Below are 71,631 nucleotides of genomic sequence, written 5' to 3'. Positions count from 1 at the left end.
ATGCATGTTACAGTACCAAATGATAATGTTGCCAAATGCAAGCAGCAAAAGGAAAGTCGAAAAATGATCTGTGGCTTAATGAAGGCAGATAAATAATATTTGGCTGCTTACAACTAACGAATTTAGACCGCATGCCAGTTTTATTAGTTTGACTTTATGCCTCACATGCAAAAGGAAGAAGAAAAGACTATTTGGGTGGTCAAGTTCCAAGCTCGAGCAGCAAGCAGAAGCGAGCAGACCCCCATGTGTTTTATGTCTAAAATTATACTCCTATATATACACACACACAAGCACTCGAGTATCTTTTGTAGGCCGTCGTCTCTCGAATTTCCAGCCAACAACAACTGAAAAACGGCCGGTTGTTGGTACTATCGAGACTGCAGCAACAAGCGTACGGCCCATGTTCATAGATTGCTTAGCCGCCTTAGCGCAGTCAGAAGTTGACTGGATTGGTTTTGATGTCTAGCTGTAGCGATTAATGATGAAGAGATAGATTGATGAAGTAGCACCTAATATATAGTTATCTGTCAATGATACCCGGTCATAAATAATGCCGGGGCACCCTCTATATAAGCAGGTGCATTCTGAAGCGGCAACCCTGCATCTCTGATATCTCAGCTCCTGCAGCATTGCCTAGCAAAGTGGCAAGCAAGGAACCGCAAGCCATGGCCTCTGTTCCGAAGCTTCTTCTCCTGAGCCTCCTCTTTTTTCTCAGCTTGCTCACGCAGGTGATGATGGCAGCTACAAGGTTCTGTCCTTCGGCTCTCAGTCTCGGAGGACCAATAAGGCTATCCGCACTCGTCGACCTCTATTTTTATCTCTAAAAAGAAATATTCTATCCTAGTCATCAAGATTCTCTACTCTATACTCATTTCTTCCGCACCCGTGTTATCTCTATCCCATACTCTATATCTACTATTCCATATTTTATTCCCCTCCCTCTTCCTTTCTCTCTCTCCCTAACACTCTCTTTTTTTGCTACAGTGTTGCTACAGTGTTTAGCGTGGTTCACTCGCGCACGCGGTCTGGGGCGCGTTCCTGTAGCGCCGGTACGCTGCCGGGGCCTTTGCAGGCGCGCGGTACGCTACCCCTAGCGTACCGGCCGCTTTAGCGCTCTGCGCTGCGGTCAGCCTAAGTCCGTCTGTTCCTCGGAGTCCAAAGGTGCAGTACTGTCCGTGCACGCACCAGCAGTTTCCTTTCCTTCCACTCGGTTGATTATTTTGTGCACAGTTTTACTAATATATGACAATCGATCGTTTCCCTGCTTGCTTTGATGGTTCCGTCCCAGAGGTTCGGTCGTCGTCCGGTGCCGCCACGGTGCCGTTGCATCACCGTCACGGCCCATGCTCGCCGTTGCCGACCAAGAAGATGCCAACTTTGGAGGAGAGGCTCCACCGCGACCAGCTCCGAGCTGCCTACATCCAGCGGAAGCTCTCCCACAGCGTCAAGAAGGGCGGCCGCGGCGGCGCTGGTGGTGACGTCCAGCAATCGCACGCCACGACCGTGCCGACGACCCTGGGCACCTCCCTGAACACGCTGGAGTACTTGATCACCGTACGCCTGGGCTCGCCGGGCAAGTCCCAGACCATGCTCATCGACACCGGCAGCGACGTGTCATGGGTGCAGTGCAAGCCGTGCTGGCAGTGCCACTCCCAGGTGGACCCACTCTTCGACCCCAGGTCGTCCCGCACCTACTCCCCGTTCTCCTGCAGTTCCGCCGCGTGCGCGCAGCTCGGCCAGGAAGGCAACGGCTGCTCCAGGTCCCAGTGCCAGTACATTGTCAGGTACGGCGACGGCTCGGTGGGCACGACCGGGACCTACAGCTCCGACACGCTCGCGCTGGGCTCCAACACCGTCGTCAGCAAGTTCCAGTTCGGGTGCAGCCACGTGGAGTCGGGCTTCAGGGACGACGACCACACCGACGGGCTCATGGGGCTCGGCGGCGGCGCGCAGTCGCTGGTGTCGTAGACGGCGGGGACGTTCGGCGGCACGGCCTTCTCGTACTGCCTACCGCCGACGCCGAGCTCCTCCGGGTTCCTCACGCTCGGCGCCGCCGGAACCTCGGCCGGCTTCGTCAAGACGCCGATGCTCAGGAGCCAGGACCCCACGTTCTACGGCATGCGCCTTGAGGCCATCAGGGTGGGCGGGAGGCAGCTCAGCATCCCCACCTAGGTCTTCTCCGCCGGGATGACCATGGACTCCGGCACGGTCCTCACGCAGCTGCCACCGACGGCCTACTCGGCGCTGTCGTCGGCGTTCAAGGCCGAGATGATGAAGCAGGGTTACCCGCCGGCACCGCCAAGCGGCGGCATCGTCGACACTTGCTTGGACTTGAGCGGCCAGTCCAGCGTCAGGATACCGGCCGTCGCGCTAGTCTTCTCCGGGGGCGCCGTTGTCAACCTCGACGCCAGCGGGATCATGCTGGACAACTGCCTCGCCTTCGCGACCAACGGCGACGACACCTCTGGCTCCTGGGGCATCATCGGCAACGTGCAGCAGCGGACGTTCGAGGTCCTGTACGACGTTGGCCGGGGCGCCGTGGGCTTCAAGGCTGGGGCGTGCTAGCCTGCTGATATATATCGTGATCGGCGAAGGACGTCGTTGATATATTTATCTTTGTGATTGCAATTATCTTTTCTTTTTTAGAATTGTTAATTTAATTATCTTGGTGATTGCAATAACGTGATGCAAGTGTGCAAATTAACTACGGCCCAAAAGATTGATAATTGTAATTTCTCCTGATTGATATATTTATTTATTAATGATATATTATGTTTCTCTTCGCGCGTGATTGGTACTAACTATGACCTATATGCCAATATGTTTATTTATTTATGGTATATATATACATACTGTATATGGACACTTGAAAATTGTTTCATCATGCGCCACTCCCACGGTCCCACCTGCCCAAGGCCACGACCGGGCATTCCTCCATGGCACGGCAGGCGAGGGGTCGTGCGAGGTCCCCCGAGCGGCGGTGCGGGTCACCGCCGGGCCCCGCGTGCGGAACACCAGTGGCGGAGGGGCCCAAGCAGCGCAGACGACAGCGCAATCGACTATCGTACATGCCCCTTCGCCGCGGGAACCAGGCAGGCCGTCCACCACCAGCAGGCCAGGGGTTTATGACGGTGGCGGCGAGCAAGGGGCTCCGTCCTGCGCACATCAACGCATGCAGTCCGCTGGAGAGCTGCGGGCCGGACCGGGAGCCAGGCTATCCACTAGCAGACTGAAATGCAATACCTTAGCTATATGAGAACCTGGGTCACCGATTCGTTTCCAAATCGGTTTTTGACATGGGAAACTTGAAAAAACGTGTTTTGGAGTTGTTTACTACTGGGATAAGACCACATCTCTCTCTATATATACGAGAGGATCATGACCGATTGCCACCCCTCTCTATATATACGAGAGGATCACGGCCGATTGAGGATCTCAACATCCAATCGTCAAAAACACACTAATACCTCTCTTTACCCTCTTTTCCCATCGATATATCTCTTCTTCTCATCCTTCGTCGGTGTTGCATGGCTGGAGGCTCGACGACGACGTCCTAGAGCAGTCAGGCCGGCTGGCAGCCCATAGCCGCCGCGTACCCCGACGGGGTCCCTCCTAGGCGTGTGGGGTTTCGGTTCTCAAGAGACCTCACCGGCGTATCTTGCGTATCGTGCTCCCGGCGAGGCTACTCCGGCGACGTGTCTTGCTTATCACGCTCATCGCTGGAGGCACAGGATCCGGGTGTAGACAAACCATAGGCGCCGGCCGACCCTAACGTCAGCTAGGCCCTACATTGAGCAAACTAGCTCCGGTGTGGTGACTCAACTCGGCGTCAACAAATTGTCAATCCGTCAAAGGCGTTCGCTTGAGCCCGGAGAAGCATCCTTCACAAATATGGCTCGGCTCACAACCTTCAGCACCAGAGAGTGCAAGGCAGGCCTAGGAAACCTTCTGTGCTGCTGTCCAGTGACCCGATTCACTGTGCGTACAGTGGGTCAGCAAGAAGTTCTTCCACCACCGCTTTTTGGTGGTACATTTTTTAGAGTTCTCTCTTAAATTTAAGTTGTCAATCCCTACTCACTGGTTTCGATTAATGGAGTAGCGATGGTACATGTCGTGTCTAGTAGCGAGATGGCTACTTGGGACCTTAGTCCCATGGACTATGTACTCTATTCTCAGTAATCAATTTATTTGATGAGTCATAAAAAAACCCACAATTTTTAATGCATAAATCGTACTCACTCCGTTCACAAATATAGTGCATTCTAGTGTTTAGAATTTGTCCACACTCTAGACTTGGGCCATATTGTTGACAAATTTAGTAATTTGGCCCTTGATTAGATTGACGGTTTCCTTATTTACTGGTCACAGATTTCTTGTTTAGTAGAAAGACATATTAATTCGGTGGTATGATATGAGAGTCTTTTCCTCTATCCCTTAATATGTCCTAAAAAGTCTAGAATGCACTATGTTTGTGAATGGAGGGAGTATTTATCAAAGGTGCCATGAGAAATCAGACGAGATTGGCAAGGATGACGTCGGACCTAACGAGGCAACCAAGTTACCTTCTTCGTAGAATTGAGTAGCTGAAAGACTCCGTATATATATACACGAATCTGTACACCTAAACGGGACTTGCATTGATGGACGGCCACATATCAAGAATAGTGACTATGAATGTTGGAATGTCGCTATCACTATGTTATTTTTTTTATAATTCAAAGGGAGGAGTCCTTTAAACCGTCATGGCAAACATTCTTAGGGCTCTAGAGGCTCCATAGAATCCGCGGCGGTAGGGGAGGGGGGGGGGGGGGCTTGAGCCCCCCACTGCCCCCTACCCCTTTACTTTGCTTGACTAGAATATATCAATGTCACTCGACCTCTCGGTTATATTTAAACATTTACTCTGCTCCTCAACTATAATATGTCAATGTCACTCAATCTCTTGGTTATATTTAAACATTTACTTTGCTTGACTACGATATGTCAATATGTCAATGTCACTCCGTGATTATTATTTTTATTGTGTGATGCAGTTGACTACGAGTCACGCTCACTGTTGATGCAGGTGACAACAACTATTTGGACTGAATAAATCGTACTGTTGATCGCCTGGAATGGATAGTGTCGGACCCAGATCGGAAGAGGAGCAAGTTAAAGTTAGCCGAGAACTGAGCGGTGGTGTGAGTCCTGCCCGCCCGCGTTCGAAGCCTGGCTTCGACGCCGGTGTCTCATCGGAAACAGTAGTTTTCTAAATAATTTCGGTTGTCTCTCGCGTAGATATGCCATAATGGTCAAGTGACGTGCCCGTCATACTCAGAGTCTGGTGATCTTCGAGTATCTCTCAGCTGCGTTCGATGTCTAGGTATAGTTGTAGGTTTGTTCGTATACCGTGTGTGAGGTGTGCGTATGTATGGTGGTATGTGTCTGTATCCGAACAGATTCTACGGCTGTACTTAAGACGAGAGAAAAAAAAAAGTTAAAGTTAGCCTCATCGGGTCCGACATGCATCATCCCTGCCAATTAATCTTGTCTGATTTCTGACGACACCTTTGATAAATACGATTTATGCACTAAAAATTGTGGTTGCCTGCTAGAATGTGTCACGCTATAGTAGCGTGGACGACGAAAAAATCTCTACGACCTGACACGCCCGCAGGACGTGGCTTGGTAAAGTGTACGACGGCGAGACCCAGCGACGAACATGGATGAGCTTGATAGAGGTGGGACATTTTTTGGGAATTTTACCAGGATTTAATTTATAGAATCTATTTAATCCTGCATACAAGAAATTAAGCTTTTCTATATTCAAAAGCTAGGTAAATTCGGATTGGCAACTATTTGGCTTGATCTTGAGGCCAGATCTATTAGCATCGATGGGTTTGGATTATTTTTTGTAGTATTTTTGGTGATTTTATTTATGGAATTTTTTTTATCTCTACACATACTATATATGGCCAACAGCCTGGCACGGCACGGGCCCGTGCCAGCACGGCCCGATAGCCAACGGGTCGGCACGGCACGCCGTGCCTCACGGGCCGTGACTCATAGGGCCACGGACCTGGCCTTCGGCCCAGGCACGGCCCTATGGGCCGATTTTCGTGCCGGGCCGACCCGCGAAGCACGACCAGAATCACGGGTCGTGCCAGCCCGCGGCCTGTTATCCTTTACATTCACAGAATCACAGTTTCACAAACAGATAACAGTTCACAGTTTCATAATTCATACATTCACAGTTCACATCAATACATCATCATAGTTTCTTACATTTACAAAATCAAAGTCCAAAACTTGTCCGATACAGTTACATTTTCATACATTCACAGAATCGAAGTCGAAATATCCGATACATTCACATATCACAGTTTTATACATTCACTGATTCACAGAATCAAAGTCCAAAGCCGATAGACAACAAAAATAACCAAAATAAGCTGTTTAGTGCAATGCTGCCTCGTTAAAAACCTTTATAAGTAAAACTCACCTTTGTGATAAACCCTAAAAAGAAAAAAGAGTGCAGCCAGCTCTTAATTAACCATTGTTCAAATGATAGACAAGACTTTCACAGTCACACACACCCTTTCACAGTCACATATCACACACACACACTCAGGAGGCAAGTCTCAACCTCAGTACCTCACTAAGTACCAAGAGCACCACCAGCAGGTCCATCTTCATCAAGGTACAAGTTTTGGAATGAGTCTTCAAGTTCTTGGTTGTCAACAGCATGATGTTCCATTTTTTCTCCTAACTCCCAGTCCTTTAAGCAGGTCAACATCTCCACAGTCTCTGGTGACAAGCGTCGCTGCCGTTCCTCAATTATCCTACCTGTCAAACTAAAACAAGATTCTAAAGACACAGTAGATACAGGAACTGATAGGATATCTCTAGCCATTATAGACAGGATTGGAAAGGTTAGCTTGTTGTCACGCTGAAAGCATCTAGGCCCCTAATTGAGTTTCGGTGATTAATGACAATACGTTATTACTGTGACTAACATATGTTTTGCAGAGACAATTAAGTTAGGTCACGGTAATGGCGATCGATTGGGCAATCAAGGTGGTCATGCCCCTACGATGAAAATCGTTTCGGTTTTCAAAGGATGGACGACAAGATTAAGGATGTGCTAGTTCTAAGTGTCGATTGGAGTTGGAGAGACACTTAGAGTAGTTTAGGACTTTGTTTTTCCTTTGGCTGTACTATTAAGGGGGGTATGAACGGGTAGCTTGACCTAGGTGAGTCTAGTGAGTTAGATGTGGTGCACACTTGTTAAAACTAGCACTAGGTAGCTCCAAAACAGTCCTTTGATCCAATGGAGCAAACTTTATTCACATATGATCGAGAGTTGAAAGTGAATGGAGGGTCAAATACTGATCGGATGCTGGCTCAGGGTCCGGTCAGTTCATTTGATCAAGGTGAAAGCGTCTAGAAGTGACCGGACGCTGTGAGGTCAAGTGACCGGACACTGTGGGCCAGCGTCCGATCGACTCCAGTAAGGTCCCAAAGAGGGAGAATCCTGATCGGACGCGTTCGGTCAATGCTGACCAGACACTGATCAGGTTCCGGCTACTGACCGTACGCTGCTCAGCAAGTGACCGGACGCTGGGGGTCTAGCGTCCGGTCGATATCAGTAAGGTTCCAGTGAGGGGAAAATGTGACCGGACGCATCCGGTCAGTGCTGACCAGACACTGGCCAGCGTCCGGTCAACACTTAACCACTGGAGTTCGGGGTGTACTGACCGGAGCGTCCGGTCAACATGACCGGAGCGTCCGATCACCCCGCAGAGGCACATAACGGTTTGTTTTTTTAGCCGGTGTTATAAATACAACCTCCACTCGTGTGTGGGGGTACTTTTGCTCATTCCAACAGCTGAGAAACACCTTAGAGAGTGCCAAGAAGAGCAAGATCCTAGTGAGGTGATTGAGATTTGAGAATCCCAAAGAGAGCCCTCATTAGTAAAGCAAGAGTAGCAAAGTGTGCATCCACCCTTCTCATTAGGCTTGTCGTGGTCAAGTGAGAGTTCGTGCTTGTTACTCTTGGTGATTGCCATCACCTAGACGGCTTGGTGGTGATTGGGAGTTTGGTGATCATCCGACGTAGCTTATGGGTGACCCAACTCAAGTTGTGAGCGGTTGTGGGTGATTTACTGCGACGGAGTGTCAAAGAATCAACCCGTAGAGAGCACTTGATCCTTGCGCGGATCAAGGGGGAGCTATACCCTTGCGTGGGTGCTCCAACGAGGACTAGTGGGGAGTGGCGACTCTCCGATACCTCCGTAAAACATTGCCGCGTTCCTTCTCTTCTCTTTACTTTAAGCATTTACTTTGAGCAATTCATTACTTGTTATTTACATTCCTAGAATTACCATGCTAGAGTAGGTTTGGAACTTAGGGTGCTAAACTTTTGTGCATTAGATCAATAGAAACATTTTTTAGGCACAAGGGGTTAATTGGGCTAACCATAGGTTTTGATTATTGCAAACAAATTTGTAATTAGCCCAATTCACCTCCCCTCTTGGGCATCTTGATCCTTTCAATTGGTATCGGAGCCTCATGCTCACATATTTAGGCTTAACCGCCTAGGGCAAGATGTCTCATGGGGATGGACCTCCTCCTATCTTTGAGGGAGATGATTTTCCTTATTGAAAAATTCACATGGAGGCGTATCTAGAAGCTCTAGATGTTGGTATTCTTAGAGCCACCTCACAAGGCTTTCTAAAACCTTGGGATGCTACTCACCTACAAGGCGATGAGGTGAACTACGAGAAGTGGAATGCAAAGGCTCAAAATACCATCTTTAGAGGCCTTTGCAAAGATATGTTCAATTGGGTGAGGAACCACAAAGATGCCCATGCACTATGGTCGGACGTTTGTGCGTTCCATGAGGGAACTAAGAGTGAGCGTGAGGAACGCTATCATCTTATCATGAAAAAGCTCAACTCTTTTGAAATGCTTCCTAAAGAATGTGCTAATGAGATATATTCATATTTGAATGTTCTTGTAGAGAAAGTCAATGGGCTTGGACTCACTCAAATGCAACCATCTGATGTTGTAAGAAAGATTTTGAGTGTGCTCCCCATTGATAAATATGGGTATATTGTGACCGTGCTTCATTAAGGTGATCTTTCCAGCGCTACACCGACACAAATCTTATAAAAGATCAATGCTCATGAGATGTACATGCACATCACACCAGAAGATGGCTCATCCTCTACCAAGAAGAAAAATAAGGACTTAGCATTCAAAGCTAGTCAAGAGAAGGGTAAAGCAAGACTTGAGTATGAGAGCTCAAGTGATGATGAAGTTGATGATGAAAGTCTTGCTCTCATAGTGAAGAAGACCGCCAAGATGCTAAAGAAGCTCAACAAGAGTGGCATCAAGTTTGATAGCAAGAAGAAGAAGTTCTTCACTAGTTCTAGAAAGAAGCCAATCTTCAAGATGGATTGCTTCAATTGTGGAGAACTTGGTCATCTAGCACACCAATGCACTAAGCCCAAGAAAGACAAGTTCAAGAACAAATATAAGGGCAAGAAAGATGACTCAAGCAATGAAGAAGAAGAGAAGAAGAAGAACAAGCCATACAAGAAGAGAGATGGCAAGAAGAGGGACTTCCACAAGAAGAAGAAGAGTGGAAAGGCATACATTGTCGGTGATTGGCTCACGAACATTGATTCATCTAGTGTCTCATCTGATGATGATAGTGACAACAAGAAGGTGGCCGCAATTGTTATCAACTCTTCATCATCTTCATTGCCACCACCGCCATCATCCTCTACACACCTATGCCTTATGGCTAAGGGTGACCGCAAGGTATCTAATAATGATGATAGTAGTGATGATGAGCATGCTAGTGATGATGATAGCGATAGTGATGATGATGAATATGAATCACCTTCTTATGATGATCTTGCTAGATTGCTAAAACAATACACTAAGATCATTATAAAAACTAGAGCTAAAAATGAAAAGCTAGAAGCTAAAAATGACTCTCTTTTAGCCAAATGTAATATAGCGGAAAAGGCTAGTGTTGAGCTTAGAGAAGCAAATGATGCTATATCATCCAAACTCAAGGAGCTCAAATCTTCTAAGAAAGAGCTTAAAGAAAAACATGATAAACTTGAGATGACACATAATGAGCTCATCACTAGCCACAACAAGCTAAGAGAAGAATATACTACTCTTAAGGTTAATCATGATAATTTTGTTATTGCTCACGAATTCTTATCCAATGAGCCATATGATGCTACTAACAATGTTGTTAAGATTGATATAGCTACATCATGTGATGACTTGATCATTGAGAGCGTTGAGCAAAGTTCTAGTAGCAAGGGCAAGCAAGTGGTTGAGGCCGATGATTATGATGAGTTTGTCAAGCTCAAGAATGATAATGCAAAGCTCAAGAAAGATCTTGAAGAGATCAAAAGCCACAACACCATTGTGCTAGAAACTCTTAATCATGATGGTGAGTTGATGCTTGAAAATGAGAAGCTCAAAGAAGAAAACAAGAAGCTCAAGGAAGAGAAGAACAGTGATGCTCTTAAGGAAGAAAACAAGAAGCTTAAGTTGGAGAAAGAGCATCTCAAGATTGGATTGAGCAAGTTCACAAGAGGCAAGTATCTTCAAAGTGAGCTACTAATAAACACCGTCATGAAGATGGATAGAAGTGGCATTGGGTACATGGCAAACAAAGAGAAGAAGGCTCAAGCTCAACAACAACAAAAGCCAAAACCAAAGAAGTGTTTTGAGTGTGGACAAGAAAGCCACTTTGCTCATGAGTGTCAAACTCCACCACCACAACCCTTGCCCAAGCATGCTAGACCTTTTGCCTTCAATGCTCACTACATGCTTAGAAATAATTCTAGTGGAAAGATGAAAGTCATGTTCTTAGGTCCTCCCAACAAGAATAGGCCTAAGAAAATTTGGGTTACAAAGTCACTTGTTGAGAAGGTGAAGGGCCCTCAACAAGTTTGGGTTCCTAAAGCTTGATCTCTTGTGTATAGGTGAACTACAAGACCGGTGGAAGTCATTAGGTTATTGATAGTGGTTGCACATAACATATGACCAGTGATCCTCGTATGTTCACCTCACTAGATGAAGAAGTAGATGGACAAGAAAGAATCACATTTGGAGATAACTCAAAGGACAAGGTCAAAGGATTGGGCAAAGAGGCCATATCAAATGATCATTCTATCTTCAATGTGCTATATGTTGCTTCATTGAGTTCCAACTTGCTATCTGTTGGACAATTATGTGATCTTGGCTTCCAATACTTGTTTACCGAGAAGGAGGTTGTTGTATCCAAGAAGGATGATGATCATGTGATATTCAAAGGATTTAGATACAACAACCTATATCTAGTGGACTTCACCTTCGAAGATGCAAACTTGAAGACATGCCTATTCACCAAAACAACACTTGAGTGGCTATGGCATAGAAGACTTGCTTATGTTGGGATGAGCTCACTCAAGAAGCTAATGAAGAATGATTTGGTGAGAGGGTTGAAGGATGTGAAGTTTGAGAAGGACAAGCTTTGTAGTGCATGTCAAGCCGGCAAGCAAGTTGCAAATACCCATCCAACAAAAGCTTTCATGTCAACCGCAAGAGTGCTAGAACTCCTTCATATGGATTTATTTGGACCAACAACATAGAAGAGTTTGAGAGGAAATATTTATTGTCTTGTGATTGTTGATGACTATTCAAGGTATACATGGGTATTCTTCCTTCATGACAAATCTGAGGTTGCATCTTGTTTCAAGAAGTTTGCCAAGAGAGCACAAAATGAATTTGAAGTGAAGCTTAAGAAGATAAGGAGTGACAATGGGAAGAAATTTGACAACACAAACATAGAAGCCTATTATGATAAAGTTGGGATCAAGCATGAGGTCTCTGCAATATATACTCCTCAACAAAATGGTGTAGTTGAGAGGAAGAACTGGACATTGATCACTCTTGCAAGAACAATGCTTGATGAGTACAACACCCCTAAAGCTCTATGGGCAGAAGCAATCAACACCGCATGCTATGCATCCAACCGCCTATTCCTTCAAAAGTTCCTTGGCAAGACACCTTATGAGTTGCTCAATGGGAAGAAGCCAAACGTCTCCTTCTTTAGGGTGTTTGGTTACAAATGCTACATCTACAAGAAGCGACAACACCTAGGGAAGTTTCAAAGACGTTGTGATATTGGTTTTCTTGTTGGTTACTCATCAAAGTCCAAAGCATATAGAGTATTTAATCATGCCACCGGCTTGGTTGAAGAAATATATGATGTTAAATTTAATGAATCTAATGGCTCCCGAAGAGCACATGAGAATCTTGATGATGTAGGTGATGAACCATTGAGGGAGGCTATGAAGAACATTCAGGTTGGAGACATCAAGCCTAAAGATGATGAAGATGATATACAAGTGATTGATCCACTTTCTGCATCAAGTGTGCCACAAGATGGTGAAAAAGATAGGAGAGTAGAAAATAAAGACACTCATGTCTCCCATGATCAAATGGTGGTACAAGCACAAGATGTTGATGCTCCACAACTTCCTCCTCAAGTGGTCAATAAAAGAAATACACCTCAACTAAAAGATCATCCATAAGATCTCATCATAGGGAATCCATCAAAGGGTGTAATGACTCACTCACAAAAACTTGCTTTATTTATTGTTCATCACTCTTTTGTCTCTTGCTTTGAGCCTACTAAGGTAGAAGAAGCTCTTCAAAATTTGGATTGGATAAATGCAATGCATAAAGAGTTGAACAACTTCACCCGCAATGAAGTTTAGACTCTTGAAGAGCGGCTAAAAGGTGCAAGAGTCATTGGAACAAAGTGGGTGTTCCAAAACAAGCAAGATGATCAAGGCGTTGTTGTGAGGAACAAGGCAAGACTAGTGGCAAAGGGGTTCTGTCAAGTTGAAGGTTTGGATTTTGGAGAGACCTTTGCACCGGTTGCAAGATTAGAAGTTATCCGTATCCTCCTTACATATGCATCACATCATGAAATGAAACTTTATCAAATGGATGTGAAAAGTGCATTTTTAAATGGCTTTATTAATAAACTAGTCTATGTTGATCAACCTCCTGAGTTTGAAGACCCTAGATATCCTAATCATGTTTATAGGTGGTCTAATGCATTATATGGGCTTAAGCAAGCCCCAAGAGCTTAGTATGAGCGCCTTTGGGACTTTCTCATTGAGAAGGGCTTCACAATTAGAAAGGTCGATACCACACTATTCACTAAGAAGCTTGATGGGCATATCTTCATTTGTCAAGTGTATGTTGATGATATCATCTTTGGATCATCAAATGAAGACTCATGCAAAGAGTTTGGTGAATTGATGTCGAAGGAGTTCAAGATGTCAATGATTGAAGAGCTTACATTCTTTCTTGGTTTTCAAGTCAAGCAAATGAGAGAAGGGATTTTCATCTCTCAAGAGAAATATACTAATGATCTTCTCAAGAGATTCAAGATGGATGAATGTAAGCCGATCAAGACACCAATGGCAACTAATGGACATCTCGACCTAGATGAGGGAGGTAACCTGGTTGACCAAACTCTCTACCGCTTTATGATTGGTAGCTTGTTATATTTGACCGCATTTAGGCCCGACATCATGTTTAGTGTGTGTATGTGTGCTAGATTTCAAGCTAACACTAAGGAAACTCATTTGATTGCCATAAAAAGAATCCTTAGGTATCTTAAGCACACACCAAGCATTGGCCTTTGGTATCCCAAAGAAGCTATATTTAAATTAGTTAGCTATTCCGATCCAGATTATACCAGTTGCAAAGTTGATAGAAAGAGCACATCCGGAGGGTACCATTTGCTTGGTAGATCACTTGTGTCTTGGTTCTCCAAGAAGCAAAATAGTGTGGCTTTGTCCACCGCTGAAGCAGAATACATTACCGCGGGTGCTTGTTGTGCACAAATACTTTACATGAAACAAACTTTGCTAGACTATGGTGTAGTTCTAGATAAAGTACCTCTTTTGTGCGACAATGAAAGTACGGTAAAACTTGCAAATAATCTGGTTCAACACTCTCGCACCAAGCACATAGATATTCGTCATCACTTTCTTAGAGATCATGTTGCAAAGAATGATATATCATTAGAAGGTGTAAGGACCGAGGATCAATTGGTGGATATCTTCACTAAACCACTAGATGAGGCAACATTTTGTAGATTACGGAATGAGCTCAATGTGCTTGATTTTAGTAACTTCACTAAAAAATGAGCTTGTGTTGTCCCTTGCATTGCATTGTAATATACAACATGTTTAATGTTTTATAATGCATATAGGGCTTGTCTAACATGGTTAAGATAACCACCGAAAAGCATGTGAAGAAGCTTAAACTTGGATCAAACTTGACAAGCAACTAGATTTACTTACAAGTATTGCATTGCATATGCATGAATGTTGTTTTGTCGTTTGTCTTCAAATTGCCCTCTTATTGCCTATTTTCTTAAAAAGAATTATAGCCTAAGGCAAAATATTTTTTGAAAAACATGAGGGTTTGAGAGAGGTCACTCACATCTGTCCCAATTGGTGTTTATTTGGATCTTATTTGAGTTGGGACTTGATTGGAAACAGGCAGCACAAAGAACTTTGAAGATTTGTTGGAAAAAGAGTGACCGAATGCTGCACCGGACTCTGATGTTCAGCGTCCGGTCAGTTCATAGGAGGTGAACTTGCTGCAAAGGAGTGACCGGACTCTAGCTTTCAGTGTCTGGTCAGAAGGCGCTTCGATGTCTGATCATGTGGAGAAGATGAAGGCTGTATTGACCATACTCTGGCTATGTCCGGTAGGTGTCCATCGGACGCGTCCGGTCGTGATTCCAGAGAGATTGGACCTCTCTGGAATCGACCAGACACTGGGTGGCAGTGTGAAAGGTCCTTGTGTGGTTTTGGTAATTGAGTGACAATCTAGGTGGACTAATTATGTTTATGTGAGATACACAGGTAATTAGTCCATAGGTACATGTGTGTGAGCAACATATGCCATGAAGGTGAAAATGGCTTGGAGATGTTGCAAAGCTCACACATGTGATGATGAAGGAGCTCATTGCACATGAGACATGACATTGAGTCATGTGACCAAGGTGGAGAAGATCAAGATAAGACTTGGCTTGATGGACCGGTTGCAAGCGTGAAGGGTAAGTTGGAGGCTTTGGAGCGATGGACCGCGTGGCGGTGAAGCTTAAGCAAGACTTGGCATCGATGGACGAAGGCAACGGTGAAAAGCAAGTGAAGTCAAGATCGATGAACCAATATGATCATGTGATGATATGAAGTGGATCATATCATTATTGATCGTGTTGGTGCATGTGTTGCATCGACATTGGAGAAGATAGAATGGAATGCGCAAGGCAAAGGTATAACCTAGGGCATTTCATTTCACCGGTCATAGGTGTGTAGAGAAGTTGATGACTGGGTTTAGGATAGATGGCCATACTATTAAGAGGGGCAAACTTATTTGCATATCGGTCATCTAGTGCCACTCGAGTGATCTAACTTTGCATCATCGCTAGGATTGAGTGGCGTGGCAAGTTGAGTGGCTAATCCCTTAAAAAATGATTGTGAAAATGCTAACACACATACACATAGAGGTGTACACTTGGTGGTGTTGGCACATTTCCAAAGGAGATGAAGTTGAAGTTGATGTAGATCAACTCGGCGATGGAACGGAGGTGACAAGGGTTAGGAACTCCACCGGCGGAGTGTTCGCCCGTAGAGTGCGGACAGTCTGACGGTGCCACCGACGCCCTATATAGAAAAGAGAGGTCCCACAGAGTCGACCGGACTCTGGTCACGTAGTGACTGTACACTGGGTTCCAGTGTCCGATCAGTAGTGGCAGTCAACGGGTAGGTGTAGGTCATCGACCGGACGCTGGTGCTGGAAGTGACCGGACGCTGGCCGTATGTGTCTAGTTAGGGTGACGTGTGATGACGCATGCAGAGCAGTGTTGCTAGAGGTGACCGGACGCTGGTGCTACGTCCGATCACGACCGACCGGACACGTCCGGTCATGTCTGGTACCTTACTGGAAACGACCGGACGCTGGGGTTGCTGTGTCTAGTCAGTTCAAGCTGGAGCGTCCGGTCATCAGATGACCGTTGAGATTGGGCGAACGGTATTTGAAGCAGGGGACACATGGCGTGCATCGCACGACCGGACGCTGAGGTCCAGCATCCGATCGATCTGACCAGAGTGTCCGGTCGTCCCGAATTTTGCCTAGTGAAGGGGTAATGGCTCTATTTGTTCATGGGGTTATAAATAGAAGCCATGGTTGGCCTTGGGCCGGCAGCTGAGCACACTAGAGCCTTGGTGGCTTGTGTAGTACTTGGAAGCCCTCCATCTCACATATACTTGATAGTTATCATTCGATTGTGTGAGAGAGCGATTCTAGTGCGATTGCATCATGAGGTTGCATCAAGTGGCACTAGGTGATCGAGTTGTAAGCTGGTGGTGCTTGTTACTCTTGGAGGTTGCCACCTCCTAGATGGCTTGGTGGTGGTCTCTGTCGAAGCCCGCAAGAAGCTTGTGCGGTGCTCCGGAGAAGAGCTTTGTGAGGGGCATTGTGCTCGCCCCGTGGGAGCCGCGAAGAGCAACTCTAGTTGAGCGTGTCATTGAGCTACCCTCACTTTTGGGATAGGTTCTTGCGGTGCCCGACGTGTGGGCTTGGCGGGTGATGCTAATTAGCCGTCGAACCACCAAGTGAGCGGTCGACACAACGGGGACGTAGCATGTTGGCAAACACGTGAATCTTGGGAGAAAAATCACCGTGTCAACCTTGTTCCCCCTGTTGGTTTGCATCCTCGTTACACAAGCTTGTAATTACTTTCATATACATTGTGGTTGTGTAGTTGCTTTTGTAATTAGTTAGCTTGTGTAGCTTACTAGTTACCTTCTTGCTTGTGTAGCATAGAAGTAGCTCCCTTGCGTGGCTAATTTGGTTTGTGTAACCTTGTTAGTCACTATGCTTAGCTTGTGTAGCTAAGTATTTACACTCTCTAATTTGGCATTGGTTGCCTTGTTATTGAGCATTGCTAGTGAACATTAGGTGGCTTTGTGCTTTTGCTTACTAGCATGTGTAGGAGCTCTCTTGTTGCTTAAAGTACTAGTGGCATAGGTTTGTGTGACCTTGCTCCTAGAATTGGTTAGGTGAGCTCTAGCTAGCCCGGCACCTTTGTTGCTTGATTAGTATCTTTGGAAGGTGCTAGTGAACATAGATAGAGGGGTGTAGTCTTGGCTAAACCGATCATTTTAATTTCGCACTTGTTTCGGTTAGCCAACGCGATTATTTTTAGAAAAGACTATTCACCCCCTCTAGTCCACCATCTCGACCCTACACAGTGACCGGTCGCTGCCACCGGAGCGTCCGGTCAATAGGAATCATGCGGATTGAGAACTCTTTCTCTGTTTCCTATTTCATCCCATGGGGGACCCCTTTATAGTCGAGCCATGACCCTTGCTCCGCATCTACACCGCATCCGCGCCGTCTTCACCGGATTCCTAACCCTAGCAGCCGAAGCTCCCCGTGCCACCGTAGTTCCCCGCGCTACTGCATGCCCCGCACCGTGCTCATTTGCGCCGTTCCCGCACACCACCGTAGCGCCACCCTATGTGCATGCACCGTCGTGCCCTGTCGCGCGCCGCCCGCCGCTCCCCGTGCCACCACAGTCGCGACCCTACGTCGCCGTGCTATGCCGCCCTAGCGCCGCCGTGCTGTGCTACCCTAGTGTCGCTGTGCTGTGCTGCCCTAGCACCGATGTGCCCATGCACAGCCTCTCCAACGCCGCTGAGCCTCTGCCCTAGCGCCACCTTTGCCATAGCAAAGCTCTAGGGCCATCATTGCATCACTTGGCCTTCACATCTCGTCGACCAACAAACCCTAGCCTCGCCGATCCGGTGGTTCCCCGTTCGTACCTCTTCTCACCGTTTCGCAGGTTCGTCAGGTAGCAAGCCCACGTTTCAATTTCGTACCTAATTGCTTGCTCTATTAGGGTTTCGTATCTCTAGATGAATAATTAAAATTATTTGTATATTCTATCTATTCCATCGTGCAGCGAATCGGTGCCGTTGAGGTGTTAGTGGTAGTTGTCAGTTAACTCGGGGCCAAGCTCGTGAGTACGGAACGAGGCCAAGCCTCAGAAGTGACAATTGATCTTTGTCAGCGGCAGTTGATTCTTCTTAGATCCATCAGATGGCTCGTATGAAGAATGTCGGGGGTGGTCCTAGTGATGAGGATCCAAGGCCCCCGCCTCGCCAGCCTGTAGATCCAAAAGGCAAGGCGACAAAGAAGATGGCAGTAAGGAAGTGCAAGTATCCAGATACAGAGATAGCGAGAGCCGCCACAGTTGTAGAGGCCGCAGAGCGTGCCGATAGAGGAGGTGCTCACAGTTGAGTCTAGATTGTAGATCAGCTTTCACCAGAAGCGAGGGCTACACTTGAGCGAGTTGAGCGCCTTCATGGTGGTCTAGCTGGGACTCTCATGATTGGAGGATGACGTGTTGCCATTGATGAGGATCAGCCTCAAGGGGAGTCATAGCAGCAGCAGCCACAAGCAGCAGAGTAGACTTAGGAGGCACAGTTAGCACAACAGTCTCAGGAGGGTGAGCAGGCTGAGCAGGCTGAGGAGACAGAGCCGGCACCTTACCCACAGTTACGCCGCTCTGGTCGTACTCATGCTCTAGTCATGCCGAGGGTAGATACTCAGCGAAGGGGTTCTTGTCCACCGCCTCTAGTGACCCATCTTGACCTAAGGACCGCCATGGCCAAGCAGGTGCAGCAGCTGAGGTTCATGAACTTTGAGGTGTGGTTTCCACCCAGGAGGGATGAGAGAGCATCATAGGGGTTCTACACACCTTTGCAGGAGGATTTCTATAATGCCTATCTTAACAGTGGTGCAGTATTCAGATCACAGAGGGTGTGCAACATAGAGTCTATAGTAGCAGCAGCTAGAGACCTATTTACTAGGGCTGACAGATCTGATCGGACAGACCGGATTATATGTTCCATCTTGGGTTCATCAGTTCTATGCTTCTCTCTGGATTGACCCGTAGCATAACTACATTCACTTTGCATTCAGAGGCAAAGACTACCGACTGACGAGCACTAGGATCAGGGAGATACTCAGGCTTTAGGAGAAGCTAGTTAGGCTTCATGAGGTTTGCTATGGACATACCGCACCTCCCAGATGCCCTCATGGCAGTATGGTGCCCCCTACGGACTTGGTCCGTCACTGTTTCACAGAGCCCTTTGGCGAAGGGTCGAGGAGGAACCCCAGTGATCTCACTCCCACTACTCACGTGATTGAGGCTATCATGAGGAGGATATTACTTCCGATGATGGGATATAGAGAGGGATTGACTCATATATAGCTATGGCTTCTCAACTCTCTGATGCAGCAGATAGTTTTTGATATTTGAGATCTTCTTCTATCAGAGATGAAGGACACTATAGCTGAGGGCTTCATAGGTCACAGGCAGCTACCCTATGCTCACTGGATCACATTTCTTATCCACAAAGCAATCATAGTTAGGCCACCTGAGATGCTAGCTGAGTACAGTGGTGCCACTACAGAGTTTCCTGCTTATAATCTAACTCAGATGATTCACCATAGTACACCATAGGCACCTAGTCAGCCGCACCGTCGTCTAGAGGTGCCCGAGACTGTAGCCTAGCAGGATGATATTATTAGGGGTATTGCAGCTACAGAGGAGGAGGAGCTTGCTCAGTAGGAGGGGATGGTCGCGAGCGACCCTAGTGATAGTTCTGATGATGACTACCAGCCCATTCCTCAGATGCCTCCACGATGACATGACCATGAGGCTAGTAGCTCTAGTTCAGCACCACCTGCCCACAGATAGACCCTGCTCTTCTTGCTATACTTGAGCGGGTGAGGCAAGACCAGGCATGACAGGCTTAGGAGACTACTGCTACGTTCGCACAGTTTTAGACTCGGCAGGATGAGTTTCAAAGACAGCAGTAGGCTATCCAACAGCAGCAGGCCATACAGCAGCAACAACAGGCCATGCATCAGTAGCAGCTTCTCATGCAGCAGCAGCTTCTCGGATTCATGCAGCATGTAGTGATAGCGATTAGGGCCCCACCGCCACAGGCTTCACCCTAGCTTGGTCAGCCTGCCACCACTTTGATGACTCCAGCATTACAGCCTAGTGGGCTTCAGAGTCAGGGACAGCCACCAGTACAGTATGCTTCACCTACATAGCAAGTGTCCTAGTGGTTCGCTTCGTCAGTGATAGCCCCACAGTTCACACCTCTTTAGACAGGCTTCACACCAGCACAGACGTTGTCACTGCTAGTGCCAGACACTTCAGTCTCCAGGAGTCTTGGAGCGACCTTTAGCGAGTTGACAGGGCAGCCTACTCCACCATACCTACATGTTCTAGGTACTTCTATAGCTACACCAATCACAGTGACTACAGAGACGCTCCCTTTCTCAGTGGCATCATCAAAGCCGGCTGCTTCAGTCATACCAGCATAGCCTACAACAGCTCCAGTTCCTGATCCGGCCCAAACTGCTTTAGCTTCACTTCCAGCTACAGAGGGTCAGATAGCTCAGAGCTTAGGGTCCAATGATGATGGTGACCAGTTCTAGCTCACTCCTCGTACCTCAGTGCCCGGCTCGTCCGCTGTAGCTCCACCGACCGACCCTTAGGTTTTGGTGTTTGACGCCAAAGGGGGAGAGGGTTCGAGTATGTTAGCCTTAGGGGGAGTGAGATATCTAGGGGGAGCTTAGTTATTATATTAGCTTATCTATTACATTTGGAGTTTTTATGTGTGTGATACATTATGCATTCATGTTTACTACTATATTTATGTGATAGTGATATCTACGTGATCGTGATATATGATATGTGTGCTCTCTACTTTGAATTATTTATATGTCATATCACTTGTGCTATGCTCATTTGCCTTTGCTTCCGCATTTTACTCCGATGCAAATGAGCTCCATTACTTGTACTCATGCTTATTTCATATCTTTTGAGTACATCATGTTGACTTGGGTCATATAAGCTTGCCTAACACTTTTGTTCTTACTGCCAAAAGCTTATATGAACCAAGCATGTTAAAAACCTCATCTCTTTACATACTCGAGGTAGTATTGTCATCAATCACCAAAAAGGGTGAGATTGAAAGCATCTAGGCCCCTAGTTAGGTTTCGGTGATTAATGACAATATGTGATTACTGTGACTAACATGTGTTTTGCGGAGGCAATTAAGTTAGGTCACGATAATGGCGATCGATTGGGCAATCAAGGTGGTCATGCCCTTATGATGGAAATCGTTTTGGTTTTCAAAGGAAGGACGACAAGGTTAAGGATGGACTAGTTCAAAGTGTCGATTGGAGTTGGAGAGACACTTAGAGTAGTTTAGAACTTTGTTTTTTCTTTGGCCATACTATTAAGGGGGGTATGAACAGGTAGCTTGACCTAGGTGAGTCTAGTGAGTTAGGTGTGGTGCACACTTGTTAAAACTAGCACTAGGTAGCTCCAAAATAGCCCTTTGATCCAATGGAGCAAACTTCATTTACATATGATCGAGAGTTGGAAGTGAATGGAGGGTCAAATACTGACTGGACGTTGGCTCCGGTGTGACCGAACGCTGGCTCAGGGTCCGGTCAGTTCATTTGATCAAGGTGAAAGCGTCTGAAAGTGACCAAACGCTATGAGGTCAAGTGATCGGACGCTGTGGGCCAGTGTTCGGTCGACTCTAGTAAGGTCCCAAAGAGGGAGAATCCTGATCGGACGTGTCCGACCAATGCTGACCGGACGCTAATCAGGTTCTGGTTACTGACCGGACACTGCTCAGCAAGTGACCAGACGCTGGGGGTCCATCATCCGATCAACATCAGTAAGGTTCCAGTGAGGGGAAAACATGACTGGACGCGTCCGGTCAACACTTAACCACTAGAGTTTGGGGTGTACTGATCGGAGCGTCTGATCAACATGACCGGAGCGTCCGGTCACCGTGCAGAGGCACATAACAGTTCGTTTTTCAGCTAGTGTTATAAATACAACCTCTACTCGTGTGTGGGGGTACTTTTGCTCATTCCAACAGCTGAAAAACACCTTAGAGAGTGCCAAAAAGAGCAAGGTCCTAGTGAGGTGATTGAGATTTGAGAATCCCAAAGAGAGCCCTCATTAGTGAAGCAAGAGTAGCAAAGTGTGCATCCACCCTTCTCATTAGGCTTGTCGTGGTCAAGTGAGAGTTCGTGCTTGTTACTCTTGGTGATTGCCATCACCTAGACGGCTTGGTGGTGATTGGGAGTTTGGTGATCATCCGACGTAGCTTGTGGGTGACCCAACTCAAGTTGTGAGCGGTTGTGGGTGATTTACTGCGACGGAGTGTCAAAGAATCAACCCGTAGAGAGCACTTGATCCTTGCGCGGATCAAGGGGGAGCTATACCCTTGCGTGGGTGCTCCAATGAGGACTAGTGGGGAGTGGCGACTCTCCGATACCTCCGTAAAACATTGCCGCGTTCCTTCTCTTCTCTTTACTTTAAGCATTTACTTTGAGCAATTCATTACTTGTTATTTACATTCCTAGAATTACCATGCTAGAGTAGGTTTGGAACTTAGGGTGCTAAACTTTTGTGCGTTAGATCAATAGAAACATTTTTTAGGCACCATAGGTTTTGATTATTGCAAACAAATTTGTAATTAGCCCAATTCACCTCCCCTCTTAGGCATCTTGATCCTTTCACATGCCACCATAGAAGTAGGTCAAAATCATCCTCATAAGAAGTGACATTGTCACTGTATAAGTAAGCTGATAGCTCAGAAACAACAGAAGTAGATGAAGATGAAGTGGCAGGGAGAAGGGAAGGACCAACAACACCTGATCCACGGCCAAAGATTCTTCCCCAGGCCTGCTTTTTCTTACCTATATGATGTGATGGTTGTGCAACCCTTTGAGACCTAGCTACACCAAACTTACTCTCATATTTGTTAAACAGTTTATACAATTTAGTTTTGATATCAGCATAGTATGGACTGTACTCAGAACTAGTGTATTCACCAAGTAATTGTAGCACGTTAAAGAAATCTCTCATCTTAGCTCTAGGATCAAGAATGAATGCATATGAATATAACAGAGGTATGTCCTACCAATATTTAAGGAACTTAAGCTTCATAGGTAATACAATAGCTCTCAGATTATGATCTTTTTCACTTACATGCAAATGAGAAGCAATCTCTAGGATATGGTGCAGAACAAGTGGACTTGTAGGATAATAAACACCAGACAGTACAATAGTGGAGTCATAGAAGAGTTCTAGGAACTCCAGTAACTTCTCAGCAAAATACCAATGATTTGTAGTCAACAATTGTGAACCATAATGGGAATTAATGAACACAGAAAAGACATTCTTGTATGGAACCAAGTGTTTAAGCATCAGGTAAGTAGAATTCCATCTAACATCCATATCCAAGCCAAACTTTCTAGGTCTAACACCCTTAGCATTACAGTATTCCTTGAACAATGCAATTCTTTGATTAGAGGAATTTAAGAAGTTAATTGCAGTTCTAAAATCTTCTGTGTAAGGTTTTAACCTCTTTAAGCTAGATTTTACAATGAGATTAATGGTATGACAAGCACAACATTGATGTATAAGACTATACTTACGGTTACTAGGATCCAAAGGATTAGGTGAAGGATCAGGACCCAAGTAACAAGCAAATAGAGGTGTCAAAGTGTTCATAGCCCTAGCATTAGAAGAAGCATTGTCTAGAGTGACAGAGAAAATCTTGTCAATCAGACAATACTCCTCAACCACAGTAGCAATTCTTTTAGTAATGTTTTCACCAGAATGTTTAACCTCAATCAGCCAAAGACCAATAACCCTTTTCTGTAACTCCTAATCAGCATTTATATAGTGAGCAACAACACTAATATAGTCCTCCTTAGCATTACCAGACCAAATGTCTAAAGTCAAAGCAACAAAAGAAGCAGCAGGCAACATAAAATTCTTAAGCTTATCACGACGTTCAGTAAACAGCTTATCAAGATCTCTAGTGGTGGTCTGTCTAGAAACCTTAGCAAACCTAGGGTTATGAGCAAGAATAATGTAATCTTCCTATGTCTGTGACTCACCTATACCTAATGGAAGGTCAAGCCTAGCAATCAACCTACACAACTCAGAGTGAGCAACAGTAGGATTGTAGTCCCAGTTATGCACATATCCATCAGGATTGTAAGAAAGCCTAGACTGAACCCTAGCAGCATGATCAACCTTTTTCCTATAAGATTTCTGATGCCTAATCAAATGGCTAATGCCAGTAGAAGATCTAGCAGACAATCTACTCTTACATATTTTATAGATAGCAGCAGTTTGAACCTTTTGACCATTCATAGTCTCATAGATCTCATCAAAATCAACCCAGACATCAGATTTACGCTTACCAAGGCATGAGGTACCATCTGTGTTGTTGGAGCCAACCGGTGTCCCTGTCGTCATCACCGACGGTGCTAGCTCTACCCCTCCACCACCGTCGCCACCGTCCAGATCGATCAGAGCAGAGCTGCTACCGACATCGATACCCAACAACATAGCAACGTCATCACGGATGTCGTCGTCATCCTCTGGGAGCAGCCCTACCGCGATTAGGTCATCGTTGCCGGTGAGTGGATAGATGACATCATCATCATCCACCATGGCGACCTTGACCACGGATGGCTTATCTCCAGCACTGTTCCTCAATGGTGCACACGGTCACCGTGCCTGGTCTATGCCACAAGAAGAGGACGACTTGGCATCGGCAACCGACCTGCACGGAGGAGAAAAATAGAGTCAGAGAGATAGAGCCATAGAGGTATAGATCCAGAGTTAGTGGAAGAGACACAAGAAGTGGAGAAGACAAATCTAGGGTTAGGGTTAGGGTTAGGGTTAGCGGAGTACCTGCGCAACCGAAGCCTAGTGCTAGAGATGACGAGGGCCACCCAAAGGAGAGAGACCGATTAGAAACGATGGTGAACAGCGGAGGAGGGATGGACAGGAACACGGTCACAAACTCACATAGTTCACCGAGAGTGAGAGAAGAGAGAGGGAGAAGGGAGGAGAGGTGGATCGAGGTCACCAGAGTCGGGGACGACGGACAAGATCAGTAGATCACGAGAGAGAGCTCAGATTCACCATATCGTGGATGCGGTCGATGCGGGCGAGAGAGAGAGAGAGAGAGCAGAGATTACACCACGGTGAGCCGGTGAGCGAGTGGGGATTAGGGTTAGGGTTGGGAGCGAACTATGGAGCCGGCCGCCGGTGAGGCCGAGGCGACTGGGCAAGCGGGGCTCGGCTTCACGGTGGCGAGCGAGTGGGAAACTGGGGATTAGGGTTAGGGTTTGGAGCGGAGAGCGGAGTGGATGAGGAGGTGAGGCAACTGCTGACTGCGGAGTAGGCGAGGAGAGGTGAGGACTGAGGAGGCGAGGCGATGGGGGCCAAGGGGAGCCACTTATATGCGGGGACGGGGCACGGCGTGGGGGGGCGCTGGCAGGCCGGGCCGCTAGCGGGCCAACTACTCTGTAGCATGTTGTGCCATGCCAGCCCACATGCCTGGGGTCAGGCCCAGGCATGGCCTAGGGCTTTGGGCCAGGCCAGCCCAGGCCCGCTAGCCTCCGTGCCGGGCCATGCTTGGGCCAGGCCAAAAAACAGGCCTTGGGCCAGGCCGACGGGCTTGGGCTGCATGGCCAATTATAACACATACATCTCTAAAGCAAACAAACAATATTTTGTGGTTTGGTCTATCATGAGCCTCACCTATCAGCCAGATGTTTCCTTGTCCGTCGTCCATATCCGACTATATCATCTGTTTGGGGCGGTAGTATCCCACAGGACACAGCATCGCGGAGCAACCAAGGTGGCACCAAATCGACACGGAGGTCCACCAGACTACCACCTTCGATCCCCTTCCTCCATCCGTCTATACGCCTAATTGCCTCCCAGCAGCATTGTTCAAGCTTGGTTCGATCCCACCACTCGCTGATACATCTAGGCCTGCACGGCACGAGCTAGAGCAACAAGCGATCCCGCTCAGTTGATCGACGGTCAAGGAGATTTGATGGACATGCATATATGGCGCACAAGAGAGACGCGAGCAGTCAGAATTTCACTTCATGTGAATTAAGGATGTCAAAATTACACATCTGGGATGTCAAGACTTCCTGGAAGCCTTTTGTAATGCCATCTTTAAGGAGGGGAGAGGATAATCAGAATATATAGACCTGTTGAAAACAAATCCTTTTCCTTTTTTGCGTGTCGACGATCTCTAGCCTTTGGGTAGATCTGTACGTACTTGCTGTCGGATGGCTAGGGTAACCCCAGCTTGAAGTTGCTCAAGAATTTGTCGCATTGCTATTATTGATCCCGTCTAATACTTTTTACAGGACAATTGGCCAATGCTCACGAGGGGATCGAGCTGGCATGTTTTATCAACCCAAGTTCAAGTGCATATTCTTTCTGTGATATGTATGGATGGATGGATGCTTTTCTTTCTTATTCAACTTATCTTTGCACTGAGGTGTGTTACAGTGTTAGGATCTTATCCAATTTCTCTTTGCACAAGGTAGCCACACTTGAGAGCAATCAATACACTCCAATGTACTATTTCGAACAAACTATGCTTTTGATAGTGCAGCTGCATCATTGTCGTTGCACTAGTTTTTCTCTGGATTGTCAGTCAGAACCATTCTGATTGGGAAGGTCAGTCCCCTGCTTGGCTATGAATAGTTTTTTGTTCCTAGGTGTGATGTCTGTGCTAGCCTTGAGGCATCTGGCATGTTGTTCTAATCTCATGCAACACGGATTCCCGATATTCTTTTATGAATACAGTGAGATCAAATAAATGCATACCAAACAATTAGTACTAGAACATACTAAGAGGCTGTTTGGTTCAGTTAGGAGCTCCTAAATCTAGTCCTATTTAGTCTCATTTAATCATTTTTTATCCAAACACTATGACTAAATGTGACTAAAAGGGCTTTCGTCCTTTCTAGTAACTCTGGAGTAACTAAATAGGACAACCATTTAGAAGGGACTAAAGTTTAGCGGCCCAAACCAGGGGGTGTTTGGTTGCTGTCCTGCCATACAATAAATATGGACCATTAGTCAGTCAAAATTGAGAGCTTGGATTATTGCCTAGTGAAACAAGCTTGTCTGGCCATCAAACCAAACAACCCTAAATGCGTGCTTACTACCCTCTCTATTTCAAATTATAAAATTATAAGATGTTTTGATTTTTCTAGATACATAGCTTTACATCTTATAATTTGAAGTTATGTTGTTTTAACTTATCACAGATTGCAACTTGATAGTGTATTATTTATTTGTGAACTCAATTTTGCAACATTATTTTCGCTGCAAACTCCATGTATATGATGATGTGTATTTGCTTAATCGAGTTGTTGTTGATGTGGTATCAAGGTCCTTCGTAACACTCGACGGACTACCGGGTTTATATAAGTGATGATATGCGCATGCCAACCTTCTTAGCGAGACAGTCATACTTGAAGTTGTATAATTGGACGATTCCATGATAGCCCTACCCGGCGAGGCCAGCCCTGGCAGCGCTGCCCCCGCCCTCTGCTGCGGACGCCTTGCATCCACGCTACCTCCCTGGCATCTACGGCGAGAAGAACATGAGAGAGGATGATATGTAGGCCCCACATGTCATTCTCTAGGAGTACAGTTTTGGGGTTTTAGGTAGTGTTGCTGGAGAAAACAACAATAAAAAATACTATTGAAATATGTGGTTATCCAAACAGATAAGTAGGGGGTCTGATTTGGATAATATTGTTCTGAAGATCATGTGATTCGATTTGTTTTGTGGTAATGCTTCATTCAGGGCATCCGTCCGTTCGGACGGTGTTGACGGTAGTTAACATTCATCATAAATCATTAATATAACTTGAATAAATAGATAAAATGGATCACCAATGTAGACTTAGGGGTTTAAACTGATAAATTCTACGAGTTTTGGTGAATCTGTGTTTTCAGCAGGATTTAATCAGAAAACCGTCAAGGAGAACCTATTCATCAAAAGAAATCACGGAATTTCGCCGTGTAATCAACGTGGGAAGACTCTAGAAGATTCCAAAAGGAGAATCACCGAAGTGGGACACATGTCACTAACAGGTGGGGCTACTCGGCCCCACCTAGAGGCCGCTCGGCCCCTATGGGCCCCACCTATCAGCCTCGTTGTTATGTCGGTTCTCCACAACCTTAAGGATTGCATCTCCGCCGTTCTTTAAGTCGATTTGATCCAAGGGCTCACTTTGGATGTTTTAGGCTATATAAAAGAGCCTACACCCTCCCTCTAGAGCAGAAGCCTCATTTGATCCTGAGAGCTGAGAAGGCAGAAACCCTAATTCATATGTCCACCAGAAGCAAGGCTAGCAATTAAGAAAAGATTAGTCCTCAATAGGTTATAGTCTTGTATTAGAGATAGTGAGATAGAGTGAGAGGGAAGAGTTTGGAGGAGTCCAAATGGGTCGGTGCTCTCTCTACGGCTTGTACCCTGGCGAAATCGAGTTCTTCTTGAGCTTGCTTCTGAGATTTCTCTGGTAATCGACTTTTAATTCAAGTAAGCATCTTGTTCATATTGTTCTTCAGGTTTGCAATTCTCTTTTGAGTACTTTAATCCTTGTAGCTCCTAGGTTAAAGTAGTATTCATAGTGTAAGCATGGTGCTTAGACTCGGTTACTCGTAGATGTACGCTATTTTCTGGTTCAGTGGTAGCTCGCGAGGGTGACTTTTATATCCTCATTGAATCCTTTGTAGTCCACCTCCCTTTAGTAGACCTAGCAGGAGATTGTTACTTTAGGAAACATACTCTGCCTGTGTTTTCTCTAGTAATATCCCCAGAATTGAACAATAAAAGATAAAGCTTACCGAAGTTAGAACTAGAAGACCTTAGCAGTCTCCTCTATGATCCTATTATCTAACCTTGATTGTGAAGTTGGGATAAGTTAGATTTGGTTATTCTCACACATGTTTCTTTGAGTTCGATATACAACTAGGTACTCCCGGTGAAGTGCTACATCGGTATAATATCTGTGCGCTTGCAGATTATTCTGTGTGCATTAATTTATACCAACAAACATTTCTGGCGCTGTTGTCGGAGAAACGGTTGCTGAGTTAACTTCAAACCTAGCTTATCCTTATATATTATTCTTTTATCTTTTCTTTTTCTTTTTATCATGGATCTAGAATCCACTCTATCTACCAATATGGTGCACCCACGAGCGCAAGCCTACAGCCAAAAGAGTCTTCAAAGCCTATTCTAACACCTAGCTATGAGCTACGCCTACGTTTAATTAACATGGTTCAAAATCAATCCTTTTCGGACGAAAATGCTGAAAATCCCTATTTCCACCTAAATGAGTTTGAGCAGACCTGTGCATGCTTGCGTATTGTAGGCATGTCAGACGAAACCTTACGATGGATGCTTTTTCCTTTCTCTTTGACGGAAAAAGCTAAATGTTGGTATAATCTCACCATAGGGAGTAGACAAGGAGATTGGGGAGCCCTGTGCTCTAGCTTTTGCTTACAATTCTTTTTCATCTCTAGGGTAGTCAGACTTTGTTCAGAGGTTCTATCTTTTAAACAAAAGAAAAAAGAATCTCTAGGCACGACATGGGAACATGAAAGTGTATTTGCCCCCTATGTGGGTTTTGGTATATTGATGACATCTAAATTAGGGACTAATGAGATCTTAATGAGATATATTGTAGCTTTAGTCCCTTGAAAGTTTCAAAGAGTTGATTTAAGATGAAATTGTATCCCTCAATTCTTCAAGTGCAAAAGGCGAATGAACCCAAAGCGCTCTTCAAAGCATTTTTATTCTATTTTTTGTTTAGGTATGCCGTACTATAAAGAGGGATGCAAGTTTAGGTGGTCTGAGGAAGATAAAGTACTCAAGCATAAAAATAAAATCTAAAGAGAGACATAAAATCAGCTCACGAACACTTAGATATAGTTTATGGACCTTTGGTAGCCGGAAGTCCCAACGTGAGCCAGGAGTTCTGGCAGTCAAAAGTCCTGACATTCGATGCCAGAAGTCCCGGTGCTTGTTGACTTAGCCGCCAGCCCGCCTGCGCACCTTCGTCTGTCGGAAGTCCTGACGAGAGTTGGGAGTTCCGGGTGCCTAAAGTCCTGGCTCTCGCCGGAAGTTTTGATGCCTTGAGACTTAGCCCCCTGGATTGGCTGTGCGCAGGGAGTCCCGACAAAAGTTGGAAGTCCTAACTGCTAGAAGGTTCGACATTCTGCTAGGAGTTCCGGCTCTGGCTGTGTTGACCATCTTTGACCGCGCCTTGAACAGTGTTTTGTAGAGGGGTCGGAAGTTCCGACAATCTTTGTTGGAACTTCTGACTCATATCTGAATGGTTGGATTTGCCTATGAGTATAAATAGCTCTCTCTCCTCTCTTCTAACTAGGACCACTCATTCATTGCTCACCAACCATCATCCAAAATAGCTCCCAAGCATTCAAGGCAACCCTCTCCTCTCCTCTTTGCTCCAATCTTCGATTTCTATAGGGTTTTGAGTGAAAGCAGAGTGGATTGAGTGAGAGAATCACTTTGGCAAGCTTGAGCACTTGATTTCTTCATCAAGTCGGTTGGATGTGCATCTATTACTCTTGGATTCTTGGAACCCTAGCCGGCTAGGTGTCGCCCAAGAGCTTCTATCTTGTGGAAGAGCCTTGAGAAGTTTGTATTACACTTGATTTCTTAGTGGAAAACTTAAGTAACCTTTATGATTGCTTTAAGAGAGGCAAGGAGGTGAAAGAGACTCCGACCTTTGTGGTCACCTCAACAACGAGATGATGTAGGAGCTTCTTTGTCGGGTTGCCGAACCTCGGGATAAATTCTTGTGTCCCGCGTGCTTATTGTTGTTGTGATTTGTGCTATCATACTTGTTCTTGTTGGTTTGTCTTCCTTCCCAACTCTCCTCATAGGGTTTGGACTCGATCTATGAAGTGGTGACCTTTTGGCATCAAATAAGCAACCCCAACACTTCACCTTACCACTAGAGAATGGGGTTGTAAGATATCTTTCACTCAAAGTTTGGTTTAGCACTTGTAGTGCAATTCTTGTAGGTGCCAAAACTCTAGACTATTTGCTTGGAACTTCTGGGTGCCGAAAGTTTCGGCCTAAACTGTCAGGACTTCCGACTGTCACTGACATTTGACTTTGAGATTACTTAGAAATTTTTAGATACGCTTATTCACCTCCCCCCTCTAGGCAATGTTTAGATCCTTTCAATTGGTATCAGAGCAAGGTCTTCTTTTAGCACTTCACCGCGTGAGAAGAAACATTGTCGGAGTCCGACAAGATGCAAGCTGATGCCACCGAGATGGACAAAAAGATAGCTGAAGAGTTGATGGCTGCTCAAGTCAAGTTCTTCCAAGATGAAATGAAAAAGATGCAAGATAAGATGAGCAAGATGAAGGAAGAATTGATCAAGAAGGTTGATGATGCAATAAGTGGCAAGAATAATGCAACAAGTGGTAAGAATGAAGCAAACAAAGATGCCGCTAGTGATATTGGAGCTGGTGGGCATACTCATGGAAAGCGAATATATTCAAACATGAACTTTGACTATGGACAACTCATCAAAGGTTCACATCTACATACTCGTTCCATCAATATTGGCAAGCCATCTCACTTTGATGGAACGAGATACACCGATTGGTCCTACAAGATAAAGATGCATCTCATTACCATAAGACTTTGGGAAGTTGTGGATGTTGATGTGATGATTTCTACCGATGAAGATAGAGAGATAACTCCAGAAGAAGTGCACATTCTCCATAAAAATGCACAAGCCGTAGCATTGCTTGTGTTAAGCCTAAGTCCGGATGAGTTTAGAAAGGTAAATGGAATGGAAAGTGCAAGGCAAATTTAGGATACTTTGAAAGTGTCATTTGAAGGAGATAAGAGTGTGAGAAAAGGCAACATTGAGTTACTTCAGGGTGAATTGGAAAGATTTGTATTCTTGCAAAATAAAACAACACAATCCATGTTTGATAGGCTTATGGCATTAGTCAACCACATAAGAGCTCTTGGAAGCACCGAATGGGATGATGACAAAGTTGCTAGAAAGATGTTGAGAACCTATAGAGCCAAGAACAACATGCTAGTGTCTGTGATCATGGAAATGCCCGGTTATGATGAGATGACACCCCCAAGAAGTTCTTTCAAAGCTCAAGCATCATGAGTGTCTAGATGAAGATGCAATCAATGCTCACAATCAAAATCCTAATGCAATGGGATACAACAAGAGTGCAGCCCTAAAGGCAACTCAAGCTCATGAAGGCAAATCTTCTAGTCAAGAGAAGAAGAAAGTGAAGGATGATTCCTCAAGTGAAGAAGAAGAGTCCGATGAAGAAGTTGCACTCATCATTAGAAACTTTAGAATGTTCATAAAGAAGAAGAGCAACCTAAAGACTTACGGTGATGGGAAGAGAAGGAACAAAAAGAGGTTTTGCTATGGTTGTGGTCAAACTGGTCAGTTCATAGCCGATTGTCCTAATGAGAAAAAGAAGCACAAGCACGATAAGGATAAAGACAAGAAGAACAAAGGCAAGAGGAGAGGTGAAGCTCATCTTAGTTAAGAGTGGGAGTCAAATGATAGTGACTCAAGTGTTGATGAGAAGAAGAAGGGAGCCGCAAACATCGCCATCCACCACTCTGCATCACCAACCATGATCTTTCTCGATTCGACTTCACCACCAAAACTCTTCCCCAACTTATCTTTATCACCAAGGCTCTTCTCTAACCTCATCGACAATGACTACTACACTTCAACTTGCCTCATGGCTAAGGGGGAGAAGGTACATGTCTCATTCGACCCCTCTAGTGATGAGTATGATAGTTGTAATGAGAACATAGAATAACTTGAAGCAACCATGATAAAGAAATTTGGTAAAAAGGCCTATACTAAAATAAAAATGTTAATAAAGAAATTAAAGAAGAGGGATAGATGCTTGGAGATGCAAGGAGACATAATCACTAAAGAGAGAAGACAAGAACCTTGCACTTGAAGCATCTATCGTCGAGGAAAAGATAAAGGTTGAAAAGTTAACCATTGAATTGTCTTTAGCCAATGACTCAATTGGAAAAATGACTAAGGAACATTCCTCGATTAATAATCTAGTGGATAGCCTCAAGAGTGAGAAGAGTATAGCTCAAGAAAGCCTCACAAGCTTGGAATAAAAATACCGAAATCTTGAGCTAAACTATAGTACTCTTTGGGCTAGCACTTTAACTTCTCCTAAGGTAATCGAAGACTCTAATGTCTCCACTAGTAATGGTTGTAAAATATGCTATAAAGTTGATGTAAATGCATATGCAACTAACCTTGTTGAGCTAGAGAAGAAAGATAAGGAGATTCATAGGTTGAAGATGATCTTGAAGAATGGGTGTAAGTGTCAAGAGCAATCCAACAAGACTATATATAAGTCATCAAGGCACCCATCAATCAAGGAAGGCATTGGCTACAATAGGTATGATAGAAAGGCCAATGGAAGGAACATGATAATGGTGTGCCTTGTGCGAAGTTCGACAAGGGCATTGCTCTTGATGAGCTTATATGTAAGGCCAACAACAAGGTCTACATTCCCAAAATCCAACCTACAAGTGATAAGACAATCAAGACGAAGCAATCCGAGGCCCCAAGCCCCAAGCACCACTTCTATGGTGCTATGCTAGTGATTATATGTGTTGTTGGGGGCAAGGATGACAAAATTATAGTCAAGTATGTTGGTACCCAAAAGAGGAAGGAGATTAGGAGGAGTGTTTAGGTGCCCAAGTTTTATGTGACTAACCCCTAGGACCCAAATCCGTTTGGGTACCTAAAACAAAAGCTTGATTTGTCTTTGTAAGAATATTCCCCTGGTGGAACAAATTGGGTGGTGGATAGTGGTTGTACCAATCATATGACCGGAGAGAAAGACATGTTCACATCATTCCAACCTAGTCATGACCAAAGTGGGAACATTGTGTTTGGTGACAATGAAAAAGGAGAAGTTCTGGGTTTGGGTAAAATTGCTATCTCAAATGATAATTCCATTTCCAATGTTTGACTTGTGAATTCGTTGAGATACAATTTATTGTCTGTTTCACAACTTTGTGAGATGTGCTATAATTGTCTCTTTACGGATAAGGGTGTGGAAGTCTATAGAAGGGAGGATTCCTCTATTGCATTTATGGGTCATTTAAAAGGGAAACTCTGTCTAGTTGATTTCACATCAAATAGAGTAAATCCTGAGACTTGTTTAATGGCAAAATCTAGCATGGGTTGGTTATGGCATCGCCGACTTGCCCATGTTGGGATGAGGAACTTAGCCAAACTTCAAAAAGGCAAACACATCCTTGGACTAACAAATGTTTCTTTTAAGAAAGATAGGATTTATAGCGCATGCCAAGCGGGAAAGCAAGTTGGAGTTAAACATCCCATCAAGAATGTTGTGACAACCGAAAGGCCATTGGAATTGCTTCACATGGACATATTTGGACCCATCGTTTATATAAGCCTTGGTGGTAACAAATATGGTTTCATAATTGTTGATGATTATTCTCATTTCACTTGGGTATTCTTTTTGCGTGATAAGAGTGAAGTGCATGGCATCTTCAAGAAGTTTGCAAAAAGAGCCAAAAATGAGTTTACTGTCAAGATCAAAAGAGTTAGAAGTGACAATCGGATGGAGTTCAAGAACACCAACATTGAGGAGTTCCTTGATGAAGAAGGAATCAAGTATGAGTTTTCGGTTCCATACACTCCACAACAAAATAGTATTGTGGAGAGGAAGAACCGAACGTTCATTGAAGCCGTAAGAGCAATGTTGGATGAATACAAGACTCCAACCAACTATTGGGCGGAAGCGGTTAGCACGGCATGTCATGCTATCAAACGCTTATATCTTCATAAGAAAAGGGATAAGACCGCCTACGAACTTCAAACCGCATTTTGGTGAATCTGTATTTTCAGTAGGATTTAATTAGAAAACTGTCAAGGAGGATCTATTCGTCAAAAGAAATCATGAAATTCCACCGCATAATCAACGTGGGAAGACTCTAAAAAGACTCCAAAAGGCGAATCACCAAAGCGGGACACATGTTACTGACATATGGGGCCGCCCGGCTCCTATAGGCTCCACCTATCAACCTAGTTGTTATGTCGATTCTCCACCGCCTTAAGGATTGCATCTCCATCGTTCTTTAAGTCGGTTTGATCTAAATGCTCACATTGCACTCTTTGGACTATATATACCAGCCTGCACCACCCTCTAGGGTAGAAACCTCATTTGATCCTAAGAGCTGAGAAGCCAGAAACCCTAATTCATATGTCCACCAGGATCAAGGCTAGCAATCAAGAGAAGATTAGTCCTCATTAGGATCAAGTCTTGTATTAGAGATAGTGAGATAGAGTCAGAGAGAAGAGTTTGGAGGGGTCCTGGGCTGTCGGTGCTCTCTCTACGGCTTGTACCCTGGCGGAATTAATTTCTTCTTGAGCTTGCTTATGAGATTTCTCTGATAATCAACTTCTAATTCAAGTAAGCATCTTGTTCATATTGTTTTCAGGTTTGCGACTCTCTTTTGAGTACTTTAATCCTTGTAGCTCATAGGTTAAAGTAGTATTCGTAGTGTAAGCGTGGTGTTTAGACTCGGTTACTCGTGGATGTACGCTATTTTTCGGATCAGTGTTAGCTCGCGGGGGTGACTCTTATAGCCTCGTTAAATCCTTTGTAGTCCACCTCTCATTAGTAGGCTTAGCAGGACATTGTTACTATAGAAAACATACTCTGCCTGCGTTTTCTCTAGTAATATCCCTAGAATTGAACAATAGAAGACAAAGCTTACCGAAGTTAGAACTAGAAGACCTTAGCAGTCTCCTCTACGCTCCTATTATCTAACCTTGATTGTGAAATTGGGATAAGTTAGATTTAATTATTTTCACACACGTTTTCTCGAGTTCGATATAAAACTGGGTACTCCTGGTAAAGTGCACACATCAATATAATATCCGTGCGCTTACGGATTATTCTGTGTGCATTAATTTATACCAATATATGGCTTCTCTATTAAAAAAAACTAGACACATGTTCGTCGTTACGGCCCTATCCATCGCGCCCGACTCTATCGCGCTCATCTTTCCTCGCCTTTGCTCACGCTTCGTGGCTGTCGTCATCCATCCTTGACAGGTCCGGCGCCGGCCTGGCCAGCGCGACCTCCCATCGGCCAGATCAGGAGGTTCGCCGCAACCGACGGCCTTCCTCCGCCACGGTCGACGTGATCTCCCATCTCCCCCACTGTCGTTGTCGTCCTTCTGCCCGCGCGCTCATCTTCCTTGCCTCCACCTCCGCTTTGTGGCCGTCGTCCTCCATCCTCAGCAGCTCTGTCGCCCGGTCAGCCACCGGCTTGGCCGAGGCGACCTCCCATTATCCTCGGACGCCGACGGGCCAGAATTGGCCGTTCCCCAATCTGCATTGCGCCGTACGAAAGAAAGGTGAAAAACACATGTTGGAAACCTATGTTTTAAGTTTTCATATGTTTCATAGGCATGCTGCAAGTGTTTCATGTGGATATTACAAAAGCAGATCGTGATGTTGCATATGTTGCAATGGTTGTACACGTTCGTTGCAAGCTTATGTTCCCACTATTTCATCTGTTTTTTCAGACGTATGTTACAATTGTGTTTATTTGGATGTTTCATATGTTTCACACATACGTTGCAAGTGTTTTATCTGGACGTTACGTATATTTTTCAATGGTTTCATTTTTTTAGATATTTTAATAAGCTTTTCCGATGCATGTTTTAAGTACTTTATCTGTCTTTAGACTTATATTACCAAGTATTATATCTAAATATTTTAAAAGTAGATCGAATGTTCTCTTCACATTCTGTTGGCTTGTCTGGAAGTCTCCTCTCGGCACCAGCTGAGCATCCAAGCCCGCGAGGAGTGCGTGTTGCGCTCCGGACCTCGGCCGGGAACAAAACTCTCCGGCTCTCCCTCCCGTCTCCCTGACTGGTGGGCCAGGCCCAGCGACCGAACCCGACCCAAATTCGCAACCCGGCCGTGCTCGCCTTCCTCTCCTCCGCCCGCCGTCTCTCTCGCCATCCCCGCCCCAAGCCCCCAACCCTCTCGGACTAGGCAAGGGGACCGGCCGCCCAGCGTCGTAGCCGGCGAGATCTGCCCGCCGGCGGTGGCAATGGCTGCCCCACACGACGAGACCGCGGCGTGGTCCGAGGAGGCGGCGCGCCGGGTCTGGGCCGGCGCCGTGCCGCTCCAGGTCCACCTCCACGACGCCGACGTCACCGCACTGCCGCCGCCGCCGCCCTTCCTGGTATGCGTGCGTATGCCCCCCCTTCCCCTACGGAGACCCGCTCCCTCCTCAGCAGCTACCTACCGCCTCCTGCCCTTCGCTTGCAATTTCTGCTGCGAACTCGCTTTGTTCCCAGGATAGGAATTCTCCCTCGTGCTACTCCATTGCCGATTGCTTGCCTCGCTTAACTGTTACGTTAGTTAAGATCACAGCTGCTCAGTTTCTAGGCCACTACAGTAGTGCGCAGTACAGGCCGTTTGTGCTCATCACATCAGAAATTGAGCTGCTGTTGTAGGATTTGCCAATCTTTTGTTTGAACCCATGTACAAGATACCCAACTACGGGTTGTAAAATCCTTGTCTTCACCCACGACTGTGTAATGCAAACCAAGCAAAACTTCATGCCAGCCTTATAATCTTGTCTAGGTTAATTAATATTTTGAAGTTGAATATCAGTGGGTCGTCATGACTCCCGGGTCAATTTCTGGAACCTACTCCTTCCATTTGTGTGAGGAGTTGAATTTAGCTCTACCGATCCCTGCAAAGTTTTATGCAGTGGCCAGTGATAAGGTTTAGTATATAAGGTTGGTGTGCTCCGTCGCTGTTACGATTACAACACAGGAGAATTCGTTGTGTCTGTCGTTAATACCTGTCTGAGCATGATTCCAGTCTGATAATCATGTGTGCACTCTATTTTTTATTTCCTTGGCTTGTTTAGTTGGCATCTTATGTGCCCTCAGATGGTGTATACTAGTGTTTCTATGGAATTCACTGAAAATTCATCTATTTACCCCCTCCTACCCTGAGTACAACAAAAGTGCAAAGCTACTATTCGCCTTTTGTTTCTATGGAAAGGCCTATACTTCCCTTTACAGGACTGTTCTTCGTGTTGAGAAATATTTGGAGTTTTGGCATACGCTGTTAGTCCTCCATAATCTTATCTGTTTCATTTATGTATCTTCTTTTTGTCTTGAACAGACTTTGGGGCCAAGAATTGGGTACTTGCCCTTCTTGATACCTGTTATAAAGGCTCATTTCAGCAGTGCGCTCCCACCTGGTGTTGACACTGTTTGGTTTGAATATAAAGGGCTGCCTTTAAAATGGTAACATATGTTACTTTCTCCATATAGTTTTGATGGTCATTTACTGTTGAGATAAATAATGGAAGCGCATGCTATTGTTCAATATTCTTTAAAGTTGCTGACTGCCTTATTTTATTTGTTTATTTTTGCACTCTTAGGTATGTGCCGATTGGTGTTCTTTTTGACCTTCTATGCGCAGATCCAGAAAGACCATGGAATCTAATAGTAAGGCTGCATTTTTCACTTCTACTTTTATATGTACTTTTATGTACCTGATTGGTTTGTAGTATGTTCTCTGTCATTTGTGGTTTGTTGATGTAATATACATATGCAAAGACGGACTGATATATCTCCTTTCATAAACTATTTACATTATGTTTCATATTTTTGTTAGCTTGAATTATTATTAACTATGTATTTTATACCAACTCTACCCCTGAAGTTTTCTCTGTTTGGACTTTTGACTTAATTTTGGACCATACTCCTACAACTCTAGTTACTAGGTTAGCAATTCAGCTCAGTGAAGGGCCAGTTAGGTCAATCTGAAATAATGGAAACATTTTTTACTGCAAGATATTCACTTTGTATCCCTTGCTTTATAGAAATCATACAGACATCAACGTTTCAAAGATTGCTCACGCAGTTTATATGGTTAGGTCGCTAGGTTAAAAAGAACAGCGTTGGGTGTTTTTTGACACTTTACTTGACTGGGCAAAAAAAAAAAGGGCAGACCCAGTGCCGGAGGCTCCCACATGAGTGGGGTCTGGGGGCAATATGGAAAAAACAAACTTAAGGATTTTTTTAATGCATGGCAGTTTTCAGTTGGAGTCTGGAATTATGAGATAAAATTTCTGCATTAGCTTGATGTTTCTGGTACCACATGTTCGTTTCTCTTGTTCAGTTCTTATATAGTTGTATATAAACTCAACTTATGTATCAACTATAGGTCCATTTTAGGGGATATCCCTCAGAAATCTTGTCACCATGCGAGGGTGAAGATAGCGTGAAGTGGAGCTACATGAATTCCCTGAAAGAGGTTTGTTTTGAGAACCAAAATTACCACCAAGTCCCATCACAAAGGAGACGGTAGTAATTTTGGTTTTTTTCCCCTCTCTTCAGGCCACCTTCATCATTACTGGGAACAGTAAGAGTGTGATGAATATGTCACATGCTGATCAAGTCGCTCTGTGGGAATCTGTAATGAAAGGTACCCTCTAGAAACATCATCTCACTTTGGCAAACATATCTCTGGCTGGTGAAATGTTCTGAAATGCATTTCCAGCACATTTTAACCATTATTGTGTTATTTGTTATTAGGTAATGTAGATGGGTATAAAAATATCTCCACCAGGCTTAAGCTTGGACCATTCGAAGATGATGGGTTAGTACGAACAGCCTCCGCGGAGCGGCAACGTCAACAAAATTCTGATGAACCTGAATCTCCTGGATCTAGCAAACCGTGTATGCTCTTTTGCTCTGGGACTTTTATATTGTCATTCATGTTAAACATTCACGTGGTTACAAGAATTTAATACGATAATCTGGATTTTTTTTTCATAGTTTCATTCAATACACTTTCCAAGTTATATAACATTAAGTGATGCCATGTTATGGTATGCCCACATACCTTGCTGGCTCTGATCAATTAATCTATGGTTAGGCAGGGTCCCTGTTCGATTATATGTACGCAATGTTCAAGAAGACCTTGAGTATATAGAAGATGCAGTACCTGTTAGTGACTGGGAAGGTGTGTCCTACATAAATCGGCCATTTGAGATTCGCAAGGTTGAAGGTATGTGGTGCCACAGAACTTTTATGTTTTTGTATGGCTAAGCTAGTTGTTTCCCTTAACACATGTAGTTCACTCTACGTTGCAGGTAGAAGCTACATTACCCTGGACCATGCATTGCAAACATTGCTTCCAGAGTTCTTCAGCTCAAAGCCTGCGGGGGCACTGGACTCAGCTGCAGACAGTTTAGATACCACCAACTCTTCAAGAAGTTCTCAGGAGGCAGAACAAGCCCTGGCAAGTCCACGAGAGGCGGGTGCTGCCAAGAAAGCGAGGGTGAAGCTGGTTAGGGTGCAAGGCATCGAGCTGGACATGGACATCCCGTTCCTTTGGGTCGCCAGTAACCTGAAGAACCCTGAATACTACCTCCACATATGTGTATACGTCGGCACTAGAAAACAATAGGCTAAGAGTAGATGGAAAAAATGTTAGATACTACGTGTATTAGTGTGTGCCAGAAATCATTGGCTTTGTTCTTTGGTTATTACATGTGTTATCCTTTGTATATACAGATACAGATGCTGAAATTGTAACTCTGTTGGATGCACGGTGGAAGGATGAATTGGATGGTGAACCATTTTTTTGTGTGTTTCCGACCGACATTGCAAATGGTATATCCTGCCTGGAGCAGAATCGTGGTAGGATATTGTTGCATATATATGCAATTTGGCATCATGATGTCTGAGTGCACCAAACACGAGTTCTGAACCTGATGATTCTGAATTTCTGATGGTCGCTGTGGCTCACATGTCTTGGTGAATGCCATCTCTTCCAGATCTATAACACTGATAAAATATATTGAACAAGCTAGCATCGCAGATCAAATTCGTGGAGAAAGCTAAACCAAGGTAAATTCCAGCTACATTTCCCCCCCTACTAAGATAACATTCCATCTATATTAAGATAAACAATAAGGAGAAAAAAATAAATAAAATAAAATAAAAATAGCGCTTCCTCCGCGGGTAACGGGCTGTCTCTTGCGACGGCCCCTTTTTTTTGGGTGGTTCATCATCCCGCCATCGATCTGCCTTATAACAACCGACACCTCCTCTCCTTCCTCCGATCTCCCCGTCTCCCTCCTCTCTCCCAGATCCATCTCCCGGCGTCAGACGCGCATCTCGCAGTTGCAGTAATGGCGGACGAGAAGCTTGCCAAGCTGCGCGAAGCCACCGCCGGCCTCACGCAGATCAGGTCTGCTGCACTCTTTCGCTCTCAGATCACGTACTTATGGCCCCATGAGCGAGATCGCAATTCTTTCTTCTCTGGCCTCTACCTTCCTGATGCTCTGTCTTGGTGACACTGACTGGTTGGTTGGTTTCTTGGCGGTGTCTGCAGCGATAATGAGAAGTCCGGCTTCCTCAGCCTCGTCGGCCGCTACCTCAGGTAAGTGCCATCAGCTCATGATGAAGAATTGCTCGGACCAGAAATGTCGATCGATCTGACAGTGTCTCATCGTGCCGGCGAACTTGAAGCGGCGACGAGGAGCTTATCGAGTGGGCCAAGATCCACACGCCCACCGACGAGGTGGTGCTGCCGTACGACACCCTGGAATCCCCGCCTGAAGGTACGCCTACTCTTCTGCTGCGTAATCCTGACTCTGATGCACGGGAATGTGAATGCCAAGGCTGATTTGCCCTGCAATAAATAAATGCAGACATTGAGGCAACCAAGAAACTGCTCGACAAGCTCGCCGTGCTCAAGCTCAACGGCGGCCTGGGGACGACCATGGGATGCACCGGACCCAAGTAAGCCGTGCCCAGATCTATCGGATCGAGTTCAGGAATGCCCTGTAAAGTCTGCTTTCGGTTTAGTTTCAATTCAATGCCTGAATCAAGCTCTAGCCTTTTGCTTCCATATATATATGCGGCTGCTGGTATCGTATCTGAATATGAGCATCATGTTCATAGAGCTCTCAACAATGCTGTCTGGAACTAATGTTAATTGTATGTAGATCCGTCATCGAAGTGCGCAGCGGATTTACTTTCCTCGACCTGATTGTCATCCAGATCGAGGTGGGTTAACTTAGAACATCACGACTGACTAATGCAGCGTTGTTCCTGCAAACTTCAGAACACTCTCGATCTTCTTTCTATCTTGTATGTATGGTGACGCTTGGTGGCATCATTTCTTTTACAGTCACTCAACAAGAAGTACGGCAGCAATGTGCCGCTGCTTCCGATGAACTCCTTCAACACCCGTGAGGACACCTTGAAAGTAAATTTTCTCTTCATCACGAGTTCTTCCTCTTCCTATTGGGGACCCAAAGCTAACGGTTATGCTCGTCCTGCAGATTGTTGAGAAATACGCGAATTCAAGCATTGAAATCCACACATTCAACCAGGTACGCTAGGCAGAACTTTTGTAGGTGTTGGTCACTTGCTTTTTTTTTTTACCTTAGCTTACCAATTTGACTCTGAAAATATGCTAATCTGGCAATAAAACAATTTGTATCATTACAGAGCCAGTACCCTCGTGTGGTAGCTGACGAGTTCTTGCCATGACCATCCAAGGGAAAGACCGACAAGGATGGCTGGTAAGCCATCGCTATATGTAGCTCAACGAGAACATTCACGGCATGAACACTAACATTAGTACCAACTTTCAACACCTTTTGCCTTATATAAATTTTCAGGTACCCTCCTGGCCATGGTGATATCTTCCCATCACTGATGAACAGTGGAAAGCTCGATTTACTACTCTCACAGGTCTGCATCAATCTGGATATACCCTTAGCTCCCATTGTTGTTGATCCAGAGTTTTCTTGCATTAACATAATAACATTCTTTTCTTTGTTGAACCTGTTGCAGGGAAAAGAGTGTGTTCATTGCAAACTCGGATAACATGGGTGCTATTGTTGACATGAGTATCCTTATGTAAATAGCATTACCATTTACTTTTGCAAGTTTTCTGGTTAATAAAGAGCATGCTACTTTGCAATGTACTTAACTGTTGAATAGAGATACTGAACCATTTGATCCACAAGCAGAATGAATATTGCATGGAGGTATGTAACTATCTGATAAAGCAAGATTACTTGGAGTTGGACAGTTGGCTGATAAGTAAGTTCTTCAACCTCTTTTCAGTCACCCCGAAAACTTTGGCTGATGTAAAAGGTGGCACACTGATCTCATACGAAGGAAGAGTTCAGGTTGTTTCCTTGTGCTACCGGAGCAATGAATTTGTCTTTCTATGCTATCCAGTTTGCAATGTCATTTGATGCATTATTACTTGTTCCTATCTTAATTGAAAGGCAGAGCTCCTGCCATTACATTAAAAAATGTATTATTATTTGGAAAGTGTTTATGCAGCCGTTCAGGCCTTAAATTTTTTTTCATTAACGCCTGATTACTGTTTAAATGACAATAACCTTCTCTCTATGTGCAGCTTCTGGAGATTGCACTAGTACCTGATGCACATGTAAGTTCTAAGATAGCACTGCATATGCATTGATAATAAGTATCACAGCTAAGTAATTGTATGATTTTTTTCTGAGATCATTGCCAAAATTTTCTAAACATAGGTGAATGAGTTCAAATCAATTGAGAAATTCAAGATATTCACCACCAACAATCTGTAAGGATCATATTTTTAATTTCATATCTTCTAAACAAACTTGCTCATGTTACCTAATGCTACTACTGGTTTGGCAGGTGGGTGAACTTGAAGGCCATCAAACGCCTTGTTGAAGCTGATGCACTCAAGATGGAGATCATTCCGAATCCTAAGGTACGAGTGAACGTTGGGAAACCCTTTTTCCATCTGAGCCACTTCATGAACTTAATAACTGGTGTGAATTTTAATAGAAAAATATAGTTATAATGGATAACATATAATTTCAGGAAGTCGATGGTGTGAAAGTTCTTCAGCTGGAAACAGCAGCTGGTGCAGCAATTAGAGTACTGCCAAAGTACTATGTACATCACCATGCTTTTATATGACTATATATAAATATAATAACAATATTTTATTGGACCAGTTCTTTGACCACGCCATTGGTATCAACGTTCCAAGGTCCCGGTTCCTACCAGTTAAGGCAACATCAGATTTACAGCTAGTACAGGTTTGTATGCTATGCTGAATAAAATTGAGTATGTAATGCGCTCTCTAGCTGTCTAAATGAAAACCTTTATTTTTGCTTTGTAGTCTGATCTATATACCTTGGTTGACGGCTTTGTTACACGTAATTCAGCTAGAACAAATCCATCAAATCCCTCAATTGAACTTGGTCCTGAGTTCAAGAAGGTCAGACTCTAGCATTTAATTCATAATATTCCTAAGTTGCAGAACACCTTCCTAGTTCAGATAAGTTTCATGTATTTATTCGAAGACCACATGTATCATGCTAAAAAGTTGCAGAAAACTTTATGGGGACAATTTGCAGCTCCTTTTCCCATGTTGTTTGTTATGACTCCTTTACGAAGACACATAGAGTAATGACACTTCTTCTCTGTAACTTTTAGGGGAAAGTGACCATCACAGCAAAACCTGGCGTCAAGCTAGAAATCCCAGATGGAGCAGTGATTGAGAACAAGGTATTTTTTCTCAAGAGTCACTACTGTTGATGTCTCAAGAATTTTGCAGTTTTAAAGCAAACAGATATCAGTTTTGTTCCATTTGATGTTTGACACATTTATGTTATCTTCAGGATAATTTTGAAAAGGAAAAAGGACAACTATGAAGGGCGGGCCTGGTGCAAGCGGTAGAGTCTTACCGCCTGTGATCGGAAGGTCCCGGGTTCGAGTCGCGGTTTTCTCGCATTGCACAGGTAAGGGTAAGGCTTGCCACTGACACCCTTCCCCAGACCCCGCACAGAGCGGGAGCTCTCTGCACTGGGTACGCCCCTTTAAAAAGGACAACTATAACTGTTACATGCTCACTCTAGTTAGAACTCCTAGACAAGTCATTAAATTTTAGCATTCCTCTTCTGGATAGCAAAAGGAATGCAAGGACAAATTTTGAAAAGGAAAGAGAACAATACTAGAACTATTACCTGCTCACACTAATTAGAACTCCTAGACAATATAAGGTTATCATAACTTGATGAGGAAGCAAGTTGATAGCACAGTTGATGTTTCTAACAACAGGGTATTTATTCTTTTATTCAGGATATCAATGGCCCTGAGGACCTTTAGATGAGAATCAGCAAGAAAGCTCACTTCACCAAGTGGCAGATCATTTTTTGCGTTTTTTTCCTGTATATTCAGACATGCTCCATTACACTACGGAGAATATTCATTGCCCAGTTTTGTTTCAATATAATCAATAAATTTTACATGTATTTTACTTTGAGGGAAATATTTTATACACTTTAGTTCTCCTTATTGTCTAAAAAGAAACTTCTGTCTTGAACAAAAAAAAAAAATCCTGTCCCAGCAACTACCATCCCAGCATGCATCTAATCATAGGTTATTACAATTGCATATCTAATCAGCATGGACCTCAAATGTCAGTAAATTATGTAATCCATTCCTCTGAAATTTGGCACACTCCATAAGTACCTCAGTGCTCCCTGTCCACTGCAAATAGAATGCAAATAGAAAAGGTCATCCTATCCACTGCAAATAGAATGCAAATAGAAAAGGTCATTTTTCGGCAGGAGAAATGACTTTCAGTAGCTCTATATCCAGTTCAAAGGGGGCATCAGGCTGCAAAGAAGCATGGAATCAAACAAAACAACTTCAGTACATGAATGTGCTAATCAATCTGCTTGACCAATGAAATTTTAATAAATCAAAACATGTACCGGTATCTCACTCATTCCCCTTTTCCCATATCCCAGCTCTGGAGGGACAATTACTCTCCTCTGCATGACCAACAGCATATATATACATAACAGAGATGAAGTTAGTAATATACTAGAGGCGGAAAGGCTGAATTATTTGCCTTGACTTGTGCTAGTAGTCCTCCATACCTTTCCCCTACTTTCATCCCCTCAGTTATCGTGTACATGGCAGCTGGAGGCTTTGGTGCCGCTTGCGCTGAGTATAGCCCATTGGCATTGTCTGCAAAGTCCCGTTTTCGTTCTTTCCCAGGCAGCGACCCAACAGTGAACTCATAAGGCTACTAGAAGAAGACACACGAATATCTTAATTCTCATTGTTCTAAAGCAGGGATATCAGAATTTACACAAGAATCAGGTGCAGTTTGCCACATCACCTGGGCGATACTCCGGTTCCCTGCTAGGAGCTTCGATTCACGGCTTGACACTGCGGTGATGCCACGGTATATGCAGTCGAAATGAACCTTTAAGAGTTGAGAAGCATTACTTTCAGTTAAGAAGGAACTGCAATGGGCATTGGAAGCGTGAGGAGGAAGTGATACGTTACCTGCACAGTTGAGCCCTTTTCAGCAATTGGCCCCTTCCCTTCAATAAGATCATAGTACTTCAGACCATCAGCTGCTCCCAAAATGTTATCAGATCAGATTACTCGGAGAAACTCAAAATGGAATTTCAATCAATCAACAGTGAATATTCAAGAAGGTTATTGTGTTGCAGACATAAACAAGTTAGAACCAACAGCATTTGCAGTAAAAAGATCTTAATCTTAGCAGCAAAAGGCTGTAATTAGCTGAGATTCAGTCGCAAATAAAGGTGCCAGCTTTAGCAAGAAACTGAGCGCAGATACAGAAACCAGCAGCGCCAGGAAGCAGGCAGGCACACCGACGTACGTGCAGTGGCGTAGTCCTCCGGCGGCACTACAATGCGTCCCCTCCTCGCGGCGAGTGACGGCGGTGGCGGCGCGACGGACGTCAAGAATCTGGCGGAGAGGAGCTGCACGGCCGCTCGCCGCCGGGAGAAGGCGCCGGGGAGGCAGCCGAGGGCGAAGGTCTCCCTCAAAGGATGAGACGGGGCAGACGAGGGGAGCGCGCGGCGGTGGAAGGTTCTAGAAGGCAGGGCAGAGGAACCAATGGGAGAGTTGAGTGGAGGGTCCGAAATGGCGCGCCCACAACGTCCGCTTCATCATCATATCCATAAAGAAAGCACAGGTGGAAAGGGTACCAGGAATATCCCATTTCCCCCTTTTGTCTGAAACCAACTATTGTCGTCATTTTTTCTATATTATTTTCATTATGCCATCAATTTTCAGTTTTCATTTCTTCATTTTCCAGGGCGTGCTGGACAGCTGGAGTAGCCCCAAAATTCCAATGTCTGATGGTTGTTTAGTGACTTGGAGAGTGTGTTTGTGTGCGTGTTTAAAAAAATTGAAACCTTTGCAATCAATCTCTTGGGTTTGAAATACGAACAAATGAACAACTTGGATTGTACTGTCTGTCCACAAAAAAATGCAACTCTAGCACAACGCTAACCACTACTAAGTATCTTAAGTTTGACCAACTTATATACTATATATAAAAGCATTAATACTTTATGATACCAAACAAGTATTGTTACATTTGACGTGAGATATACTTTTATACGTACTTATGTGGTGTCATAGCCATTAATATTTTTATCTATATATTTGGTTCAACTTTAGCAACTTTAACCAATAATGCATCTAGAATTGCTTTCTTTTCTAGACAGGGGTATTACCTTGTGAAATCAATGTGTTCGAGAAAAAAAAACTTGTACAATCAATTCATGGTGGCCAGAAGATACATCGAAAGCATGATGAGAGAAATCTGAAAAGGGCGTACACAGTGCAGAGAGCTCCTGCTCTGTGCGGGGTCTGGAGAAGGGTGTCAGTGGTAAGCCTTACCCTCGCCTGTGCAATGCGAGGAGACCGCGACTCGAACCTGGGACCTTTTGGTCACAGGCGGTAAGACTCTACCGCTTGCACCAAGCTCGCCCTTCATGAGAGAAATCTGAAAGAACAAATAAAATGAAACAAACATAGATTCCATTCATAACACCATCATCATTCGTGAACAAGAGTTGACTCTATACAATTTTACAGTTTTGCCAAACTCAAGGACGACTTGTTATCCACTTATCCTTGGGCGGTTGGGGTGCTAAAAACCGACAAATGCAATCCGCTACACAGCCTTTGGCTCTAATTTCCTATATATAAGGACACATAGATTGGCCCAAAGATGATGTATCCCAGGTCAAAAACGTATACACAAGCACTAGCTTTCTATATCAATATCAGTACCAGGACGGTTACTCATTGGCGTTGTTGGCATTGAACTTCTAGAGAGGCTCATGGTCCGCTTTTTCTTTGGTGGCGGCTGCCTGTCATCGACGAATGAAATGAATTTTCTGAGGCTGCGCTTCGATGTCGATGACCCTGCATCCACGGAGATTGCTGATCCCGGCTGTTCATGTCTCAGGTACTGGCGTAGCGTGATGCCAAAGTAAATGAGCAGGGCGAGGACACATGCTGCGCCACAAATGAGGAAGAGGCCCATGAAGCTCTCAAGGCGGAGCTGGTTCGAGTCCACAAACTCAGTGTTGTCAGTTGAGCAATCGCCTGTCTTGAGCCACTTGTCATGGATCCGCTGTAGTTCCCCATTCTCCGACAGTGTTAGGATTGCGGTGGACAGGTCTACTTGCAGAGGGGAATCCCTTGGATATGCCTGATAGAGTGAGTTCTGTAAGAGCTATGTTTGAAATAATGAAACAAGGTTGCTACGCTCTGGATATTAGACTTCTGAAACACTAATCTTAGAGAATGTGCTCTTTTTCTTAAGAAAAACTGATCTTAGAGTGTACCATCAGCTATGTAAACAGTAGATGGAACGCTTGTAGTTAATGCTGTAACTCCAGTTTGATAATCTTGAAGGCATTATGAGATGTGTTTTAGTTTATATTTCTAGACTAGACTAGAATATATTTCAAGACAACTTAAGTTCAATGCACTTACAAAGCCCCATCCTGTACTGGTGAAATCTGAGCCAGCAACAGCAATCTTGCAGTAAGTTGACAAAAACAGCTCAACATAGGGGCGCTCATCAACAATGGCCATAACACCTCCTTTCTTAGGGCCTAACTTGAGGTTTTCAGCGTATTCTTCAGGAGAACCAAGAGCTTTTAACCTCGACCGTGAGATGTTCAGTTCCTTGACCATGTATTCTTCGGCAAAAGAACCAACTTGGAAACCAATAGGATAATCACTATCTTTCAGGTCATCAATTCCTCTTATAGAAGTATCAAGTTGTTGCACGGTTAGGATGGAAGTGAGACTTGCAGTATAGCTTGATTGAATGATCAATACAACAAATAGCCATATGATCAGAACACCACGTCCTAAAGTACTCATAGTGTTTTCTCCTGGTAATAAAAAAATTAAGGGTAGAGGTGCCACATCAGTACAGAGGGTCAGTTACACTAAAGGACATAACAGGAAAGGCTAGTTTACTCACTATGTGCAAAAAATAGAGTCGAAAAGCTGAACCTGCAGAGAATAAGACACATCATAAGCATTAATTTCAGAGGAAAGAATCAAGCCATCAGACAGGCATTTAATAATACGTGTGCAGAAGTACTTTGACAGGCAAAACTAGAAAATAGAGGATAATATACCATATTATCACGTGAAATAGATTATGAGTGCAGACATCTTTTCTTTAACCAATCTAAAATTACAAGATTTAAATTCCTTGTTCATTCCTAGATGTTCCATTTGGACAAAATGTCAATGTTGAAAAACACAGTTTAAGGCTGCCAATAATGTGGAACATGTTGCATGGGAACAAATGGAAAAAATAACATTTGTAAGTGAAAACAAGATGTATGTATAGTGAGTGCAAAAGATGCCATCCAGATCCTTACCAAACAATAGTTATTATTTGTTGCCGCGGCGAGCCACGAAATTCATCATTTATTCGATGCTCAAGAATCCAAATAACCACACCCACAACAAGAAAAGACAATCCTGTAACAAACCACATCCCCAATGTAAATGGCTGTAAGAATGCCCAAGAACTTGTTATATGTTTTTTGATTGGAGCCAAGATAACCAGGCCTGACTCAATAAAGGGCTGGGTGAAATCAATAGCTTTAGTTCGGCTCATTGTAATTACAATATCCCCTACTGCTGCATCAAAACCCTGCAGGATAAAGTAACTCTGATCACTATTATACATGCTGAAATGTGGAGGAGGGAAAAAAATTGCATGTCCATACTTACATTGTCCACTACCATCTGTACAAGTTCGTCATAATTAGGATTTTTAGTACCATTGCCGAAAGGTATAAACCTGTATGTAACTGGATAAGGAAGCAATGACAATGCTTGAGTGAAGACATCGATGCAATAGCCCTTCATTGACCCAGTAGCATTATCTTCGCTAACAAACTCTTTAAAGCTAAATCTGTTAGGGACGCCAATTTTCAACTCCTTGGCATTGGAAGGAAAGGCCCAGCCTCGAGGCTTCTGTGCAGTCTGTCCAGGCCAAATGACATCATAGAGTTGTTGATTGGCAAGCGAAGTATTAGGTGGCTTTGAATATAGGTCCTCTGGAAGTACAGTCGATAGCAATCTTGTATAGTTTGACCAAAAACCAATGGTCCGCATGCCATTCCCAATAATGCTTATGATATCATAGGCAGGATGAATGAGTTCAAACTGAGCATTAAACTGCACTTGGCCAGACACCCCAGTGAAGTTCACATTTCTAATCTTATCCAGTAATTTGTTTCCCATGTCAAAAATACTCATGGCTTCAAGGTGAAGAGCTCCCCCAGTTTCGTCACGCAACCTTGAGTCATTTGTAAAGGAAATCCTCCCACCATCATCAAAGAAGGCATCCAAAGCCCGAGCTACAGTCCACACACTATCATAAACATAAAAACCATAAGCACTGATGCGAAGATCACTGTGGTTGTATTTCTTGCTTAAGCTGCTCCACCTGGACACCAGATTACTCTTCATCTTTGACTTTGGGGTGTGTGGACGTACAGTCAGAACACCTTGCATGCCATTTATAGTTTCAGCAGGGACCAATGAATTAGCATCAAGATAAGCAGAAAGCCAATCAGTTGCAATCCATACATAGCCGTTGCCCATCATGTTTAGTGAATTAGCAATTGACAAAAGCTTGAGTCCGGGTTCCGAACCAGTATGGAGGATAATAACACGAGACTCCATATTACTAACAGTAACCAATAGATTTAGAAGCTCACTTTTTTTAGCATTGGAACGGAACCCGGCCTTGTATGAAATTTTGCAGCGCCTTGCAGTAAGTTCATCATCCAAAGCAGCAATGCCGTTTCGACCATAATCATCATCAACGTATATGGCAGTCACTATCTTCCATTGGTAGTAATCAATAACTGCCGCCACAGCTGCCATTTGGTAGAGATCGCTGGGCATAGTTCGCATGAAGTACGGGAACTGGATTGATGATAGAGTTGCATCCGATGCAAAGGACATCAAAGGAACTTGAAGCTCATTTGCGACATATGAAATGATATGTGCAATAGGAGAGCATTGTGGCCCAATGATTGCAATAACATCAGTCTCCATGAACTGCAAAGCTGAAGAAAGGAATACTGTATCATAATCACAAGTCTAGAATGGAAGCACGGAGTATTGAACAGTGAAATAAAAAAGGGAATCGGTATTAAAGATGGTCTACCTTGAACCATGCCAAGGAAACCGTCATCACAATTTGTATCTCTCGTGTCAACTCGTAACGTTGTTCCATTTAGAACTGTTGGATCTGAGTTGATATCATCCACTGCTGCATGGATGGCAACATCTGAAACACCTCCAGTGGTGGAGTTCAACCGAAGAATAGACCCAATACTCACAACTGAAGGCCTTGCAGCTAAGCTTTTGTGGATCCCATCAGGGACGAGAAACAGGGAGAGAACCAACAACATGAGAAAAGCTATCTTCATATTGGCCCAAATGTTTCAGAGGCTACTTTGAACTTATGAAGAAGTTGGCAAATTATCAATGAGTGTGTGAACCCTATCGAAAGAGAAACATGGAGCCACCTTATTAGGATGAACATATATAGAAATGTGCACAAGAATAAATATATAGGGTGTTTACTTGTAAATTGAAAGGAAAACAATAAGAAAGAAGGAGGTGAACAAATATAGACAGCAAGAAGCAAATATAGGAATAAGATGAATATATGGACTGAACGTTTCAAAGAAAAACAACTAGGTGATTACACTAGACAAACCATGAATGGAAAAAAACAATCATTTCAAATATGGTACAAAATGTTTTGGTAGGCGCCAATAATGATATCCACTTTCCACATTTCCAGAAGGAAGAGAAAGAGAAACCACAAAATGTAATCCCAGCATTGATCAACCCTCACCACATGAAGCTTAAATGGATCATGGATTCTCCTGGCAATCATCATCCAGAACCTAACTTTGCTCATATCGCCCTATCCCACCCATAACCCAGATGCAATGCGTGGTCCATTAGTGAACAGCGACAGATAAAAGAGGTTGCTGTCTTACTCAATCCACATATTCCATTTGGCACACCCTTTCGCTATGAACGAAAAGAACAAAAGCTGGATATTTCATACCTTGGCACTGTGCTATGTGCAAGGCATAAGAACCAATCAAGGTATCGATTCTATTCCTTGTGTCGATCAGACAACAAGAAGAAAAAAAAGCACGCATTCCACACTACTATAATGATGAGGTTGGGTATTGCCAAGCACGCTTGCCACGAGGAGGTACGCTTCCATACAACTAGTACAGTACGTTCCAACAAACTCTCAGGGAGGGGGGGCTTCCTGGAAAAGTGCAGCAATGCCTAGATTGTGAAGCAATCAGCCCCTCCATGCGGTTCGTGCTCGTTTTAGCAAGTGACGATCAGCAGGACGGACCTAATCGCAGATCTTCTGGCGAATTCCTCGCTCCAATCAAACCCCGACAGCCTCAGGTACTAACAAATGTTACTACTAGGAGAAGTACTAGCGACCGGGAGAGGGATGTGCAGGAACTAGTCCCAAGAAGACAACTTTTGCTCCGAATCACTACTAAGAGCCCAGGAAACGGCAGCCATTGACAGGTGGAGACACGGGGATTTGCTCGGCTCCAGGAACAAAAATGTTGAAGATGTCTCTGTGCTAGTTCTGGGGCGGGAACAGCATGAGGAGGGAGACTTACGGGATGGCGTTGGTGCTCTTGCTCCCCAGAAAGAGGAAATCTTGGTCGTCTCCGGGGAAGCGTGCCGCGGCTTGACTTCTTGTCAAGACCCCAGGAGGCGGCGGCGGCGGCGGCCTTCCCTGAAGCTGGTTACTTTATTTTGGAGGCGAGGAGGAGCTGGGAGTATATAGCAAGAGGAGGGAGACCGAGATCGGAGAGTGGCAGCAGGTGGACCCCCACACGGCGGACAAGGGCAATGATACCAGCACGCGGTGTACCACGTCAGCCGTGAGCCTATATCATTAAACGAGAGTCTATCTACTGCTCTGCACTTGCGGATTAGTAGGTGTGATTTGAACCTTTATTCATCCACCGCAACAAGCTCTATGTTGACTTGGGTTAAGTGAGGACTTATTTTGACTAAATTATATATTGTATAGGTAGTTGGGTTTGTCTTGACTCTTGAGTTAAACTATATTCTTTGCCCCCTCTTAAAACGTGAGACTTTTTTTTTTCCATACGTTTTGCCCCCTTTTATTAGCGCCGTGCGGCCGGCGTACGTGTCACAACCGCAGTGGTGGATGCATGGTGACGAATCCGGCCGGCCCCACCGACACTCTTCGTCTGTTTCATCGCAATGCAAACAATTTGAGGCAGACAGGGGCAAGGCATCTTTAGGCAACCTCTACCTAAGCAAACAGCACATAGCCTAGCCTACTAACAAGCCTAGTGGTCACAGTCACAGACATTTCACCATGGTCCGTACATCATCATTATATCCATTGCTGCCGGTGCCTGCAACCTTGAGCCTTGGAGTGTATGATTGGGCAAAGAAAGGAATAGATAGATTTTAGTTTTCTCTGTTTTTTTTTTCCTTCCATAGGTAGGGCCCTTTTGGAACATATGATTTATATATCAAGGAATTTTGTAGGTTTGTAAACCTATAGCATTTTTTTTTTCTTTGTGACCCATTGGGACAAAGGACCAGTCATCTTGAAATCCTATATAAAATTCTTATGGAATGGCTCAATCTATAGGGAAATTTGAAGAAAATTTAACAGGAGGTCCGACCTCTTGGAAACATCCTTTTATGTCTTTTCTGTTGTAATTCATGTGTTTCGTCTATGTTGTACCATATCCAAATGCTCCATTAGAAACTTTTCTATCGTAGAGAAAGACTATCTAACAAGTACGTGTGCAAGGTGTGATACATGTATGTTTCAGAGAGAGACAGGCACAAGGTTAAGCCCTTGTTTAGTTCGCGAAATTTGGATTTTGGGGCTACTGTAGCACCTTCGTTTTTATTTGGCAAATAGTGTCCAAACATTGACTAATTAGGCTTAAAACGTTCGTCTCGCAATTTCCCACCAAACTGTGCAATTAGTTTTTCTTTTCGTCTACATTTAATGCTCCATGCACGGGCCGCAAACATTCGATGTGACAGGTACTGTAGCAACTTTTTGGATTTTGGGGTGGAACTAAACAAGAGCTAACAAGACAAATACTAGGAGATGAGAGTAATGACGAAGGCGACAGCATGCGTGTAGGGGACAGCTTCCTCCGAATAATCATCTGCCAGTACTTGCTGAAGAAGCCACTGGATCATCTATCCATCCATCGATCTCAGTAAAGTTTTATTTTTTTTTAAAAAACAATAGTTTTATTTAGCAAGTGACCCAAGTCAATTGTGAAGTCATGCATGTACGTGTACATACGCAAGTGATCGATCACCCATTTTATTATTATTAGATTAGATTGGTTAACTTTACTTGTTGCCTTTGAATGTCATGTATGAAAGGGACCAGTATACATGCATCGATTTCATGGTGACAATGGGTAAAGCTATATATTTGTGGCAGACAAATTTTATGCTGAGAGCAATTAGGAAGGAACCAAGAACTAGCTAGTCTGCAAAAGAGCCGGTAGCTTAGTGGTTATAGAAACTTTAGTACCATCTTAGGTGGGTTTAACTCCCCATATGAGCGAATTTTCTAGGACTTAACGTGTTGTGTTTTCAGTGGTAAACGGCGTTCCCGTCGGCAGCGAGGTGCTTACAGTGACTTCGTCAATCTTGAGGTTTTGCCAGTCTTCGAAGATGCTCATAAGCGTAGGGTTTGCGTGCATGTGTTCATAGGGATGAGTGTGAGTCCGTTGTACTGTGTAATTTCTCAAAAAAGAACTAGCTAGTGTGGACTCCCTCTATTCTTAAAGAAAGTGTGAATCTCGCTTCTCAAAAGTAAAAAAATAATCTCAAACTTAACTAGGTTATAGAAAAAAGTACCATCTCTATTTCAAATTATAAGATGTTCTAGCTTTTCTAGATACATAACTTTTGACCTGTATTTAAATATGCACTATGTCTAGATATATATAGACAAATTTGCGTATATATAAAAGTCAGAATTCTTATAGTTTGGAATGGATGGAGTATCATTCTTTATCTCTTTAAATTAAACTATTGTAAAAATATTATTTTTTATTAACTTAGTGATACTTGCTACGTGTTATAATTATAAATACTAGTTTTTTTATATATTTAATCAAATTCAGGATTGTTTGACCGTTCGGAGTCCGTACCTACAGAACGTGCAATAAACGTGCACCACGCGAGCTGATATGAATATGATACATCACTGTCACTCGAGTCTACCTCGATGAAGACTGTCCGCTACCTGTAATGTGCGTACGTCTCTCTCTTGATGATCTCATCAGTCATCTGTCGACACGGCAATTGAGCAGGACGTCCAATTCCTTCACCTTTCTGCATCATGCATGCTATATATGTACTCTCCAATTTCCATTCCATCTTTCTTTTTTTAGCTTGGAAGATGACAGTAATTTTGATGATCAATCGAAACATATTCTGACGTAGAAGGTCGCTTTATTTGCAATTAATGTAAACGCATATCTTTTTTCTCATGCTTCACTGGAAAGACAACAACATTTATTGCAAATGCATCTCTTTTTCTTAAGCTTCATCGGCAAGACAAGCCAAGAAGAACATCTGTATTTAGTTACTCCCTCCATCTTAAAATATAAGGAATCCAGTTTTGTTCTAATTTAAAATATAGTAACTTTGACCAAGTTTATAGAAAAGAAGAAAAATACGTAGGACACGAAATTAGCTTAATTAGATACACTATGGAATATATTTTTATAAAATACCTCGGTAGATGTTAATTTTTTTTCTATAAATTTGTAAAAGTTACAATAATTTGATTTATGACAAAACTGACCACATATATTTCAAGACGGATGGAGTAGCATTTTTATCTTAGCATCTTGTTTCTAATATACTCTTTTTTTATATAAATGTGTTGTCAATGTACTACTAACATCAATTTGGTCGGTCGTGTATGTAGAAAAGGGCAAGCAGCAGGCGCCTTTTGGTTATTTGTATATATATCCTCCTTGTCTGGCCTTACTAGAACAACAACAAGACAGGGGATTGGATCTCGGTATTATTAATTACTAATCTCTATATATACCTTGCGTTGCCTCAGCAACAATAAACTGCATTATATATATTCCATGACTAGTACTACCTCCTCCGTCCCAGAAAAAAAACACAATTTTATAACAGTGTTCAGTCACTCAAACCTGCTTCTTAAGTTGATCAAATTAATTTGCAAAAAAATACCAATATTTAACATACTCTCTAGTATGCACCATTAGCACCCATCATAGAATATATTTTCATGGCATATCTATTGAAGTCATAAACAGTGTTGGTATTTTTTATAAATTTATTAGACAAGGTTAAGATAGTTTGATTTGAATCTGACCTAGAATTAGGTTCTTTTTTTTTTGAAAGGAGATTAACTCGACTTTTAAGAAAGCCAAAGAATTGGGTTCTTATGGAACACATGGAGAGTATTTGGCAAATACACTCTTATATATAATACACACAGAGAATAAAGAACAAATAAAGGTCACTGAAGAAATAAAACTGATCCTTAGTTGCAATATGTGAGTTGTCGAAATCAGGGACGAATATGTCCTTATTTTTTGCTTAAGTAACGGGAAAAGGCCAAATAAAGACGCTGTGGTGCATGTGAATGTGATGGATTAGCGATAGCTAGCATGCATATCTGATGCTGCCTGCCTGCCTCAGAATTCTCCATCTCACTCTACGCGGTGTGGCCGGCTTTACAGTCATCTAACCAGCCAATATATATTCATGTGTGAGAAGAATATGAAGCCTAAACCTGTTTGCCACACTCGCCCAGTTAATTAAGCTGCAAATGAAATGGAAACGCAGCATGCTTCTTCCAGTTAGCTAACGCCTGCAACAGCCAACATTTTGACATACACAGCAGAATATATATAGTTGTTCTTGCTTTAATTTGGTGCCTAGCTTTGATGGTGCGATATGCAGATTTGATGGTTGGCACGGCCAACTATAATAACTAACGTGTGTTGTTGCCAAGATCATATACATTTATATCTGTTCTGGAAAAAAAATGCAATTTTGCTCATTGCCAAGATCATACACATTTCTATCTGTTCGGGGGGACAATGCAATTTTGCTATGTGTATTTATGAATGCAGTTTTTTACCCTCAGAGACATATGCACCTGTCCCTTGGATGTGCATGAGGTGCACCTATCCCATGCACTTCCACATGATGACGTTGGAGATGGGAGCACATGCTCTCAAGGGCAAATTTTAACATTGACGTGTATTTAGTCAAGCTTCTAAAGTTCAATCATTCGAACAAGATTATAGAGAAAAGTATTAATACTTACAACAAAAGATAAGTCTAGTATGAAAATATATTTCATGGTGAATTTAATGAGACTTGTGGTATCACGGATATTAGTGTTTTTTTATATATAAAAACTCAAAAAGGTTTGACTCGACAGTTGTAAAATTGAATTCTTTCTGGGATGGAGGGAGTACATATCTTGGAAACAATACTGGCGTAGTAGCTAGTAATTGGGTGAACCTGGCTGATTTGAGCTTAATTTGGTCATGGCCTCATGTAATTTCATTTAGGCCTTGTTTGGCTACAATCTAGTCCACCCCAATCCACATGTATCGGGTGGATTGAGCAGGAAAACTAGTTAATTTTCCACTCCAATCTACCTTACAATACATGTGGATTGAATTGCAGTCAAACAACAAGCCCTTATACATGTAGCAATAATACAAATTGGATGGGTTATATTGGTGAAAAGAATGAATTACATGAAACCACGAGCCCCATGCACGTCATTAAACAATAACAGATGTATTAAGGGTGTGGAATTCAGTAGATTGTGTGCAGGAAAAGGAAGCACAAGCATGAAGCATCCCCAGTGCGGTCTAGCATTTTGCTCATTTATATTGGTGCCACACGGGAATGGGATTTGGGAAGGCAGGGTCAAACCACGCAAGGCATATATATGGCTTTCGGCCGTGGCTTTGATGCAAAGGAGAATCAGATACTTTCAGGCTTTCAGCAGTCTACTTTATTTGCATGGAATGGAACCTTACCGTTTGGGTTTGATCGCTATTGCTTTCTAATAGGGCCAGGCAAAAGTTGGCCAAAGTTTGGCACCCTTTATTTGGACTTGGAGGCTGCAGCAAGATATTCTCCGATCCTGGGGGCCATTTCACCTTTCCCCTGTCCACCATTGAAAAAAAAGGTAATAACAACTTTGGAGACGACCTGCTGTAAAATCAAATCTCTATGAAATTTATTTGCCTCCCAAACAGATGGATGAACTGGTTGTTTGGTTAATTATGATGAGAGGATACCAAAGCAAATTGATCATGCATGTGGAATGCATGCGATGCGGTGGACAAATAAGTCAAAGTTCTGGTGAAATCTTGATACAACCAAAGATGATACGTCAGGACACCATTTTTCAGACAAAAATTAAAAGAAAACCAGCAAGGCAAAGCTTATTCTTGCTCTTGATTTGTTCTGTTTTTTTAGAGAGATATTCTTGCTCTTCTCTGCACATCATCTTGCTCTTTGTTGTCTTTGGAACAACATGAGTCCATCTAGCTTCTTGTCTTTAGAACTAGCATCAATGCATCATCTTGCTCTTTGTCTGCACTACCATCTCTTCAATTCCTCAGCTTATTCAGCCCTTGGCTCACCTACAGTAGCTGGAAACGGTGAAAAAGATGGATAATTTTTTCTAGGAAACCTACAGCGACTGATTAGGTTGCCTGAACTACATCTAATTTGCTTGCCTATAAGAGAACTTGGATCAATTTGTGAGATACCAGAGTGATTCGACTTCATGAGTCAGGACAATTGATTTAAGTTCGTCCCAGTATCTCAATTTCTTTCTGGGTAGCCCATTCTGCCTCATGAGTTCGACACCCCTAAGCCTAAAGTACCGTGGGCCATCAGCCCATTCTGGGTTTGCCACCAACCATACAACTTAGAAACGATTTGCCCCAAGTAACACTAATGAGTCATGATTATATGATTAAGCACGGTCGGTAAAATCACTCGCTCTTTATGCCCGTGCTGTAAGATCTGAGGTGTTTTCCCCAAGCTGATTCAACCTGTAAACTCCATAATGAATTTCTTGCCTGCAAAAAAAAGCAAAGCTAATATGATGCAAGAATGCATCAGCCCAATCAGAGTTCTGGTGAATTCCTTAACGAATCGAGAGCACATCAGGACATCGCAAGTAACAGCATCGATTTTCCCTCATCTTCCACTCTCCGGTCCAGGCCAAATAATCCGCAAAGTGAAAAAAAAACTTGTATCATGTTGAACCATTTCTAAGCTCTTAAGTAAGCCGAGCAGGTATTAGAGGTCATCAAGCCCGTTTAGCTGCCAGACGACCTTACACGAAAACTGTCTTCCTGTCCTTTTACCTCCAGAACTAAATCCCTGCTAGAATGCTAGTCCACCTTTTTGTTGCCTTTGGAACTATCATCATCTTGCTCTTCTCCTGCACCGCCTTCCGCTGCCTCAGCTTTTGACTCGTCAAACTCCAGCAGCTGCATTTGCAAGAAATGTGGTCAGAACTCAGAAAGTCTGTATTCTGATACATATTTTATGACATGCCTACTTTTGTGGGAAACAAAAAAGATAAAACTTTGCAAAGCACACCTAACCCCCCCCCCCCCCCCCCCATCACAGGAAAAAGTAAAGATGATACGAAAATGAAACAAATGACAAGGAGATGGAACTACAGATCGCCATCAACATTCTTGAGTTCAACCATCAACAAGTGTAATAATAGGAGTAGTTAATAACAACTCAGCATAAGGGCAAGTTCTTCATGATTAACAGTAGTACTGATAAAGTGATAAGTACAGGTACCGGCCAAATGTACAAATGAAAGGGCCATAAGGTGCCTCAGTCAGTCAGATACTCCAAGTGAAGCAATCTGTCGACAAAAGATACTCGGCAGTCCACCGAGAGGTATCCCACGATGGTAGATTTATCGTAAAGGTGAGTGAGATCAGGAGCGAGATGGTAATACAAACACCAAGACACAAGATTTAGACAGGTTCGACCGTCAGTATAACGTAATACCTACATCCTGTGTTTTAATGTATTGTATTGAGATGTATGGATCGTGTCCACCAGGGGACCCCTACCTCTCCTTATATACTCTGGAGGGGTAGGGTTACAAGGAAAGTAGCCTATTTGGTACTATACAATATCTTGCGGTGCACGCCGAGTAGCGCCATGCACGCCTTAATCTTGTAGTCTGGGCCACCTCTGATGGTGCGGCCCATGTCTTGTCTTGTGGATACCGGAGGCCATACCCCCACAGCTAGTCCCCGAGCCTGACAGTAGCTGACGTAGTCACGTGGTGCCAGGATTAGAATGTAGAAGACCAGCCGAGCAGGCAGCCAGTCCCCGGGCGTAGCCGCGAGATGAGAAAAGCGCACATTCACCGCAAGGTGAAGTGTGCCCACTTAGTCCCCGAGCCTACTGGAAGATGAAGAATGAATCTTGTAGCAGGGTCAAAGAAAAAGAAGTCTGAAAGCTTGCCGACGTCGTCTGACATGCGCGTATCAAGACCCAGACGTGTTGCCCAAGATCAGCACCCTGATCCAAACAGCATGGAGCAGCTTGATAGCACACCGATGAGACGTAGCAAGATCCGAGCACCAAGGAGTCCTCGGCATAGCTGGAGATGTCCGAGCACCGGGAGCGATGAGTCCCGAGTGTCGCTGGCGATGTCTGAGCACCGAGGAGCAAGGAGTCCCCGACGTCGCTGGCGATGACCGAGCACCGAGGAGTCCCCGACGTCGCTGGCGATGTCCGAGCACCGAGGAGCGAGGAGTCCCCGGCGTCGCTGGCGATGACCGAGCACCTTGGAGCGAGGAGTCCCCGGCATCGCTGGCGATGTCCAAGTACCGAGGAGCGAGGAGTCCCCGATGTCGCTAGCGATGACCGAGCACCAAGGAGTCCCCTGCGCTGCTGGCGATGACCGAGCACCGAGGAGCGAAGAGTCCCCGGCATCGCTGACGATGTCCAAGCACCGAGGAGGGAGGAGTCCCCAGCATCGCTAGCGACGTCCGAGCAGCGAGGAGTTCCCAGCGAAGCTGGCGAGGTCCGAGCACTGAGGAGTCCTCGGTATAGCTGGCGATGTCCGAGCACCGAGGAGTTCCTAGCGAAGCTGGCGAGGTCCAAGCACTGAGGAGTCCCCAGCATAGCTAGTGATGTCCGAGCACCGAGGAGTCCCCAGCGTAGCTGGCGATGTTCGAGCAGCGAGGAGTTCCCAGAGAAGCTGGCGAGGTCCGAGCACCGAGGAGTCCTCGACATAGCTGGCGATGTCCGAGCACCGAGGAGTTCCCGACGAAGCTGGCGAGGTCCGAGCACCGAGGAGTCTCCAGCATAGTTGGCAACGTCCGAGCAGCGAGGAGTTCCCAGCAAAGCCGGCGAGGTTCGAGCACCGAGGAGTCCCCGGCATAGCTGGCGATGTCCGAGCATCGAGGAGTTCCCGCGCAAAGCTGGTGAGGTCCGAGCACCGAGGAGTCCCCGGCATCGCTGGCGATGACCGAGCACCGAGGAGTCCCCGACGTAGCTGGCGACATCTGAGCAGCGAGGAGTTCCAGGTGAAGCTAGAGAGGTCCGAGCATCGAGGAGTCCCCGGCATATCTAGCGATGTTCGAGCACCGAGGAGTCCCCGGCGTAGCTAGCAATGTCCGAGCACCGAGGAGCGAGGAGTCCCCTACGGCGCTGGCGACGACCGAGCATCGAGGAGCGAGGAGTCCCCGGCATCGCTGGCGATGACCAAGCACTGAGGAGGGAGGAGTCCCCGGCATCGCTGGCGACGTCCGAGCACCGAGGAGCGAGGAGTCCCGACGTCGCTAGCGATGTCCGCAAGGTGAAGTGTGCCCACTTAGTCTTCAAGCACGAAGAATCCGAGCGCCGAGGAGTAACCGACGTATCTGGTGATGAAGCATGAGCGACGAATAGTCTGGTCATCTGATCGGTGGCGAAGTGAGCATTGAGTAGAAGCGACCGGTGAATAGTCCGATCAACTGGTCGGCGACGGAGTCCATAGACCAAGCGGTTCGACCAGTTGATCGGTGGTGAAGTCCGAGCACCAGGTGATTCGATCACCTGGACGATGATCCTGCAATACAAATATGTAGAACGGGTAGTACATGATGTACAAATATATGAACTCTGGAGAAAAAGCAGCAATGGCGATGAAATAGCGTCAGTAGCTCGATGATTAGTTGGTGTGAAGATGTATTTAATATAAATAGCCCGAACAGTTAGTGTGTAGCTGAGTCTCCAGCCCTAGCTAGCCTGTTAATCATAATGCACAGCGCGGAGCCCGTGCACGTGTAGGAGGAACAGGCGTCGCTAAGGAGCCGTTGTCGACCATCCATAACGCAGAGGGCAGACGCACGTGCACGTGTAGGGAGGAGCCGGAGATAGGACCGTCTTTGGAGGTGTCCGAGCATCAACAGGACTGTTCGGGGGTTCGGAAAATCGTTTGGAGAGCAAACATGGAGAAAACAGCTCGGAGAAACATCATGGCGATTAACGAAGATTAGAGAATATTTAGAAAAATATTAAAGCGTGACTTAGCTTTAGATAGAACGACTGGTCGACGGCGTATGACGCTATCTGGTCGGCGAGAGGATGGACGTGTTCAACCTGGTTGATGAATTTGCCCCTTAGGGCATCTTGGAAGGTGGCAGCAATGTTGATGAACCCAAAAGATAGGGTCGTAACCCCTGGAGTTTCCTGAGCAGCCTCCAATAGATCTGATCGATGGATGCGATCAGATCGTCGTTGTTGATCTGCCTCCTCTGGTAGCGAGGAAGCGAGCGGCGAGTTGTTGATGAAGGCGACCTCAGAGACGGTTCTGAGATCGGATCTACAGTCATGGGGGCTAATGTAGTCAGTGATGAATCGTCGTCGTGGACCAGCATGGATCTCCACGAGATTGATGACGAAAACGCGCTGTTGATTTGAGGTCCATCTGGCTCGCCATAGATCAAGCGCACACCCCTACCTGACACGCCAACTGTCGACAAAAGATGCTCGGCAGTCCACCGAGGGGTATCCCACGATGGTAGATTTGTCGTAAATGTGAGCGAGATCAAGAGCAAGATGGTAATACAAATACCAAGACACAAGATTTAGATAGGTTCGGCCGTCAATATGATGTAATATATACCTACATCCTGTGTTTTGATGTATTGTATTGAGATGTATGGATCGTGTCCACTAGAGGACCCCTGCCTCTCCTTATATACTCTGGAGGGGTAGGGTTACAAGGAAAGTAGCATATTTGGTACTATACAATATCTTGCGGTGCACACCGAGCAATGTCGTGCATGCCTTGATCTTGTGGGCTGGGCCACCTCTGATGGTGCGGCTCATGTCTTGTCTTGTGGATACCGGGGGCCATACCCCCACACAATCAGATTGCAAAACAAGAGTTATTTGTATTCTTTAAAAGACAGTAGTTTACACCCAATACTAAGTTGTTGTAACTGTACTAAGAAATTTACTTTTGCCATGAAATCCTTTTCTCGCATGCACCACGCTAGTTTTCAAGATGTGACATGGTTTTGTAGTAACAGTTAAGAGACAAGGCAAAAAATTCGGGAATAGAATTAGGACCATCCAAAGAAGCATATTTACTGTATCTAACAGTTCATACAGTGGAAAAATGGAGCCCACCAGACGATGAGATTATCATTCTAGTCTTTTGGAAGAAAACGTTTTATAGAAGGAAGCAGTGTTGCACTACATAAATGGCCTCATAAGTACAGCACATAAATAGCTTAACATGTCTACAAAAGATGTTCCAAGAAAAACTGGACTTACGAGAGAGCAACAATGCCTAGAATGAAAAAGTAAGCAGTGAGCACAGCTTTGACCAAGTCTTTTGAGAGAAACTTGAATAGAAGGAACAGTGATAAAAGCATAGCACTTCAACTAAGGGAAACCACATAGCATGCTCCTTGGACACGGTCTCCTGCATAATAACAAATGCAAAAATAACTCAGTTGGTCACATGAGTTACAGGTCACAATAATATCCAGCAGATACATAAACACATATTCCTTATAGAGGGTGGAGTTGGCTTGACAGAACGGTAGCGACCCACATAGACAATAAGGCATTCTGTCAGTGCCACATTCACATTTGGGTTTACGTTAACCACAAGTGGTGCCAAGCTCAGACCTGCATATTATAAAAGACATATACTGCTGAGGTCAGCACACGGTCTCGTTATATCAAAGGGAAAGGAAGAAGTTAAGGAGCGGATGGCTCAACTGCACAATTATCGTACCGGCAAGAGCCAAATTGGTAGCTCGTTCATGTGTCTCTATTGTTAGGAAACAATCTAGGAGACTACCAAGGTGCCCTGCAAAGATGAAGAAGAAGAAGAGGCGTTATCCCCAGTGACAGTTCTTATCTGAAGCAGCTAGTGTTGAAGTTTTTTATCGAATAAGCATTAAGGCTAAAAGTGGAGGAAATATCTAGCGATAGAACATATCTAATTTTATCCAATTTGTTTCCCATTTACAGTCCGGAATTCAGAAGCTGAGTGTTTTGTTTTTTGAACGCAATGGCAGGAGCTCTGCCTTTCAATTAAGCTAGGGAAAAGAGAGTTTATGTACAAACTAAGGCAGTCGAGGTTAGGAATACAAACCCCCCACAAGCATGCAAAATAGGGAAACGCATGGCCCAAAAGGTGAGGGGGCATCGGCTACACATAATCAAGTGCTCTCTTCCTTTGCTCTATATCTTCCTTTATCTTTGTGGCCACCTGCGTCATCGTCTGTATCTTGTTGTCGAAGATTCTCCTATTTCTCTCTTTCCAAATGTTCCAAAAGGTGTAGATTACTACCCCGTTAAGCCGCCTACGCTCTGATCTTGGCACTTTCATCGCCACCTCTTCCCACCATGATCTGATATCGGTGGGTTGCACCTGGGGTTGCTGCTGGATCTGGGTGAAGTTCTCCCATGAGAGGATTTGATTCCAAACCCCCTTTGTGAAGGGGCAACATAGGCATAGGTGGAGGCCGGTCTCTAAAGGACCATTGCAGAGCATGCATTGTTGATGGTGTGGCCACCCTCTCCTCTGTAGGTTTTGTGCTGTTAGAATTTTATCTTGCACTAAGATCCAGGCAAAAAACTTGCATCTGTTCTCTACTTGCGCTTTCCAGATCAACTCTGTACTGAAGGGGACGAGCGAGCCTCTGAACTGTATTCTGTAGGCCGAGCGGGTGGAGTATTTCCCATCACCAGTCCACTGCTAGCTGATGGTGTCCTGGACGCCCTGTTGTAGGTGCACATCTTGTATCTGTATCCAAAGGGACACAAACTCCTCTATGTGGACAGCCGAGGTGATTTTCCTTTGTAGCTTGCGTATCCAATTGTTGTTCCAGAGCTCTTGTTTCACCGTTCGATTTCTCCTTGAAACTAGGCAAAACAAGTTTGGTGCTAAGTACCTAGGCGCATCTCCATCGAGCCAATTGTGGTGCCAAAACCTAGTCTTTGCACCGTCCCCCAAAGTTATAATGATTGAGGAGTTGAAGAGGAGACGATCATCATCCGAACATGGAAGCTCGGAGCCGTTCCAAGGCTTGGAGTCGTCCACCCATTCATGCCAAAGCCATCGTAACTGGAGGGCTCTCCCAAATCTATCAAGATCGAGGATGCCTAAACCACCTAGATCTTTTGGCCTTGTAACTGTTGGCCAGTTAACAAGGTAGTGTCCACCATTGGCGTTCTCCTCCCCATTCCAGAGGAACGATCTCCTGATTTTGTCAATCTTTTTCTTAGCCCATGCAGCTAGAGGAAACACCGTCAGGTGGTAGGTTGGCATGGAGGAGAGGATAGATGTTACTAGAGTGAGACGTCCCGCTCTGTTAAGCCATCTTCCTTTCCATTTGGGTAACCTCTGCCCTATACGGTCTATGAGGGGTTGCACGTGTATCTTTTGCAGTGCTCTGATGTGTAGTTGCAGGCCCAAGTACTTGCAAGGGAAGGTCCCTCTAGAACTAGTGAAGGGTGAGAGGACTTGGTCTAGATCAACATCTGCATAGCTGATTGGGTGCACCGAGCTTTTTTGTAGGTTGATATGGAGTCCCGAGAATGAGCCAAAAGCGTGTAGGATGGATTTGATGGCTTCAACATCGTCTTTTGTGGGGCTGATGAAAATGGTAGCATCATCCGCATACATGGAGGTTCTCCATTTTGCTGCCGCAATTGGTAAGGGGGTGAGTATCCCATGGTCGGTTGCCCGATCAAGCAAACATTGAAGCGGGTCCATAGCAAGGATGAATAGCATGGGTGAGAGTGGATCTCCTTGGCGGACGCCTCTGGCATGGCTAAAAGCGGCACCCTATCGCCCATTAAGCAAGGGTGTGGAAGTGGATGTACGCAGGAGGATAGAGATCCATTCACGCCATCGCTGTTCGAAGTCGAGGGCTTGTAGAATCTCGAGCAGGTATCCCCAATGAACCGTATCAAAAGCCTTGTGGATATCTAGTTTCATGAATAAAGCTGGTATCTTTTGCTTGTGCAACCTTTGTACCGCGCCCTGGACGTAAAGGAAATTATCATGGATGCTTCTCTTTTTTATGAATGCGCTATGGCAGTTGGAGACGAGGTAGTTGAGTCGAGGGGCAAGTCTGTTAGCTGACACCTTAAAGAAGATCTTTGCAATGTTGTGGACGAGGCTGATGGGTCTAAAATTAGTAACTCTTGTTGCATCTGTTTTTTTGGGTAGAAGGATGATGCAAGCCGAATTTAGCCATTCGAAGCCCTGGGCATTCAAGTTGAATAGGTTGTTCATGGCCACCATTACATCAGCCTTAATGATTTCCCAACATGCTTTGAAGAAGGCCCCCGTGAAGCCATCCGGTCCTGGTGCTTTGTCGGAAGGCATGGAATATATAGTGTTTTTTATCTCTTCCTGGGAGAAAGGCAACTCTAGGTCGTAGAGATCATGTTGGTTGTATCCAAGGGATTGCCAATTTATTGTGGAATCTCTCGGCATTGAGGAGCCAATGTGATTTTTGAAATAATCTTGAATCACCTTTTCTTTCTCTTGATGAGCCACCGCGATCCCCCCATCCGTATGTAGACAATGTATGTAATTCTTTCTCCGGCGTGTGTTTGCTTGACTATAAAAGAACTTTGTGTTAGCATCACCACAGCGAATGTATGTTAGTCTCGATCTCTATCTGATTCTTGATTTTTTGATGGCCGTGAGTCCAGTGCTACGGGCTTTGAGGCGGCGACATAGGTGAAGTTCCATGGCAGTGAGCAACCTATGCTCTTGGGCTGCTTCTAATTATAGTAGCACTTCTTTCACTATGGTGAGCTGCATCCTTGTATCCCCTATCTTCTCTTTCTTCCAACGCTTGATACCTTTTGCCACACGCGCCATTTTGATATGCAAGCATTTGATCGGAAGAGCGGTGGTGACCGGTCTATTCTAAATGTTCTGGACAAGATCTTGGAAGCCCTCCATCTTAGTCCAGTAATTTTCAAAGTGGAAGGAAGTGCTGTGATTGTGGTCAAGTTCTCCCTAGAGTAGCAGCGGTGTATGGTCCGACATGAGCGATGGAAGGGAGTGTAAGAAACATGATGGGAAGGACAGCTCCCACTTGGGGGTACATAGTAGTCTGACGATTCTAGTGAGCGTCGGATTTTGCTATTGATTGCTCCAGGTAAAGCGACGTCCATTTAGCTTGATTTCTTTGAGCCTCAAATGATCGATCGTCGCTCTAAATGTCCCCATGAGACGGTGGTTGAGATTGGCGTTGTTCTTATCTTCCACCTGGTAGATGAGGTTGAAATCTCCTAGGATGAGCCATCTATCATTCTCCGGCGGTGGAATGTTTTTCAGTTCTTGGAGGAATTGAAGTTTGGCCTCCTCCCCTTGCAGACCATATACCACCATAATTTGCCACCTTGTTCCATCTGCCCTCATGTTGATCTACGCGGTAATAGTGCTCGCGGTAAGTACAATGTCGGAGAGGTCGAAGAAGTCTTCGTTGACCTCAAGGAAGATGCCTCCTTGTGTCTGTTCCGTCGGGAGCATAGTATAGGAGTTTTCAAATTTCGCTCCGACCGTTCGGTGCACCACATTACGGTCAATAGCTTGCATCTTTGTTTCTTGTAGACATACAATGGTGGCACCGGTGGTTCTCACAAGATCACTGACCGAGTCCTGTTGGGCGCCATCATTTAGACCCCTGACATTCCAGTTAAGTAACTGACAATTCATCTGTGCCATATGTCAACCAATGGGCCCCTATATAAAATAATTCTTCGGAAGGAGACAAGTAGGAAGTCGTCTTTTGGTTAAGTAGAGGTGACCAGCACAGAGGTAAGCACACATAGGCATATGCACCGAGATAAGCATACAGAGGTTATGAAAGCATCAACTTGGAGTGGCCAATACAACTAAAAGCCGCTGGCTGTCGGCACAATGATACAAAGCACTCGCTTCTTGCTCGCTGAGTTCTTGCTACAGCTAACTACCAGATGACGGTTTGTTGCAGTGGGGTGGGTTGGCGACTGTAGGCCTCTGGCTGTCGCCGAACCCAAGCACCATGACTAGACGGTCACAAAAGATGTGGAGCTCCAAGAGCTTCCGCAGTGGCAAACAATCACTAACATTATTACATCGGTCTACCCATTTGTGTTAGCAGTCATCTAGGCATGTGGCAGCGCCGCCTCAGCGTCGAGGCCACACAAAGCCGCCATTACCTTCACGGTGTCGTCGTTAAGTGGTCCCTTGAACAAGCTGAAGTAGCGCAGCAACGCGTCGTCATGGGTGAGTCCTTCCATGTCGAGGATGCCTAGTCTTTTCATCAGCACTAGCCTAGCCTTCGCTTGGTTGTCGCCCCTTGGCCAATTCATGGTAGCTATGCAGACGCTCCTTCGCACCAGGACTAGGGGCCTCTTGCGTCGCTATGGTGTGCTGTGGTGGCACGCCGGGACCTGCAAGATGGGTGGAGGCAGGGGCTGTGAAATCCCATGCAGGAATTGAGATACCAGTGCAGCATTGGCAGGCGTTGTTTGGCCAACATTGTTTACCTCCTCGGCGTTGGCGTTATGTTTCGGCAGCAGGTGCTGAAGGCCATTTGCCATGCATGTGTGGGTGGAGCAGGTGCTGGCCATCCTGCAGACACGGCGCCTAGAGTAGACGATGCCAGGGCAGAAACGCACCACCAGGGTGTTTCTGGCCGGCTGTGTGTGGGCACGGTGCGTGCGAAGAGCACCTGGCCACCTGGCATAGACCTAGCCCGTGTGGAAGCGTCGATCAGCCATGAGGCACGATCACTGCCGTGTCGCGACATCATGGTCATCGATGGGGGGAACCTGTAGTTCATTCAGACAAGAAGGAGATACATTTCCGGTTAGGTGCACCGAAGAGGAGTTGTTCGGTGGTGCGTCCGTGGTCTGTGCAGCGGCAACAGGAGGGTCATTCAGTTCGTAGGTTGGAGGGGCAGAGACCGAAGGGATGAAGGGCAAATCGTCGCATTGACTGTGTTTTGCACGCACCATAGGAGGACTTGGTGATGGATGGTGGTTGTTGCCGTTGCCTCCGTTGAAGTCAGGTGACTTGCAGCGCAGGTGCGACGACGGTGATTTTGAGTGCGACGTCGTGGCCCTCGGCTCTGAGTGCGTGTGCATGTGCGGCCTCTGGTGGGGTGCCCTTTCCCTGCTTCAGCCCCTGGTTCTACGGCGGACATCAATCGGGCGGATGGCGAGGTGCTGCCGAGCCCCTGTGCCAGCATCCGTAGCGTCGCCTTGGGTAGATTGGCGGGCACCATGCCCAGCTGCGACGTCGCCTATGGTCATCTGGTGAGCACCGCGGCCACCCGCGTCGTTGTGCAGTGGGCGTCGGTGGCCCCCATGTTCCGGGCTGTGGTGTCGACGGCCACTGTGCCTGGACACCGAGCGCTCCCGCTCACAGTCCTTGGGCGCTCGCAAAAGGCTATGGGTGAGCCACGAGTACCAATTGTCCCCCTGGCGTTCACGGCGCCCACGACGGTCGCTGTCATTGTCGCGGTGGCCGCCATGGGTGTTAACTGGTGGAGGGTCGTGGCGGTCGCGCGGCATCCTTTCTCCATCCACGATCCTGTAGTCCCACGTGTAGACCCGAGGAGCAGCAGCACGACCGTCTCTGTCTGGAGGGTCCTCCACCAGGTCAAGGTGCACCAGCACCCTGAAGGTGAGTCCCCGGCGGCCGCGAGCAGCGTGCGAACTGTGGGCCTCTGCCTTCCTACATGACAAAGTCAGCCAGGTTACCTTTGGGATGTCGGACGGGTTGTGCGTCCATGCCCAGACGTAGAGTGCTCTAGTGTTGGCACGGTCCAGCGAGGACTTCTCGACGTAGTCGAGGTCACAAGCTCTGGCGACTGCCCTCTTGGCGATGCTCTCGTTCCAGGCGTGGAGGGGGATGCCCTCGAGGCATAGGCAGACGCGATACTTGAGGTCGCAGATGTCGCCGTGTGTCACCAGCTGCCATGGCCTTGTGTGGATGTTGAGGTTGCGATAGGGGAAGGTCCCCCGCGCCACCGCGTCGTTGCGGTGGTGGCGGTGCTTGAAGTCGACGAAGAAGTTGATGAGGACATGACCTCTATACATATGACCATGCTTGGAGAACCATATGGAGGCCAAGAAGATCAGCGAGGGTGTCTAAGTCAAGAAGGAGGTCCGAGGCTAATTCGGTTCGAGTCCTCGAGGTGGAGGCCCAAAGCAACTCAAGATCGAGTCTGTCTCGGGTTCCAGGACCAATCTGCCTTAAATTGGTCACCTAGGACGCATCTGGACTCTGTTTTCGATGATCCATATATGGATGGAAAGCTAATTGGATAAGGAAGCTAACCCAATTGGTTTCACATCAAAAGACCTTCGGAATCAATGGGAATCGTCGAAACAAGTCAGCATCCAGAATCTGTCAGGGTGCTGCAACAACGTCTTTTGGTCCATTGGACCGTGTAT

At 45.0% G+C, this 71,631-nt stretch overlaps 3 protein-coding genes and 2 pseudogenes across 3 annotated transcripts; 3 read left to right on the top strand and 2 right to left on the bottom strand.

Moving 5' to 3' along the window:
- Positions 1-665: 665 nt before the first annotated feature.
- LOC136462476 (aspartyl protease family protein At5g10770-like) lies at positions 666-2,699 on the top strand (annotated as a pseudogene).
- Positions 2,700-36,966: 34,267 nt separating this feature from the next.
- Positions 36,967-40,793, top strand: LOC136462474 (autophagy protein 5-like). Its single transcript, XM_066461569.1, has 8 exons — positions 36,967-37,355; positions 38,312-38,436; positions 38,574-38,640; positions 39,362-39,451; positions 39,535-39,622; positions 39,733-39,876; positions 40,076-40,207; positions 40,293-40,793. Exons 1-8 carry the CDS (start codon positions 37,221-37,223, stop codon positions 40,607-40,609), a joined length of 1,098 nt encoding a protein of 365 aa, XP_066317666.1. The 5' UTR covers positions 36,967-37,220; the 3' UTR covers positions 40,610-40,793.
- A 466-nt stretch (positions 40,794-41,259) lies between these two features.
- On the top strand, positions 41,260-45,761 carry LOC136462473 (UTP--glucose-1-phosphate uridylyltransferase-like; annotated as a pseudogene).
- LOC136465007 (peptidyl-prolyl cis-trans isomerase FKBP18, chloroplastic-like) lies at positions 45,711-47,218 on the bottom strand. Its single transcript, XM_066463917.1, has 7 exons — positions 47,205-47,218; positions 46,874-47,160; positions 46,531-46,601; positions 46,361-46,447; positions 46,116-46,264; positions 45,948-46,005; positions 45,711-45,849 (listed from the first exon to the last, which is right to left on the bottom strand). The coding sequence occupies exons 1-7, from the start codon at positions 47,216-47,218 to the stop codon at positions 45,787-45,789; spliced, it is 729 nt and encodes a 242-aa protein (XP_066320014.1). The 3' UTR covers positions 45,711-45,786.
- An 817-nt stretch (positions 47,219-48,035) lies between these two features.
- Positions 48,036-53,360, bottom strand: LOC136462472 (glutamate receptor 3.1-like). Its single transcript, XM_066461568.1, has 7 exons — positions 53,235-53,360; positions 51,728-52,065; positions 50,278-51,626; positions 49,920-50,197; positions 49,511-49,542; positions 49,012-49,418; positions 48,036-48,724 (listed from the first exon to the last, which is right to left on the bottom strand). The coding sequence occupies exons 2-7, from the start codon at positions 51,990-51,992 to the stop codon at positions 48,275-48,277; spliced, it is 2,781 nt and encodes a 926-aa protein (XP_066317665.1). The 5' UTR covers positions 51,993-52,065; positions 53,235-53,360; the 3' UTR covers positions 48,036-48,274.
- Positions 53,361-71,631: the final 18,271 nt, after the last annotated feature.

The sequence above is a fragment of the Miscanthus floridulus genome, chromosome 7 (assembly GCF_019320115.1).
Source record: "Miscanthus floridulus cultivar M001 chromosome 7, ASM1932011v1, whole genome shotgun sequence".
In the NCBI taxonomy this organism is placed as follows: domain Eukaryota; kingdom Viridiplantae; phylum Streptophyta; class Magnoliopsida; order Poales; family Poaceae; genus Miscanthus; species Miscanthus floridulus.
This window is presented reverse-complemented; position numbering and strand designations above follow the sequence as displayed.

Coding starts and splice junctions, on each gene's coding strand:
- LOC136462472 (XM_066461568.1), bottom strand. CDS start 51,992: ATGAAGATAGCTTTTCTCATGTTGTTGGTTCTCTCCCTGTTTCTCGTC. Junction 51,627..51,727: donor TTTCCTTGGCATGGTTCAAG/GTAGACCATCTT, acceptor TCCTTTCTTCAG/CTTTGCAGTTCATGGAGACT. Junction 49,419..49,510: donor GACTCTATTTTTTGCACATA/GTGAGTAAACTA, acceptor TTTTATTACCAG/GAGAAAACACTATGAGTACT.
- LOC136465007 (XM_066463917.1), bottom strand. Junction 46,006..46,115: donor GGGATGAAAGTAGGGGAAAG/GTATGGAGGACT, acceptor GGTCATGCAGAG/GAGAGTAATTGTCCCTCCAG. Junction 45,850..45,947: donor GGGGAATGAGTGAGATACCG/GTACATGTTTTG, acceptor GCTTCTTTGCAG/CCTGATGCCCCCTTTGAACT.
- LOC136462474 (XM_066461569.1), top strand. CDS start 37,221: ATGGCTGCCCCACACGACGAGACCGCGGCGTGGTCCGAGGAGGCGGCG. Junction 38,437..38,573: donor AAAGGGCTGCCTTTAAAATG/GTAACATATGTT, acceptor TTGCACTCTTAG/GTATGTGCCGATTGGTGTTC. Junction 40,208..40,292: donor TGAGATTCGCAAGGTTGAAG/GTATGTGGTGCC, acceptor TCTACGTTGCAG/GTAGAAGCTACATTACCCTG.